The sequence below is a fragment of the Toxotes jaculatrix genome, chromosome 13 (assembly GCF_017976425.1).
Source record: "Toxotes jaculatrix isolate fToxJac2 chromosome 13, fToxJac2.pri, whole genome shotgun sequence".
NCBI classification, from domain to species: Eukaryota; Metazoa; Chordata; class Actinopteri; family Toxotidae; genus Toxotes; species Toxotes jaculatrix.
In genome coordinates, this window is record NC_054406.1 from 2,346,031 (window position 1) to 2,415,199 (window position 69,169).

The following is a 69,169-nucleotide window of genomic DNA, read 5'->3' on the forward strand; positions in this document are numbered from 1 at the left end:
CCTAAACATCGACCTTGAGCCAAATGCTCAGCTCCTGATGATGGGAGAACCTGAGAGCCTGAGTTCTCCAACCCCCAACCTCTGCCACTAAAGCTTCATAAAAGCTTTATTGTTCCATACAGCAGCTCATAATGCAGCCGCCCTCGTGGAAGACGACAGCGTAACGCCCGCCGCTCAGTGACAGGTGCAGCAGTAATGGGCTGCAGCAGCAGGTCGGCTCTGATTCAGAGCTAAGGTTCACTTCTCTTTATCCGAGGAGGCAGAGGAGAGGACGTGGGACAAACACTGAGATCTGTAGATATTATTACGGACACTGTCGTTCGTATGGATGACACCACTGCTACAATCAATATTACTTTCTGACTTTCCACTGGTTTCCGCTCATCGCTGTACATTATAAAAATCAATGTTTGATACTGTGATGGATCAAAATCCCTCACGATGTCGTCACAAACCACAACACGAGCCCGCCTTTCTGAAAAGTAATTCTTTTAATATTTTACAATCCTTTATTCATGGTTATTTCATTATTTACTTTTTCAGCGCCACTTTCCAAGTGTCATTTTTCCATGCTGTCTGACGACAACAAACAAAAACAAAACAAAAAAACAAAACAAAACAAAACAAAGGAGAGCTTTGAAGAATGAGAGTCTATACAACACTTTTGTCAAGGGGCAGAGAGAGATTCACATTTCGGCTCTCGGATTGACCTCTCATCCCTTCCACTTGTCAAAAAAAAAAACAAACAAACAAAAAAAAAATCAGTAAACAAAAGGTTAAAAGCAGGACTGTCAGTCAGGTGAATAGCTGTAGAGTTGTCTGTCTGTTTGGCTATAAAAACACACCACGCTCCTGTTGAGAAGATCTTTAAAAAGAACAGGGGGGTCCTCGTTCTCCTCTGGCTTTTAAAATGCTTTCCCCATCTCTGACGAAAAGAAAAAAAAATATACAAACTACCACAGTTAATCCAAAAAATACAAAATATAAAGATGGTCTCTCTTCCAGGTGCTGCTCCAAACATTGGAGGATAATATTTGTTTTTTGTTTTTGTTTTTTTAAAAAAAGCCTTTTGTGAAATGAAAAGAGCCAGTGGCGAGTACAGAGAGGGGGAAAATGCTCGTGAGATTCCCAAATGACTGACAAAAATTAAAATTTTGGTACGAATCTGTCAGAGAAGATTATTTAGCTGTTGTTGTGCTGTGGCGACGGGAGCTGCTGGCGGATACATTTCCTCATAAAATGATCTATCAAATACTTCCTGAGAAACAAAGGAAATATCTACCTGGCGTGAAGAGAGGAGAGGAGAGGATGGGAGAGGAGGGGAGGGGAGGAGAGGGGGAGCTGGCCGGCTGAGAGAGAGGAGGAGGGTGAGAGAACTGAATCAAAATCTGAGCATTAAAAAAAAAAGAAAAACAAAAACAAAAGAAGACTAAATAAGCCGCAGTATTTTGGCAGCAGGGTGAGGAAAAAGCTAAAACCATGACTTGTCGATTGTAAGAACTGGGCAGTGTTTGTTTATTGTGGGCCCAGTCGGCTCGGTCGAACCCTGCAGAGTGTAAACATGGAGCTGGAGGACAGAGGAGATGTGGGCAGCAGTGCTGGTGTTGCTCTGTTTGTGCTCTTCAGCACAGGGAGGAGGAGGAGGAGGAGGAGGAAGAGGAAGAGGAGGGGGAGGCAGACTAACAAACTGTCCATCCAGCTGCTGGTAGCATCCAACACCCACGGCGCTCACACTGATCACTGCTGGAGCTCTATCTGTTAAAGGATCAGTTCCTCACATTTTCTCTTCTACCTCTGGAGGCATTGAGTCGAGCAGATTTTGTTTTCATTGTCCGGCTTTTGAGACATTCGTGGAGCCGCCAACGACGGCATCTCGGCAGCAAGAAGACGAGTTTTAATGAGGACGATATTTTTGCCAATTTGCCTGACGACAGTTTGAAAAAGTGGGGGCTGGTTTACGTTCAAGAATGAGACAACATCAGGTGTAAATTCTGATTGGAGAGAGGACCAGCGTGAGGCGGTCTTCTACAAACAACGCTGAATTATTGGTAACAAAGTTTGATTAATTGCCCGAATGGTCAGCGACGCAGCCTTCGATCGATCCGCTGGATTTCTGGAGGTTCAGAAATTTGGGTTGCAGGAATTTAGTTTGTGCTCCTTTAAAAATTAAAATCGAAAACGGTTAAACACAGAGGCCTGTGGGTTTGTCCACAGTAACGTGGACACGGTTTCTGTTGGTTTCTGCTGCTGTTTAAGTTTAATTCTGAAATATGTTCTAGTTTTCCTCTAAAACTCTTTCAAAAGCAAACTGTGACATAACACTGCCCACCAGGTAAAAGCCAGTTACTACCAACACCTCACTGGCTGTGTTGTCACACTCCTCCACTGTGGTTAGATGGGAGTAGGCAGGGCAGGATATTTTTAGACCACAGCGGCCGGCGGATTCATAAAATGAACCAGCCGCTTTTACCACTTCACAAGAATAAAACAACAGGGCCTCTGAAAGATAATTAAGTGTGAGAGAGGCCTGCGGTGCCACCCACCACCAACATTTAGCCACATCTGGTTGGTGGTTGTGTTTATTTTCCACCCCGGGGGGAACCGGCGGTGAGGTTGGCGTTCGGTCTACGGCAGTCGGGTTAGGTGAAGGCAGAGTCACCGCGCGCCAGAGGCAGGTTCACCGGCTGAAAGGTCAGTTTGTAAGGCGCATCAGTGCTGAAGCGACGACGCTCCACAACCCCTCGTCGTAGCAGCAGCAGGGCAGGAACACGATGTTATTTAGCTTCTGTTTCACATTTACCGGCCAACGTTTACCAGGGATGTCAGAACGAAGGCCGGTCACGGTCATGACCTCGTCTCGCGCCAAATTACGTTCAGTTTTTGGACGATTATAGACGAAAACTGTTCATAAACATTTGGCCCTTTTCCACTACAAGATCTTATTGACCCGCAACTTTTAGATGTGCCCTTCACAGGTTCTACTTCCTGTTCTTCCAGCTCAGGAGGGAACGCAGCAGCTGGTTTGTAACACAGCAAATGTGGTAATCAACAGCGGTGGACGTGTCCAGGTAAGTGCTGCAGGTAAGTTTCAGCATACAGCTGATTCATGTATCTAATGTGTGTTACATACACTCAGCAGATTCAGTTCAGCAGTGCAACCTAATGTAATCCAACACAACACAACAGAAAAACTGACTGCGGCGTACCTAATAAACCGGCAACTGAGTGTATATTCAAAACCTACACATTACGGGTTCTCAGAAGTTCAGGTTATGGGTCATTAAGTTCCTGTGGCACAAAAGAGCCGACTGATCTCATGTCAGTTCACGTCCCCTCCGACCGTGTCCTCCCTCGTCCTCACTTCTCACTTGATTTATAAAACTAAAGTCACTTTTTCCCCCCGGTTGCTGCCCTGCTGCTGCACCACTCCGCGCCCACAGTCTGAGAGATGCTGCAGCACAGATTTACGGTTGTGGTCCGGAGCCTCTACGCTACCTCCCTCTTTAGGTTTAGTCAGTTTGGAAGGGAGGCGGAGCCTGTACTGTACGTTTAACCAATTATCTTTGGTTCTTAAGGGGCTAATATAAGCAACAGCTCTTAAAGCCAACACAACAGGATAACAGAGAGAGGGAAAAGCACAGGATAGTCTGGATATTAGGTGTGATTTTCTTATCTGCCAAAACAAACCAAAGTCTTTCGAGTTGTTTTAGAGAAAGTTCCAGTTCAGGAAAAGAAGGAAAATAAAGGCCTGATGATGGAGGTGGTGGAGAGGAGGAGGAGGAGGAGGAGGAGGAAGAAGGAGGACAGGGTGGGAGGAGTTAATCACTGAGGATGATGAGGCGCGGTTGGAGGGTCAGAGGGAGGGAGGGGTTCCAAATGTGTCTTCCCCCCCTCTGGCCCAAACGTCTCCTTTCCCCCAACGAGCTGAGGTCAAATACAGGAATGTCAGCAGGTGGACTGCCCTTCCTCCTTCAATTATTCATGGTGCATGGTTTTTCTCCGTCCACCCGTCCCTCTCTCACTTTCTCAGCCGTCCGTCCGTCCGTCTGTCCAGGTTTCTCTCTGCAGGTCACTGGAGGTCTCGGTCTTCTAGGTACCGGTACTCAAACGTGAAACCTTCCTTCTTCCGCTGGCCCCATTTCTCATAGTCGAAGTAAATGTACGTTCCCTAAAACAAAACATACAACAAAATACTAAAGACGAGGTAAGAACAACCACACGTCAGCCGGCTGCCTGAGAACTAAACCTGCTGTGAAATAGATTTTACTGTTGGTATAAAGAGGAGCCAGTAAAAGGCAGGGACACCTCCTGGACATTCACAGTCTTTTGTCCTCTACTCCAGGCCCTAAAAATATACTTTCAATCGTTCAAATGTTTTAATAACTATTTAACACATTTCATACATACATTTTGAGAAAGTAGAGCCGTTATTTTGCTAATCTCAACTTAACTTTCTATCAAATGTGGAACAAGATCCCGTTTTAAAGCTTGAGTCATAACCTGCTGAGAAGAATGGTCCCTATGGTCCCTATGGTCCCTATGGTCCCTATGGTCCCTATGGTCTCCAATGATCTTACAAACCCTCTCCACATGAGGTTAAAGCTGACCTGCTCAAACTCATCAGTGATGGTCTTGGGTTCTTCGTGCCTCTGAAACCACATCATGTACTTTGTGTGGAACCTCCACGACTGCTTCTTCAGGGCTTTGGCTGCCAGATACTGGGCCTTAGTGCCCTGCGGACGGGAGAGAGACGGAAAAGAGGACAGAGAGCAGAGGAGAACAGGAGAGAAGACGTTAATAAGCAAAAGAATACCATTTTTATTGTGGTGTCCATTTAAATGACACAAATCCAGAATTTTCCATGTAATATAAAATACACCACAGCAGTTATTTAGTGACCAACAGGTGTATTAGACATTTTTAAGGTTTCCACTTCAGGTGATTTCCAAGGCCTCCTGTCAAAGTTTCAAATCATGAGCCTAAAACAACTGTTCCCAGTCACATGTAGGTGTAAAATAAAGACGACCAGCTGCGTTTTCACTGAGCGTCAATGAAGCTTTTTAACCAAATCAATAAAATCCTGAAGCTGCTCTCTCTTTAGAGAGAAGAACTCGCTCTTTGATTTCGAAGAACTGGCACTAAAACCTGACATGTTATGATTTGGATAATTAAAACTTGACTTTCTGTGTGCTGGTATCATCATATGGGCAGCGATCGAACAGCCTACCTCCAGGTAGTAGAAGATGAAGAAGAGGGTTTCTGTGGAGAGCCGCTGGTAAAACTCTACAGTGTCGGAGTGGGGCGGTGGCACCTGGTGGTGGAAAGGCAGGGTGGGGCACGGGTTCCTCATCAGGTACTGCCTGTAACATGGACACGGAGGGAGACTGTTAACGGGACACAACTGGAGGAAGAAGTCTTACATAGTATTGGCTTTGTAGCGTCACCTTTAAATCCCAATTATTAAAAGTATTACAACCCTAACACACTAAAAAACCATTAACCTGTCACCTGACCTGAAGCACCAGACTGACTGATTTTAGTTAGAACTACTGGGAACGATCGACCAACAAACAGGTTCACTTCCCCGATGGATCCACACAAAGTAGGAAAATTCAGCTGTGGGTCACAGACTGTGCCCAGATGCATTTTTCCGTCCAAACCATGTATTTTTAGAGCAGTTTGTCCTCTGTGTTTCCACAGGCCTCAGTACAACGCCAGCGTGTACCAGAAGCAACAATCGTGTCAAACAAAGAGGACAGGACGGAAAGTTTGGAGTGATAACACTTACACCACCGCTCACTGAGTTCCTGTATCTGACTCAACACACTTCACAGGTTAATAACATGATGAATTCAAATAAAACAAGTTGGGGATCACTGCACGTGACTTACAGACATTAGGAGACTGGCACAAAGATTTTCCTGTCGTGTGTTTTGACGTCAGAATCTTGTTTTTAACAAAGAAAAAGAAGAAATAGGTGCGTGCATTTCTGTGTGTGTGTGTGTGTGTGTGTGTCGCTCTCCTCCTCTGGCTGTGAAACACAACTGGTACTGTGGGACAAGTAGGTTTGAGTGTTTGGATTTAAATGTCAATTGTACGTGTGTGGGCTGACAGCACTGTAGATACAGTACCACTGTAATCTCTTCTCTAATTGTGGCTGGTGTGTGTGTGTGTGTGTGTGTAGCTATGTTATGTGACTGAGGTGTGTCAAAATCCTAAATACATATTCATCATATATCAGATACAGTGACACCTTTTTTATTATGTCTCCTGTCAAACTGTTAAACTGCAGAGTTAAAGCAGCAAATTGTATTTTTACAAACTGAAATTTATCCACATTTCAAAATTGTTTTTCCATTTGATTTTTATCAACTTTTTATAATTCAAAATAAAAACATTAATTTTTAAATTTACTGTATTTAAATAGTTCTGTTCTCTCCCTTTATACCAACTGCACAGTGTGTGTAGTGAATTAAAAATTATATGATTTTTCTCTGGAATATAGCGGAGTAATCTCTGGAGTCCTGCAGGACGTATGACGTCTGAGCAGATACCAGTCTGAAGATGTGCAAAATAAAATTTCACCACACCTGATCCTCTCGGAGTCGGACGGGTGGGGCATGTGCGTCCACGCCGCCTCCTCCATGGCCTGTTGGTAGAGCTGGTCTTTGGACAGGGGAACGGGCCCCAGTGGGCAGACCCCCAGTGACGGGGGGATGCTGACCTCTGACAGTGAGGGCTGAGGTGCTGACGGGGGCCCCGAGGGGGCCGTAGTGCTGCTGGGGAAGATGTCTGGGGAGAGACAGAAGACAGAGAATTAAAGTCAGAGTGTGGAGGAAAAGGGGAAGAAGAAGGGAAGGTTAGATAAGAAAGGGTGAAGGTGAAGGAAGCTGAGGGTGCAGTGGGGAGTGGGAGTGGAGGGGGGGGGGGTTCAGGATTTGAGGTCTGTGAGACAAAGAGAAAAGTTGAGTCAGGGATGATATTATCATCAGCAGTTTTTGTTCGGAGGAGGCTGAGAGTGGGAGGAGAGATGACATTTTGTTCCATTAAACTACAGCTTTCCTATTTCTGACTGTGGCAACCCTCTATCTCCTTTTATTAGGATATCTGTGTGTGTGTGTGTGTGTTACCTGGGGTGAGGTGCAGGGAAGGCACGTCTCCCTCCATCCCTGAGCTGAGTGCTGCTCGCTCGGCCATGGACTTCAGGCTGCTCAGAGGCTCCTGGGGCTGACGAGGACAGACGAGGAGACTCATGGGAAAACAGACTCTCCCGGACGGGCGCTCAGTTATCGTACCTGCGTGTACGGAGGAACTCGAGTTCCCACGTCCGTGATAACGTGGTCATGGGAATCACTTCGTTGTTCGCTCCCCACAGAGATGCTTGTGACGTACTGTCAGACACTATACGGCTGTGAGGCTCCCCACTGTTACCAATTACCACAATTACTGCGGGGGAATAATCAAAGCGCGATACGGCCCGATCATGATTGACACGCACGTTTAGAGTTGCAGTGCTGATGTGAACGGGTGAAATCCGCCTCTGAACTGTGACTGAAAGCCTGCGCCTGCAGATATCTGCTGTGGGACTCCCGCTAAGCGTTTACACACCGAGCATAAATCAGCTTTACTGCCCAACGTGGTCCAACGCGTTGGACCTCGGCAATGCTCTTGTGGCTGAGTGGGCGCAAATCCCCTGCAGCCCGGTGCTGGTGGAAAGACTTGAAACCAGGAGAGCGGAGGCTGTTACAGCAGCAGATTAATGCCCGTAGTTTCGGAAAAAACAATTTTCAATATTCACACATCAGGGTGTCCAAATACATTTGGCCGTGTCGTGTGCACAAATTTTTAATATGCCAACTGCAAAATGAACTCGAGAGACATAAGCAATCAGAGTGGCAGCAGTTATGTTTTGAGCGTTAGTATAAGAACACACGAGAAGCCTGTTTTAACTTAGGATTAAACTTAAAAGTGGATTAATTACATTTTTTGGCAACTAATTCTACAATAATAAAAAAATATAGTACCACTAATATAAATAATAAACATAAATCCAAACTGAAATTATATTCAGACTTTCCTTTGCTACGGCCTTTCATCATGAGCTCAGGTGGATCCTCTTTGCTTTAATTATCTCTACAGCATGATTAGAGTCCACCTGTGGCAAATCCAGTTGATTGGACATAATTTAGAACGGCACACACCTGTGTACACACTGGTCCCGCAATTCACAGTCGTAGGTGACTGTGTGTGGAATTAACTGCTAAAAAAAGATCTTACATAACAGATTATTCTGAAGCGATATTATGCGACTGGTACGTCGAGTATGACGACTTTTAGTGCACTTTAAACTGACATTTCATCACTGTGTAATGAGGAATTACACGTTACAGACATTTCCTCAGAGAGGTCAAGTCAGGGCGACTGGAGCACACATTTCAAACACACGAGCTGAAAATATGGATTTTCTTTTGATCCTTCTCTTCAGTTTTGTTGAAAGATTGTTAGCAGTGTCTGAAATGCTTTGCTTGTTGTACAAACAGTAGAAATGAGACCATGATCGTCCCCCTTGGATTCAACTGTTGGCAGAATTAATTGAATCAGAGCAGTTTTTACTGTGTTTGCAAATTAACAGTCTGTGGAGATTTGGGAGATTAAGTTGTTTTCTTTATCAACAGGCAACTGCAAACACCACAACCTGCCTACAAAATACCAAATCCACAAAAACACCTTTTTTTAACCAGGCTGAAACAGCTGTAAAGGCTTCACTGGGTGAAACTGCGCTCGAGTGTGTGTTCGTAGTCTCACCTTGATGCTATCGGAGGACTGTGAGTAGGACAGCGGCCCGTTCAGAAGGCTGCCGACACTCGCCGTTTTGGCCTCGCTGTAGGAGGCTGGCGACGGAGAGCTGGACGACAAACTCATAGAGCCAGGTAAACTGGGACCAGTGTCCTTACTGGGAACAGGGTGAGAGGAGGAACGGTCAGCAGGTCAGTGAGGGAGCAATGAAGACCAGTGTTCACAACGCTTAACCTTTGTCCCAGCTGGACCCAGTGAATGATCGGGTAAAAACTGTAGCATAAATGATTGTTTCCTTCGGGGGAATCACACTCTTTAGTTGGGGCTTCAAAGGTGAAATCTTTCCATGATTACAAAAATGAAAACATTATATATCAGAGTGTTTGTTTACTATCAGAGAGGAAATATTTATATAAAAACAACGACAGCCGGACAGAAATGAGGGGCCAGGATAACCTGCGCCATCATACTCACGGCTGATTGGCTGTGGAGGTCAAAGACGAGGGTTGGCTGCTTTGTGATTGGCTGGCACTGTTGAGGGCGGACTCTGTTGTGCTGTCTGCTACCACAGCACTGTAACCTGGACAAACAGGAAACAGAAACGAAACACACGTCAGAGAAAATGTAAACACAGCGACATCTGAGGCTTCATCCACATTTATAAAATTATTTACCACTATAGAATGAAAAATAATAATGTATGTTTGTAATGTACATGAGCATCGTTCTTCTGTTCGCGTGTGGATCACTGCTGCAGACAGATACTCACTGGTGCTACCGTTCTGCTTCTGTCGACTTGGCGGTCTGACAGAGAGCGACGAGTTTCCTCCCATCACTCCGCTCCCTGCCGATCCCGAGCTGCCTCCGTTGCTACCGATGACTCCTACTCCGCTACCTGGAGCAAGGCCTCCAACCGGGCTCAGTGACACCAGAGAGGACCCCTGCACCCCCGACGGGCTGGAGCCCAAACCCAGAATCCCAGAGCCCACGCTGCTCCCTCCCGCCGCCGTGCCCAGCAGACCTCCCGCCGAAGATGTCGGCCCGCCGACTGTGATACTTCCACTGCCGATGGGACCCACCGTGCTGTTCGTTGTCGAGGTGCTGACGCCTCCCAGAGAGCCCGGTAAGCCAGAGCTGACCGTGCCCGAAGCAGCTGCCTGAGCATAGGGTGCTGGGGTGGAGCTGGACAGAAGGCCCGCCATGGTGCTCAAGGATGCCGGCATCCCTGACAAACCGAGGCCCCCGGACATCGGGCTGGTGGTGATGGACCCGGACATGCCGCCTTTCCCCAGACCGAGGCCCAGACCGAGGCCGAAGCTGTTGGAGGGCGGCGTGGGCCCCGACGGGGCTTGGGGCTGGGAATTCGAAGTTAGGAGCCCCTGTGTGCTGGCGTTGGGGGGAGAGGAGGCCGAGGAGGCGGGGTGGCTGTTGGTGGAGGTGCTAGAGTTGGTGATAGGAGCTGAGGAGGAGGGGCTAACTGAGTTTTTGGCCTGCTGTTGCTGTGCTGATGAGTGCAGCTGCTGCTGAGTGGCGCTGCTGTAGCTGCCAGCGGAAGTGTTGGAGAGGAGACCCCCCGAGTTGCCGTGATAACTGTTGCCCCCAGAGCCGCTGCTTCCTCCCCCAGCGATGGTCGCCATAGAGACCAGTGAGGATGAGGTCAGTCCTGAGACGGAGGAAGAAGAGGAGGAGGAGGACGAAGAGGATAACGAGGAAGAGGGGTTTCCGTTCTTCACAGGTGACTGGAAAAGAAATAAGAGGACATTAACTCGTTTGTCCACAGGTGATTCTGCGAGCCCATTTTCTTTTCCGGCAGCCTGCGAGTTAAATGTTTCGTTCATCTGTCAGAAACACGCAGCGCTGCAGCACCGTACACAGCAAGAAGGAACCATTAATTGGTTTTTGCTTAAACTGTAAATGTTTAGTTTATAAACACGATCGTCAATTTATCACTAAGAAACAAAAAGGGACGCCGGCGTTTGGTGTCTTCAGACTCACCTGACTAACTTCACTGTCCGTTGAACGTCCTCTCTTCTTATCATCCTCTGAATTCTCCTGAAAAACACACACGGGGACGTATTTGATTCCAGGTGAAATCAGCATTTTAACAGATGAACAGTTTTCGGTTTCAGTCATAAAGATTTCTGGAAATCATAACAACTTTACACAAAGTTAAACTACACCGACTGAACTTCAACTATCCCAGGAATCACTGCGGCACACTGTACATCCCGTCCTTTGCATTCCCTTTCATGCTAAAGTACGACTTCCTGTCAGCAGCGTTTAACAGCACCACGCCTTCTATTCAGACACATCAGACGTATAATAACTACTCTCACTACATTCTGTGTGTGGGCAGACGGGAAGAACAGATGATATAAAGGCAATTCAACAGAACAGTAAGAGCAGATGGCAGAGCACTACAATAACACATACAATGGCAATTATCTCACATTTATATTTTAGATACTGGCCTGACTTGACTCGAAGTGAAAGCAACAAAAGGCTTAATTTTCAGAAATTACAAACATCACATCATTATCACTGTTAGTGACAAATTAAAAGGTCAGTGGAGAGATAATAACCTGGAAGGTCTTTTTGTTTTTGGTGGAAAGGCAGTGGATCAATGGCAGTTTGAAGTTTACTTATTTTTTAAATATTATTTTAAGGCCTCTCTACTCATGAGATCAAACACTGGAGAGTGAAAAGAACCAGAGAAAAGCAAAAGTGTTTGATAAATTTTGTGAGAACAGGAAAAAAACACGGTTCTTAAACATTCTGAATGTCAAAAGTTCGAGAACGTGAATTTGCAAGCCGACGGCAGGATAAAGCTCCGAGGAAGAAAAGTGTTCAGTACTTTCAGCTTAAGTTTTCATACCGTAGTGCAAGTGGCAGGTGAGGGGGGGATGGGTGAAGATGAGGTGGTGGAGGTGGGTGTGCTGCTGGAGTGCTGGAAGATCTCGTCCTCCAAGTGCGAGTGTCCCGGCGGGGAGGTGGCGACCAGCGACTGAGCTGGAGGGAGCAGAGACAAAGGGAGCAGAGTTCAGTAACAGGTGTAAACTGCTCTTGAACTATAATGTTTGCTCCTCATGGAAACCACACACCGAGGCTGTCCTCGGATGTCCTACTTACGGATGTCCTCCAGATCCAGGTCGTCGTATAGAAACTCATTCTCCTCGAAGTCTGGATCCTGCGACGAATCTAGATAGTACTCCACGTCGTCCTTCACGAAGACGGATTTAAGAAAGACACATAAGATAAAGACGGACGGACTTGTGATGTCCTGGCGGTCAATGACAGAGACTCTAAACACTTCAGTCTCTGAACAAACCTTGATCTTCCTGATGGCTTCCACCTGCACCGAGTCGTTGTCCAGCATCCTCAGTATCGTCTCCAGCATCCGGATGTGGTATCGATGCTTCTCAATGAACTTCTTCAGCTCCTCGATCCGGTCTTGCTTCTGTACAACGAGAGTGGGGCGAGGCGAGGAGGAAACACGGGAACAGATGAGAGGAGGGAGTTGAGATATGAGTTTAAAACTGTTTTCTTATTGTTTCCAGACAATTCAGTATGTGAAAACAAAAACAAAAGCTGTTAAAGCTTCAGTCAAATCACATTTTCTTTGCACAAACGGTTCAATGTGGTAAAGAGAGTGTGACATTAAAAAGGATCAAACAGCTGCCGACAGAATGTCATCGGTCTGGATAACATTTTCTTTTTATTGTAATCTTTGGTACAAAGATTCATTCATTTCAATGAGAAACTTAAATGGATTATTCACCGAGACAGAAAGGAACAAAGCGGCGTTTAGAAAGAAAAACAAGCGCCAACCGTTCGCAAAACGAAGAGAGAGCATGTTAAAATTTTAAAAATGGAAATGAAAAAGCGACAGAGGTGAGAAAAACATATAGGAAGTATAATGGCATGCGAGCAGAGGTGCTGCTACGTGTGCACTTTGTGGCTTAATGCATTACATACTACAGCACAGGCAAAGCACCACTTCTGATTTCAATATTTAATTCTCCAGCTCCCTCACAGTGAAGCCACACATGTTCCGATGTACTCGAGCACTTAAATCGCCATTTATTTTTCACTTCTTTGTTTTTTTTTTTTTCTTATTTCTATATTTCAGGGTCAAAGGTGTTCCAGGTCGCACCTGCACCTGCACCAAACCTCTCTGGATGTTTGGATAAAAGTTTAAGAACGGGAGCAGAACACAGTGGAAACTCTGTGGATGACTGACTGAACTGATGTGATTATTAAAACACCACGGCTGTTAAAACACACAGGCACAACACTTTAGATGTATGTTGTTCGGCTGCTGCTGGTCTGCGTTAGTGGAGGCAGCAGAGCGGAACATATTAATGTGTTTCATCTCAGTACATATTAATATACGAGGAACACGAGGAGATCCGTGTGCTGAGTGCAAACAGGCCCCACAGACTAAAATCAAACCCTTAATGTTCTTTATGTTCTGATCAAACTTGTGTTTTTTTACTGTAAAAACAAACCCAAAACAATCACAAAAGAGAAGTTTTCTCAGCCAACATCAGTTTTGGTCGGTTTGGAACCGGTATGAATACCGAGACCAGAAACTCAAACCTGCACTTCTGTGCGACGTTTCTTCAGAGATCTCCACTGATCTCCGCCGTCCTACGCTTTTGGCCATCTGAGCAAACTGCATCAGTGACAGACAAAAATAAAACCCCTCTGGGTCTCATTTATAAAAGGTCCTTTGCGCAACTTTCATGCTCCGAACCAAATATGAACCAATTACAGAGAAAGTCGTCTGGATGCCAAATGAAGCCGGCTGCACATATTTTCTGTGACACAGCAAAAGGCTAATTTTTCTGGCACAGAAGGTTTGAGGTTCCGCGGGACCTGCTTGTTCTCGCATTCTCTGAAACGACTGCCCTGTCGTCAAGGATAAAGTCAAAGAGCTTTTTCTATAAATGAGGCCCCCGGAGAGGACTTTAAAGGGAAAGCAAGAGAGAGAGAAAGAGAAGTGGTCAGCAAGGTTATCCTCATCAGGACAGAGACAGAAGATGAATGGACACATGGTCTGACCTCTCTGCCAGAGGAGAGAGAGAAAAGAGAGAGGAGGGCTGTGAGGCTGAGGGCCGACCGACCGACCGATCTGTGTCAGCGACAAACACAGAGAAAAACAACCAGGAGCAGGAAAACTACGCAGAGGAGAGAAGAACATGAAGAATGAATCAGAGATGAGAACAGACTGACCTCCTTGTCTCCTTTCTTTTTCCTTGTCTGGACCGACAGAGACTCCACTTCACTCTCAAACTGGTCCACCTGCATGTTTAACGTGTCTATCGTATTCTGAGGAAAGAAAGGAATGTAAAAAAAAAAATAAAATTAATATCAGAGTGAGAGCTAGAACATTTCAGTGAAATCAAATTAAGGAACTTCTGAGCTAACACCTCAATAACCTAACATTCAAAGTACAACACAGTCGAGAAAGTCAAAATACGTTTGAGTTTACTGGGAGAAATGGTTCTGTTTGCTCTGCTTGAACTGAGACACAAAAGGTCTGACTGGCAGAGGACACGGATCCCAGGTTTGAGATTTCATCACCTTCACCACGGAGGACTCGCACCGTTAAGTGGAACCGAACATGGTGAGCACAGAGACGGCCCCCTACTGGAAGTTTGGGAGAATCTTTATTCAGAAGGTCACAGGGTCACAGTCACTTCACTAAAAGCCGAATTCTCCTGCCTCTCCAGGAAGGAAACATGATGGTGATCACCATCAGTCTGTTGTAGTGGGACAGGACAGTGGAGATGCGTCTCTGTGATGTCTCCCGCCTTTCGAAGGAGTGCACCGCTGCCATTAGGTCACACGCTGTGCTGCCTTGGCCTTGGAGCATGAGACTGAGCTCACTCTGATGAAATGTTACTAAAAAAGCTCCGTGTTGTCGTCATCCTGCAGAAAATCCAACTGCTGCCTGTTCTGTTTCTGTTTTCTGACAGCCCGAACGCTGGTTTACTTTTCTCACCTCACCGCCGACGAAACGCTCCGCCTGCCGACAGACCGCCGACGAAACGCTCCGTCTGCCGACAGACCGCTGGCGGTCGCCGTTAATTCCACTGTCAACCGCAGCACTGATGCTCGACAGATGACTTTAAATGTTATCTCACTGTTTCAGATCTAATGTTTATGATGCAAGAAAACTGTCAGGATGAATTTTGGAGGTCTTTACACTGATAAGGCCACTGACAGAAAACAAACACAACTATACTGATCATCAATTAACTGTAACTGAGTAATCAAATCACAGCGCTTTGTAACTATGGACAGTCGTGAAGCATTAATGAGAGCGGCTGCTGGATAACGAGGTTTTCAGCATTTTGTTATTGTGAAAGTTGAGACGATGTTTTGTATTAAATCTGGTTTTCGTTCTGCTTTTGTCACTTTCACTTCCAGGATTTGTTTAAAAGAAACATTTAAAAACATTCTCAGCGTAAAACACCTCTGAGGGAAACTACCTCTGACCCATAAAGTCTTCCTCTCGAAAACAAACTGACTTGATAATACGGAAAAACATTACTGCTCCTGACACAAATCCATGTCTGGGAGCCTGTGACAGATCCTTTAATTATGAATCTCACTGTTAGCCACGTCCCGACCTCCTCCTTCTCCCTCTGGGCCGGGTCCACCTTCTGTGCCAGACCCAAGCCTTCTTTTGAGTAAGCTTTCGTCTTGGTTTCTCTTTCCACTATCTTGAACCGCTCCATTTGCTGCAGACAGACACATATATAAACATGAACAAAAACAAACAAACAAATATTTTTAAAAGCTGTACTTGTGCCGGTGCGGATCACATTATAATTAAACCAAGTTGTTCTAAGTACTTTTATTCTCTATGAACAATGAAAAAAGTTTTGGCTTTGTGAGTCTGTGTGTCTGTAATCATGTCAGAATGTGGTGCTGGTACTGAGCGCTCATGGCTCGAACATGTTGTTGTGGCTGCAGTGATCCCACTGCCAGATGGTCTCTACTTTCTTATGCTTTTATTACATAGAGTTCTTAAATAATCTTAACAGCGATGGGGCTGTAAAAGAGAAGGACTCTGTGATAATAACTGGAAGTCTCACAACAGAGGAGCCATTAAAGTCCACTTAGCAGACCAGAGATCGGATAAGACCGTGTACAGTCTGTTACTGAGGCTTGTTACAGCCTCTCCTCTCCTGTTTTTAGAGGACTGATTCATCTTTACGTCTGAGCATCCAGGACACTGGATGTCTTAGACGTGATACTGTGGCTGTCTTTTTGTCTGATGTTTCCAACAACAGCCCTGTCCGCTTCCTGCAGAACGCTTGTGACCGAACGTATAATTTCAGGTCAACCAGCAAAACCACAGCAAAACTTCAAGAGCAGCTTCGGCTAAAAACCAGCTCATCGAGATCAGAGGGAGCTCTGGCGAGTCGCTCTCGTCCCTCATTGTACGGGCAGGTGGCTCGCATTCAGTCCATCTCAATGACCCTCATCAAAGGCTCGTGTGGCTCTGCGGCCTGAAGAACACGTGTTAGATATCGGATCAGCTCCCACATTTCCACGCTCTCTATGAAGAACTCCGCAATGAGCGTCTGTGGGCGCAGCTCTTTGCTTAAAGGGGTAATCTGAGAAATTACTCTGGTAACTTCTTTACTGCTGTGTCTGTATAAAGCATTTTTTTTGTTACTGAAGTCTGAGTTTTTGTTGCTGATTGAGGGTTTAATTATTAAAGTGAGACAAAGTTAACAAAAGGGACTTCTATTAAATGACGGTATTACAGATCGTTAACAAAAAAACAGAACAAACCTTAAAAAGGAAGGAAGGAAAGTTCTGGATCAAAACCTACAGGCATCTTAAGGTTCGAGCTCCAGGTACCTGTGTTTATCAGCATGTTTAATGTAACATAAGTTTTACTGCAGAATGTTTTTGAATTTGTCCCATTTTTAAAGACAACATGCAAGATGCTGCTGCACTTGTTGAAGTACTAACTTACATAGATTTTGCTATAAGTTGTTTCCATAGATGCGTTCATGTTTTGAGAAACTTGCCACGACTCACTGATGGAATCTCAGCTGACCCCTTTGCCTTTACAGCGCTACGTATCTGATATTCAGCTGACTTTTTGTCTTTCTCACATAAAACACAAGGATATTGGAAAACTAGATGAGAAAGCCGGAGGAATTTAAAAAGAAAAATCTTTTCCCCAAATAATTTCAGCATCATTATGACACGCTTCAGTCGCTGGAATTTGTCAAATACATTTTTCAGACTTTTCGAGACTTTCCAGAGTTGAAAACAAACACAATCCTCCAGAGTGAACGCAGGTCCTGGAGGGACTGTTATAATGAACATGATGCGTCCTACCTCTCTTCCCTTCAGTTCCTACTCACCGTCTCTATGAGTTTGCGGTTCTCTACTAGCTGCCTTTTGTCTTTGATCTCGTTGGATGCCACCCACGTCTTGATCTGGTCTCGAAGACGCTGAGGGACCAGAAGAAGAAGAAGAGGGAGAGAGACGGAGCGGGGGAGGGAGAGAGAGAGATTGGTGGGGGGGGCGAGGGAGAGACACATCAGTGAACTCTGTGATACGTGCAGAGACTCGTCTTCAGCAGTCATGGATGATGAACTTCATACAGCAAACAGGCTTGGCTTGGAGTTTGGTCCTCATGGTAACATCAAGATGAAGCACACACACACTGCTTCTGGCTGACCGTGATGATATTTGATGCTCCACAGGCAAACAAACATGCTGGCACACACACACACACAGTCTCTATCTGAGGAGGCAGGATAAACGATTTCACGTCAGCAAACAACCTCCGTCTTTTCATCTTCAGGGCCCAGAATATCACGATATCACGACATGAGACCTGAAGTCGAGTCGGTCAGACTCTGTCTCACCTGCCGGCAATAAATTTTAAAAATCACAATCATTTGTCGTTTCTTGTCAATGTGAAGATTTGCAAAACGAGATTTGTGAAGGTGTCAGGTTGGGCTTCAGGAAATTTTGTGTCTCTCATTATCAATTAATCAAGAAAATAAACAGCAGATTAATCATGAAATCACTAATTAAACAAAGCTAAAAAAAGGGGGTGAGTACAGGCTGGCCAGCAGAAATATATTTAAATAAATTAAATAAATATTGAAATTAAAGTCCTGTGGTTTGTTTTATTTTGTTTTGATTTTGTGACGTGATCAGAACCTGCTTTCTCGATAACAACGCGTAGGCGGTTAAGAAAGCAGAGTCAGTTAACGCAGGTGGTGGAGTTTCAGTGGTGAAGACTTCGATATGCAACCTCCTGCAGATCACAGGACGTGTGCAAATAAAAACAACAGCCATGAAAAACAGGTGTAGCGAGACGGATCTTTCCATTTACAGATACATCTTTCTGATGCCGTGGCTGGTGTCCTCGCAGTGTCTTCCCAGTGTCCTCATGTGCTGATGCCACAGAACCAGTGAATAAAAAGAAAGTTTGCAGGTTTACCAGCTCACTAAGAGGCTCCAAAGGTTCCCATAAAGGTCTGTGGGAACCTTCTCTGTCATGAGAGACAACCCAGCGTCTGAGGACTGAGCTGGAGCGCGGACATTTGGCGGGTTTCTTAATTGAAGTGATCAGCAGGACAGACATTTGCTGAGACTGTTATTAAAACGACAGCCATCTAAACTCCACATAACTAAAAGAACGCTGGTTCTTTGAATAATTTACAGTTGGTCTGATATAAGTTTTACCATAAAGTTATAAACGCTGATAAGTCGAGTCTCTTAATTACTTATTTAGTTCTGGGGAATCGCTGAGAGGATTAAAACCCCAACAACTCTTCAGTGGAAAAAACTTTTCCTGGGGGTTTAACTTCTCAGATTTATATCGTCTCTCCTTATTTACCTGTAGCTTTTTAATCTCTTTCTTGAGGTCTGCTTCATATTTCTCCTTCTGGTTCGCGTTTGCTGCATTGTGAAGCTGCAGAGAAGATGAAACAGAGGAAGGATCAAACAAACAGGTGACAAGTTCTGGTCCAAAACAGTATTAATGGATCTGAACTGGGGAAAAAGCCATAACACAAGAAATAAATAAACTGGGTGAACTGGGTGTTCATGCAGAGCTATGGTGATGCTGGGAATCCCTACCTTAGGGATTCTTATGTAAGTTTAAATTATTTAAGTGTGTGTGAAAAGTTGGAAGAAAGTGAGGGAAACAGGGTGGAAGGGTTTTGTTGTTTTATGGTCCAGATCTGATTTTTATACACTCTTCAAAAATATATTACGGAACAAGGAATGCACACTGGCCAGTAAAAGTGACAATAAAAAGATTCTTGGAAAAAAAAAAGCAGTAATCCTCCTTTTGGAAAAGAGGAGTTCAGAATTCAGCATGTATACTGTAAATACTGAAAGACGTTGTACCAGCCTGTGAATTAAACCCTTATTCATACTTTTAATATCAAAATTCTGTCATTTATTTTGGCTTTGCTCTATAAATTAATTTTAGGACAACTGTATTATCTCTTTGGGAAAATTAAGCTTGTTTCAGCAGCAGCAAAGGTAACATGGTTAAACAGGGAAAAAAGAAAAAACGAAATAATAAAAGTAACAAACATGAACATTTCTGGGGTAATTCAAGCCTCCAGAAAGTCCGTGGATCTCAGATCTAAAACTCTGACAACATAACTGCAGCCAGGCAATAAATCCAGGATATAATGAAGCAAAGAGGGCGACTGGGATCTTTGGTAACTGAACCATTAACGACTTTCTGCCTCTTTATTAGCCAAACAGATGCACGGTGGCCCTCTGGGCTGCTCTGAGCTCAGGGCCGAGCGCTGTTTAAATAACAACTGTATTTTATGAGAAGTATCATGAGGACTGTTCGCTCCTTTGTGGAAATGATGGCATTTAACTTGAGTATTTTTGCGGTTTGGACAAATGGTCACGCAAAACAAGACATTTAATTACATCATTTCGTCCTGTGATAGTTTTCACTGCTTTCTGGCGTTTTACAGACAAAACAATTAGTCAATTAATTGAGAAAATAATCGGCAGAATAATCGATGGGGAGAATCATCACACTCCTTCCTTACCTTTTGCCAGATGTCTTCAAACTGCTCCACGCCCTCCGCTACTTTTTTCAGACATCGATCTATTTCACCTGGAGGACGAGAACAGGACGAGAACAACAAAAAGGTTTAGTGTCAAAACACTGAGGGCCAAGTTAAAGACGCAGGTCAGCTGATTATCTGGAGCGAAAACCAGAAAACCTCTTTTCAAGTCACTCCATGCAGCAGATTTGAGAAGCTGCTTCTGGAAACAGGTCACGGTTCTGCTCGTGTTTTAGATCACACACAGAAAAACAACATAACACACCATACAACTAACTAAGGCTAACATCTCATGAAATATGCAAATCATCTGAAGTACATTATGCTTGTAAGCAAGAGGCGACACGCACGCACACACACACACACACACAATCTTTAAATCTTAAAACTGCAGCTCCATGGTTGGTCGTTGGTAAAGGAGTCAAAAATAGATGAGGAGTGACAGGAAGAGACAAGCATGTCTACATTTAGGCTTTGTTATCACCGCCATGTCCCAGATTTATGTTTTCCTCACGTCACATGACACACGTGACACAGATTAGCTGTTACTGCCATTAAACATAAACAGGAAAAAGCTCGTCTCTGGCCTGGATCGCACACCAAGGCTAGAATCTTTTTCTCTTCAACGTGCCGCACAGCTGCCGGCTTTAGTCAAACGAGACATCGTCCTGCACCCTGAGCAGCTGAGACAGACATTTTTCACTATTTCCTGACATTTTACAGACTAAATGATTCACTGAAAACATTACTGGCAGATTAACTGATGATGACAGTAATGGTTAGTTACATCTCCTGCATCCGATCCAGTCTGATTAACTGCAGCGTGGCAGCAGTCTGAGCAGTAAAATCAGAATCTGTTTGGTTTTTATGAGGCTGTCTGCAGTCAGGAATAAATCCGGGCATATTTGATGTTAAACATACGGAGGATCGTTAACAGCGAGGTTACTTCTCTGAGCTTGTAGTTCTGATATTTTCAGCAGCACCGTGAAAGCAGCATATTGTTAATTTGTTGTGTTGACTCACAGTTTGCACAGTTGTCAGTTTGTTTCTGTCTAATGTGTTTGAAAAGGTAGAAAGTTCAGACGCACTCAGCAGCAGAGCCTGAACGAATTATCTTACCACTAATATAAGACTGATTATCGGCAGATATTTAATCACACAGAGCCATACTGAGACTCTGCAGAACAGCAGAGTTCCCGTTCAAAACGCTTTTAAAAATCCTTCCAGTGCTTTAAAAACAATGAAAACCGCTTCCAGCTTCAGCTCTGACGGTTTCAAATATTATCCCCACATTGCTCGGAGTGTTCCTTGACCAACTGTGTGGTCACTAACGGAGAAACACGGAGCGACGAGGGAAGATGCAACAACCGGCGCAGACGGGAGCAGCCCAAGTTGTCTGAACAAACTCCAGCGTGAGTGTGACCTTACTCAGCCTTGATGTTAAGATACTGCTGCGGGTGTGTTATTTTTAGATGAAAGTCTACCTCCTCTGTAATAATACATTACAATTTGACAGAGCTGAGTTGGTGCCTGTGCTCGATCTTTTCTTCTGTATGAGGTAGATTTAAGGGGAGGTGTGTGTGTGTGTGTGTGTGTTTTTAGTGTGACAGGAGTCACAGGAGCGCACGTGACGATATGAGTGATGCCGACAGAGAATCATCAAGGATGAATCCTGTCAAGAACTGTGTTTTCAGCCTGCGGCGGCAAACGTCGGTTGAAAATAACTTCAAAGTAAAAGAGTCAGAGGAAAATTTCTGCAGAACAGAGCTGAGCCTCAAGGTTTTCTGTCTTTACACAAAGGTCTGGGTCGGGTTACAGGGCTCGCTGTGGTGAGCGCTCAGCTTTGGATGCTGGATATCATCAGAGCACCGTGAACTGTTCAAGACATCAGCGTCAGCGTCACTGTTACGGTTTAAATTTTTAAAATAAAAGCACTGGGAACAGAGGAGCTGAGCCGCAGAGGAGTCGGATCCTGACTGCTGCTACCTTTAAACACACAGTGTGAATGTCTGAGGCCTCGAACGCGCTCTGCTGTCTGCTGAAAGTGTGCCAGCGTCACGAACAGACTTTTGCACAGATGTCTGCCAGCACACATGGACGCAATGTCACCCTGTACGCGAAGAGGAAGTGTCACATTTGCCAGAGAAAAACATGAAAAGAAAACAAACACACAAACAGAAACCTTTAAACCGAGGTGTGGTGGCTGATGTGGATGTAAACTGCGAAATTTCTAATTTCATACCACAAGATTTATATATGATCACAGCATAAATACATTCTTAAAAATAAAATCAACAGACTGGAAATGCACATTTCTGTGCACTTCTAAGCTAATTATGTTGCTTCTGTTGGTGGACAGAATATAAAATGCATTACTCTTAATGCCTGGTGCCTGACATGGATGCAGACAGAGCCTGAGAGTGGAGGACAGTGTGGACCAATGTCTCCTGTAAGTTCATCATATTGTAGTTGAAGCTACAGGAAGCAAAACTCTAACTCTGACTCCCTCTGGAGCCAGAAACCTCTAACCTGGCAGGATGACAGCTTACACAGCTCAGTAAACAAGCTGCTTGTGAGCGCATGTGACTTTTGTTTACAAGACCCAGTTCCCTCTTAACCAAGCAGCGTGAAACTAAAGTGCACCAAAGCAAATTGTTCCACTTTAGGTCACAAAGCAAAACACACAACAACCCAGCAGCAGCAGGTGTGATCACACTTAAGCTGCAAAAATGTTTGAACGTGCGTCTTTATTTAGAGCGACACATGGGCGGAGTTTATCGCAAAGAAGCCACCAGGGGACTTTCCAATCACAGCAGCAGAACCTACACCAACTCTGAGAGGCTCCTCTGTGATTATGGTGCTCATTGAAAATATAATTTGTGGTAAACCTCGCCCACCTGACCTGATAACAAATCCTGATGCTTATTTGCATCACACACACACGCACACGCTTACTCAGAAACCTCACCTTGAAGTTTCCTTTTATCGGCCATGACTGATGACTAGGATGATGTCTTCATGCCTTCTTTCACTGCAGAGGAAAAGAAGAAAAAAAAGTGTTTATGCATTTATCTGTTTATTTAACTGGGACAGTGCATACTAATTAACACTGTGGTAACTCTGACATAAGACTGAATGTAAAACTTAAAACAGTTATTGAAATGAGACATACTGTAAGCACACAGAGGAAAGATAAAAAAGACAAAACATCTGAATCGCACTAAAGAAAAGTTAACAAGAAGAAGACAAGACCGATGGAAAGGACATGGGACATATAGGGAGAAATGTAGAGGCCATCTTCGTCTTAATTAGCAGGCAGCTGGCCCGCCGAAGCAGCTGTCCTGCCGAAGTGCCTTTGGGCAACACACTGAATCCCTGCCAGCTTCAGAGGTGCAGCTCTGCAGTGAAGCTTGACCTTCATCCCCCTCGAACGTCTCTACAGGAATCTGACAGTGTAACTAACAGGAACATCCTCCTGACGATACCCGTGTTGTTAAACGTGTAATTTCAGGTGTTGTAAAGTAGCTGATTTGTTTTACGTCCTTTCCGTAAACCCGTCTGCCCAGCGTCCACGTCAGCTGATGATTTCAATGTTTTTCAGCAGCTTTCAGAGAACATGTTGGAACCTGTTGCATTTGATGTCATTTCCACTGCCTCCGTGTGACATGCTTTAGCGTGCAGACGTGCTGGGTTGTGATGATATGTTTTTGAACTGCACAACATCGGCTGACTTTGAGACGCTGACACCAAAACCTGATGTAAATCACGAATGCTTTGGATTCAGAGACGGGCTGACTCCAAGCTCTGAGGAGTCCCTTGCTGAATCTTTCATTCCCTCGCTTAAATATTTATCTACGCTGCACCGTGTTAAAGTAAGATCTTATGTCATTTTTGATAACTGGAGGAGGACGAGTGCTCGGCCTCAGCCTACGGCCGGTGTGACACCGTGACCCGTCGGATCCTGTGACCTGCATCGGAGCAACAACGAGTTCACCCTCAGGTAACGTTAGGTGCACTGTGCAAAAAATCTATGACTTACTTAGCTGATGTTTGACTGATAAAGTAGAATTAATACTATCACCTCCACTGAGGAGGTCACGTTTCCACCCCTGTCTGTTTGTGGGTTTGTTTGTTTGTCAACAGGATTACACCAAAAGCACCGAACCTGTTTTGCACCGACCTTGTTGGAGGGATGGATCACGGGCCGGGGGAAGAGCCCACTAAATTTTGGGGCAGATCTGGAACATTTGCTAAGAATCTGAATTGTTTTCTCTGAAGTCTGGACCATGCTGTTGTTTGACGCTGGCCTTGGTGGAGGTCCGCGCTCTCTGAGCGTCCCTCTAGTTTCCACTGTGTTGTTTTTAATTTAGTGTCTATGGCTCCTGCACCTGTAGCACAGCCCCCCCAGTGAGGAGCAAATGATGTTTTCCCTCGAAGCAAAAGGAAAAATGAGTCGGGACAGAGTTAATGAATGTCACAGAGCAGTGACAAAATGTGCTGTGAGAGACCTACAACCTGTAAGAACAGTAAAATCTCTGGTTTAGTTATGTTACTGAATAAAATGAAAATGTTACAGAAGTTTTTAAGAGATATCTTCATGTCAACAGACAAACGACCTAAAAAGATTCGAAAGGGCATTAGAAAGGGATTCAGATTTGATGTGTGTGTGTGTATTTGATAATATTACACTATATCATGATTTTTTTTTATATTAAATTCCCCTTAAGTTGGTGAGAATTTATGGCCATGCTGTATATTTTACTAGTTTTCCACAAAGACCAATAAATTTACATTTTGCCATAAACAAAACTAAATTTAATGCATGCTGTACTTGGTTAATGTCAGTGAGCAGAAAAAGAAAAGACATCGTTTGGTCTATAAAAAGTTATTTTCTATATGTGATTCACGACCGCGACATTTGCTTTTATTGTGGAGCAGGGAACAGGATGTTTCTCTCAGTTGCGTGCCCAAATGAGGTGGTTTAATGTTTCCTTTCTCCACCGTAAACATGTAAATATAGACCTTTTTTTAAAGACTTTCAAACTCAGCTTTTCCATCTACAGTGCATCTGATCCGCCGAGTTAAGGCAGGAATTTCACAGACATGAGTGCAGCTAGAAAAGTGGATCTTCTCGACCCAGAACGGGACCTAAGTTGCCTTTAACTGTCACAGAGAACATGTTTGTTGATGAGAAAAGGAGCACATGCTGAGCAGACATATCTTTACCGTGCAGTCTGAGGTGAGGACAATATGCCATCTCAGCTTTAAGGCAAAAACTGGCAACAGATCAACAGCGGGTCAGTTATCACATTCGGACACAGGCCATTAAACAAAGGCATTTCTGACCATGCTGGAGCTGCAGAAAGCTGCTGTTTATAACGCTGTCCTGACTCATATCCTGAGGGAAACTGACAGTTACGCAAGAACAAATTAAACTCAGTTCAGATAATGTACTAAAGGTGTTATCATGGTTATCCTGGGCCTGTGGTTCCTAACTGGTGGCTTTGGGTCCATCAGGTTTGGTTTGGTTTTGCATTTGAAAATGTGTTGTCATGTATTTAATTTTACCCAAATCCGTCAGTAATTACTCGAGAGCAGACACTCTGTTTGTTAAATACACCATGCTAAAACGCAGTCTTAGTGTTACACTAAGAAGTGTTACTAAAACCGTGTCCACCCCACACATATCAGTCAGTGTAGGCTAAATCTCAGAGGCATTTCTCAGTATAACTAAGTGTAAGGTTTATTGTAGAGCTTTCAGCTCAGTGTTATGTACAACACGACAGACTGAATCCTCCAAAAACACCATGAAGTTGATTCAAAACCTCTCTAAGGCATTTTAAACAAAAAAAAAAAAGACGATTCCAACTTTCACGAAGCTGGAATTTACTTCAGGGTTTTAGCTAGTTGTAATTAACAAACTACTGAAACTCATCTTTCTGTGGTTTTTGCTAACAATAAAACTATACAACACTGCCAGTCGTATCCCTTAACTTTGGTCATATTTAGGTGTCCTGCTGGGCAAAGGGTGTAAGATACTGACCCTGTAATTCTAATATCCCCGGTTCATGTTATCTCTCCTCGCCCCTCCTTCATTTTGCTGTCACCTCCTCACTGTCACTGTCAAATGAAGCTACAAATGCCCTAAATATACAAAGATGTTAAAAAGGTGTTCATATCACCCTGCTCTTTGTGATAATGCTATCAGTGTTATACACCATAACAGAATGTATTGATTATTTGGCCAACTCCTAAATAAAACCTAGGAAAATCTTGGCCTAAACTACTTCAGATATTTTATGTTTTTGAGTTATTTGTTTTGTTAGTTTTATCCTCTGGTCCTGTCAAGTTTACTGAATCAAGAGATATAAACTTGAAACTAAGGCATCAAACTGACACACGTTTTACTTTGGTAACCGCATCGAATGTTGATAAACACGACTTTAATAAAACATAAACCTGTCTGTATTTTATTTTTATTTTCCAAACAGGTGCACACATCTGGAGCAGCCGAGGGCACTTTTACTGCCTGTTCCTTCCGTATTTTACGCTCACATCTAAAAACTGGACAAAACAATCGCGCAGTGTTTCCGGACCGCGGGTCAAACATTTGCTATCCCGGGATGTTTATCAACAACGCGGGCATCACTGGTGCCAACAGCAGCCTGTGGGCACCGACCTCCGAGCAGACACACTTCAAAAACAAACTCCGCGCTGAAGTTACACACCGCGGCTCCGCACAAGAAGTTGTGTTTTTTTTTCCGTTTTAGCAGCAAACACACGGACCACAGCAGCGTGGAGAGCTGCAGCTTCCCACCGGCTGCGCTGTTTGATGTGGGAGACACAATTTGGAAAGAGGAGAGAGGCGGAGAGAGAAAGGGGGGGACGGCACAGAAATCCATCACCTTTGGCTCTGCAGCCTACTCACCTGGATTTTTCCGGGTTACGATTTCTTTCCTCTGTCGCCCCACACCGGTAAATCTTCAACGATTCAGTATAAAGGGGTATTTTCTAAAAATTTCCACAATTCCTCTCGCTAAACAATCACTCCGCACATCCAAGATGGCTACCAGGAACACCTCCTCCTCCTCCGATGCCCTGTTGGACAGGAGTCCCGCCCATCTTGGCTGTGATTGGCCCGATGTGTCCACTTCCGCACTTCTATTCGTTAAAGCCTGCTGTCCGTCAATAAAGACGGGTTTTACTACTTCCCGTACAACTCGCACTATGATTGGACAGATTGTAAAGGTGAAAGGCCACCCCCCCCCCGCGCTCCCCCCGTGGCTGCAAGGTATTCTGGGAAATCGTGTTCATCGCTGCGTTATCCTGGCAGCTTCATTTCAGGAAGTTCTCTTTTTTTCCCTAAACTTTACATTTCTAACAGTAACAGTTGGCGGTGGTGAAGTATTCAGACCCTTTGTTTACGTAAAAGTTGATTAATTAATGGATGGATTTTTGATTAATTTGTTTATTTGAGTATCCTGCACATACAGTATCTCGTCAATACACTAGTAAACAGCAACAACCAGGATGAAACCAGCATGTATGAAAAATCACAATATACAGTTCAGCAAATTGAAAAGGAAAACTTTAAAAACAACAGTGCTCTTCATATGTTTTGAATGTAAAGGTCCTGATTTGTAAAGTGACTAAAGAAGTCACATAAATATTGAGCAGTGAAAAGTGCAGTACTTGCATAAATGTGGTGGAATATAACTAAGTAATTTGCTAAATGTGTTTTTTAAAATTGATTTTCATATTATGAACTCGTGTTTAAAACCTTTATTAGACCGTGACCTTCAGGCCTGGTGCCTATAAACACACACTGTCAGCAGCGTTGTGACGTTCCCAGCGTCCTCTCGTCCTCCTCGGGAACACGGCTGTCATTATTCCCATGTGGCGTCATAATGAGGTGATTTAAGGAAGTAGGTTTTATAATTGACCGTTTGGTTTTGAACCTGCAGCCGCTGACCCTCATTATGATCCATGAAAATCGCCACTTCACGGTTGACCCGCATCCTCCGCCCGTCAGGTGGATGTTATTGTGATTGATGAAAACAGCCGGTTATTGATCAGATTTTAAAGGCTTCGCTGTGCTGACAGATGCTCTGCTGACCCCCCCCCTCCCCTCCGTGGCTACTGCAGCTCATGCTGCTCTGAATTAAAGGCTCTCTAACTAACTCATCTGTCCAATAAGAGATTTTGTTTTTGAAAAAGATTGCTCTGTTATCACCAAGGTCATAGGATCAAGTGCTGAGCCATTACCAACAAAATAAGTATTTAAATAAGAACTCCTTCACCACAGAGGTAAAAAAGGACATCATCAGTCAGGTTTTATTGATCCTGTATCGCTGCAGTTCCTCTCATCACAAATTGCATTCTTCCTTTAATCCACTGGAGGGCGCCACAGTCTGCGTATACGGTCTGTGTTTGCAAGCTGCTTTAAAACACATCAAACATCATTGTACACATCAGCATGTCTCATTTCCTTTTCAGCTTTTGATCATTAAAAATCTTCATCATGTAAAATGTACCACTGTCTATGTGTCAGTGTAGATTTGAACAGCTTATGCTAAACAACTGAAATGTAAATCAGAGGTTAGTGTACATTAATCCTGAGTTAGCAGCAAGTCTGTGGTGTTAATTTCTCATTTTCTCGTTTGAGTGCTGGACTCAAAAAGCCTGAATTCACACGTTCATTCACACCCTTCACTCTCTGTACATCTGCACAAACTCAGCCCAAACAATCACACATTTAAAGTCATTTACTTTCTCGCACTGTGACATTTTAAACTTTCTGATTTCGATCAGTCTGGCCAACTGAAATAAAATACATAACTCGTGCACGAGATGTATGAACAAACAAATGTCCCTTTCAATCTCTGCATATTAAATTTACATATTTTACAAAATAATAGTTTACAAATGACAAAATACTGAGTCAAAAATTAAATAAATAAATAAACAAACAAACATTAATCTCATCTAATAGAAAACAAAAGGTGAAACAAATTAAGGCCAGTTGTGTCTGGGATGTGTAAAAAGCCCAGAACTAAATATTTTTCCACAAATTTAACAGTTTTTGTCCAAAATAAAGAACTGACTCACTGACTACTTTGACACCTGCTCTGCAAAATGTCTGCAAACATACAAAAAAAATTAGTAGCCTTTGAAATGAAAACTCATGTTCAAGGACATTATCATTTACAACATACTCGACCTCCAGTTAATTCTTAAAGTAAGTAACTTTAAACTTTAAACTACAACCTGTTTAACAACTGAAATGCGGTAAAAACAAATCCTTGCCAACCCAAACAGCTGCACAATAAATAAAAAGAAAAAATTAGATTGTTGGCAGAAACCCTTTCCTGTATTCAAACAGTCAATCCTGAGATTTAGCATCCACTCATCTCATCCTTCTTAAATTAAGGCAGTCAAAAATAAAAGTTGTAATAGCGCAACAAAACAAACAAACAAAAAACAAAACAACATTCTGCTTGTTTAGAACAGAGACCTCCCATCAAATCCAGCCCTGGTCAGTTTCTGAACCTGTAGGAAATCGGGAGCAGCTTGTGAGTCTTCTTCATGGTCTGGACCTTCGCATGCGTCTGCTCGTCCATGGTCTTGTAGCATCGCCGGGCGTAATCCAAAAGCTTCTCCTTCGATGACTCAAACTCTCCGACCTCTGTCACCTACAGGAACATCAGCGCGGTTCATTAACGTGGAAACGTTTCTGAAATGTTTCTAAGACAGAACACAGATCCACACAGGTCAGACCTTCTCCGGGGCCACGAGCAGCAGCTCGGCGATTGGGGAGGTGGAGGCCATGGTGTTTCGGTCCACTCCGTGGATCTGGAAGGCTCGGGACATGCTCCTCACCCGCTGGTAGGTGGACAGGATCTTCTTGTAACGAATCAGAACTCCTTCTGGATCTTTAACTGGTGAGAGAGGAGTGACAGAAAACAAAGTGTGATGGGGGGGAGTACAGTATTTTGAGTATTAGTACTTTCTATACTTTGACTCTCACCTCTCTGTCTCTCCCTCCCATGGGTGATCCTAAAGATCCTCCTCATCTTCATCCTCGGCTCTCCGCTCCCTCGTCCTCGGCCTTTCTTCCTCGACCCTTTTTCTACTGACGAGTCATCATCTTCCTCCTCCTCCTCTTCCTCCAAGTACTCATCCTCAGTGTAGTATTTATCTTCTTCCAGATGAAACTCCTGCTTGACTACAGCCGTGAAAGGTCAGGCAGGAAACGTTGGTTTAAAGAGAAACATGTGAAACTTGCTCAGACAGAAGCAGCAGAGTTAAATATTTTGAAAAAAGATGACGTGTCTCGCTTCCTCACCAGGGATGGCGGTGCTGCGGCGGGTCCGAACTCCTGGTCCCTGCAGGCGTTTCAGGGTCATTCCAGACCTGGTGGTCATGGGGGAGGGAGGCGAGGGAGGGCTGGCAGGCTGGACCTTCACGCTCCGCTGGGTGTCTCCACACCACTCTGTCAAAATGAACAGTGCATTTTTAATATAATGGCCGTTGCTTTGAAAGAGATCTCATATTAATATTAAGCATTTGTATATTTACACCTAAATGTCTATGAACTGGGGAAATAGTCTGATCTGTTACACCAACAGAAAACTGGTCAAAGGTTAATACATCAATAATTTACCACTTCTTCAGAAAAACGGTTATTTCTGATAATTATCAGATTCAATTGTTAAAACTTTTTAATTACTATAATGCTGCTTTGACTTATGTGAAGGGCTTCACCACTTTTGCACCACTGGTCCTTCCCCTTATCACCTTCCACTGCTTTTAGTTTAACTTGTGTTATTAATCTTTTAACCTGCTGCAACAGTCACTTCCCCCCACGATCAGTCCCCTCACACACACACACACACACACACACACACACACACACACACACACACACACACACACACACACACACACACACACACACACAGACATTTGTGCATTTTCTGCTCATATTCACTTGATGAATGACGAGGCACGTTTCCTGACGCCTCACCGTCCGGAGTCCTCATGCTGACGATGAAGCGATCCAGCTGACATCGCAGGAAGTTGCGTTCCTCCTCCAGCTCCTCGATGCGCTTCTGTAGCCAGGAGTTCTTCTCCAGGGCGACGTACAGGTGAGCTCGCAGGTTAGAAACCAGGATGAAAGGGCTGTAGTGAGGGTGAGGAGGCTCCTGCACCACGGGCTCTGCAGGAGGAAGAAGAGCGGAAGAAAAACACTAATTGTTGTATGTGCAAAAGTTTGGGCACCCTTCTGCTTATCCATACAGCTGTATGACAAGTGTGAGCAGAATTCTGACACAGGTAACGAAAAACAAGGACAACAAATGATCATATCTCAGGAAGGAAGGAATCTCCAGATTTACAGTATGAAGCATGAAGAATAACCTGCTGATTACATAGCCCTGAGCCATGGCTGGCATCAACAGTAAAGTACCTCATCACATTTTGTCACTGATTCATAATAAATATGGTCCTGAGCTGTGGACGCGGCGTACCGTCTATCATCTGCTGCCCCTGGTTCAGGTGATAGGCAGGTGGTCTCTCTATACTCTCCTCCAGGGGGAAAGAGACCTCATAGGCATCCAGATACAAACCTCCCCCTCCAGCCACCGCTGATGATGACGATGATGACTGAGGCATGTAGTGCTCTGACAAACACAAGACGACAGAAAATTAGATTCTACAAAGCAACTGAATCTAACACAACTCATGATTATTCTCATTATCAAGTCGTCTGATGATTCTTTTAAGGTAAGTCCATACAACATCTCCTGATATAAAGACCTACTCCACCATCATAACACATTTAAAAAGCAGGGGTGCCATGTATTTAATGAGCCAGGCCGTGTTTTAGGCCTGATCTGCTAATTAAAATTAGTCGACAGAGAGAAAATGAATCAGTGACAGCTCTCTGTGTGGCATCCCGACTCTGCACTCTCAGAAAATGTCCAAAACCAGAGACCAAAGAAATTGAAATTACCGTGATATAAAATTAAACTAAAGCAGAAAACGTTCACATTTGAAAAAGTGGAACCAAAGAACTTCAATCAATCAACATCACAGCAGCTGTAGATTAATTACTGTTGACCCACTAAATGCTTCAGCTCTAATAACAGCTAATAATAAAGTTAATAAAGCTATTACTCATCAGGGTTGTTCATATAACACTTCTCCTTCACTTAAACTACACAAAAGAAATCAATATAAAACATACATGTAAATAAATCATCAAACAGAACATCAGTAAAATAGTCATAACACAGAAAACAAGGATTTAAAACAACGTGAGACATTCAAGCATAAACACGAAGCCTAAAATCGATTCAATCGATCAGTGATGACTCTTAAAGCTGAAGCAGTTTAAAAGTAGAGTGTTTGGTTGATCAGTCTTTTGTCATAATGAATAACAGCAGCTGTCACAACTAAATTAAATAAACACCAGTTCCTTCAGACCAGCAGCTTTTTTACGGTCTCATCCATGAACAAACACAGGATCTGATAAATATTCAGCATGAAACTTATTTAAATGCACTGAGTCCGTTAGTGCAGCAGGTGGATACGCTACGTAAAGGTCGCTGTTACCTGGCGGGTTCGTATCGTCTCCGGTGGCTGGAGGATTCATGACCGAACAGTCAGCGCGGATGTTTGGATAAACGTGTTATTATCGACCCTCGGAAGCTTTATGTTCGGTTATACTTCTGTAATACAGCCTGACACGACCCCACACCTGCTGCTCCGCGGCCGAGCGACGACGCTTCCTGCTGCAATTACCTGATTATAAGTGGCGCCAACAGGTGCAGCACGCTCAGGTTTGTTTGCTTCACACATGCGCAGAGCGGCGGTGTCCCCTCACCTTCGATCGTTTTTATGCTGAATTTTTAGGTGAAGTTTTTTTTTCTCCTCTTTAACTTTATTCACAAAGATCGTGTACAGTGCAAACAGAGGAACACGAGCATCAGCAGAAGAAATAACAAAAACAAACAGAACATGAACAATCTACACAAATACAACTTTACACAAAACACATTTAACATGAACCTCACATTAATAACAGCTGAGGTGATGTTGTTTGGATTTGTCAGGGAGTCAGAACAGTTTAAAGTCATCCATGAAGTTTCCTTCCATTTAGGATTTCAGAGCTTCCGTGAGGAAACATCAGCCCAGAGCTGTCAAACGAGAAGGCCTGAAGAAAGGAGACGTTCAAGAGTTTCATCTGCCCAAAGACAAAAAGTTCACTTTGTAAGATCAGCGCCACAGAAATGATCCCGAAACAGGAAACATGCAGATTTCATGTTTTTTCTTTGACCTACATGACAGGAAACTAAATGTTTTGGATTGTTGGTTGTACAAAACCAGGAGACATTTGCAGACGTTACCTTGGACTCTGAGAAACTGTCACAGGCATCTTTTATTATTTTAGACAAAACAGTTGATCAATTAATCGAGGAAATATCTGGCAGATTGATCTGTAAAGTATTTATTCTAAAGAAACACACTTCACTAAAGGCCAGACCATAATATAAAGGCTGACCGTTTTATTTATTAATGTTAAACAGGTTTCCAGTTGATCACAGAGTGAAAAAGTATAAATGGAACAATCAGTCTTTAAAAAAAGGAAAGACTCAACAAAAGAAAGGACGAGGAAGAAAAAAACAAGTAAATGAAAACAGTAAAATCATGGAGAAAAGAAAAGGAGGAGGAGGAGGAGGAGAAGAAGAAGAAGAAGACCCTCCGACCGGAAGCTTGTCACCTGAGGGCGGGGCGCAGGTAGGTGGAGACACCGAAGGTAAACGCGGAAGCAAGGAAAAGCTCATCGGTTCAAACTTAAGGAAAAAACGTTAAATCAGAGATTTATATGCTGCCGAGCGAACAACAGTAACAGGTGAGTGAAGGCAGAAGTGTTCACGGTGCGAAATGTTAAAAACAGAGGGGATTTATTTGGAGAAGGTAGTTTCACCTTGTCTGGGTCTGATTCACTCACACGGGCTCCGCACTGATTGGAGGCTTCTGCATTATCAGCGCGATGCTGTGTGATCAAAGTTTAATAAAACACGTTTAATATCAGCAGATGCACAGAAGATACGAGAAGAATGAAAAACACGGTGAATCAAAAAACGAGAAACGAGGCTGTGACCTTTAAAAACTGGAGCTGGTGACAAAACATGAATAAGTAACTCTGAATATCCTGAAAACATCCGAACTAAGAAATCATAAAGACAGAGGCCAGTTTGTTTATGGGCTAATCCATCAGCTGCTGGTATGATTGTAACTACTGGTTATTATTGTCTTTAACTCCCATTAAACCTGGCATGTTTAGTCTGAACGGGTTTGATGCTCAGCAGCGATGTGGCAGTAAAAGCATGTGCAGCCTCGGTTGCCCCCGTTCCTCCTCTTTTAATCCTTCAACGAGTAAACACATGCATCTGCTCTGGTTATTGGGGTCAACGGTGACGAGGTGCATGAAAGAAGAAAGTCTTGTTTTTTTCTCCACACACCATTATTACTCTGTAAGCCTTTCACTGGTGGAACAATAAGGAACATTATTTCTGTTATGTGTTTTTAGGTCATGAGAACCTGAGAATGAGACAAAGGTTTTGTTTTGTTTTCCTTTACATTTCAGGGAATCACTGTCTTTTCCTCCCAGTTTCACCATGGGCCTGTGTGACAGCCTGTCCCACTGTAAACTGGCTCTGGCCTTCGCTGTGCTGATGGATTTACTGGGAGGAGCCGCTCTGCTGGTGGGAGTCTTTGCCCATCTGGAAATCGAAGGACAGGACTATGGGGACTTGCTGGTCTATACTGGTATGTCTGTCCCTGCCTCAGCTTGGCATGAGTTTCTAATGCAGGAAGTCAGTATTTATCAGTGCAGTGTATGATGTGAGTTTCACCAAATTTGCACACGCAGCTGTAAAACTTGTGTGTAAAACCTCTGTTCAGGAGCCCTGTTCGTGCTGATGTCTCTGGGCGGATGGGTGTTGTGGTACAGCGGGAACATCGAGGGCCTGGCGTCCAGCAAGGAGCTGGGACACATCGGCAGCGCTGTGGACCGACTCGCTCGCAACCTCAGCCGCAAGATCCGCAGCTACAGGAGCCACCGCTGAGGAGGAAGCCTGGTTATACGGCCTGTGTTTGTCAGTATTAATGTGAGATACAAACTGTGTGCTACTAAAAACTCCAGTGTTACGAGCGTGTCAAGAGCATTTCAACTGTAGGCGTGTCTGATCTGTTACAAAATCCGAAAACTCACCTGTTAATGTTTTATTGTGAGTAGTATTTTTTACATGTTATATGTTTGAGCATGACTCACTGAATACAGCCGTGGTCTTTTTATGGATTTCAATAAAAGTCTTCTCATGAACATGTCTGTTTTTAAAAACAACATTAGATCATCTCTCTGTTCACACCCAGGTGTAAACTTTCACACATTTTAATTAAAAACAGACAAAAACGAAGAATTTTAATCCTGATGAAGCAGAAAGTCACAGACACAGAAACGCATGTGTCTAACATCCTGTCACTTTAATTATACTGCATACATTACAGCATATTCATGTTATAATATACATAATTACCATATTACTGGATACTTTGATCCTTTGGTGTTTTAACGTATTATTGTAAGTTTCTTATTTCCTGATTTAACATTTATTTCGCACCTGTAATAAAGGTGTATATTCATAGTATATATCTACATACCATACACATTATATCCTGTATTTCTCAGTAATATCAGGAGACTATATTGTTGATTTAAATCTGTTTGCACGTATGGCAAGGTGAAGAGATTAAAAAGACAACAGGGCAGTAATGATTATAATAATGTAATAATTCAATAAAGTAAAATAAAAGTAGAGAAATTAATCAGTGGCAAAGAAAAATCTCATTTTGCACAAGAACTACATTTGCTGTCCTCGGGTATTGCACTGTGTAGCTTTGTTTCTGTATCTGGTTTGTTTCCTGCAGGGTTTCATTTACTTATTTTCACTTCAAATATCAGCAAAACGCATCATTTTGTCAGAGGTTCCCAAACATCTGCGTGCAACCTGCACGCAGAAAAAAATGATGATGTGAAGACGTGAGCTTGGTTTGCTGCCAGATCTGGAATTAATAAAAAATTTTTTGGGAGAGTTGAAACAGAAAATTCATCACAATCATTAGCAGTTAGTAAACTGCTGGTAAACTGATTTTATATTAAAATTAATATAGAATAAAATTATACATTAAAATTGAGAATCCAGAAAAAGGAGGAAGAAAATACAGAAACAGGAAAGAAATAAGTTAATGACAGAACAGTTATTTGGTGAAACATTTATCCATATAACCCAAACAAAAAGTTTTTTAGCTGCCATGATATGTTCTGATGCCCCCACAACGTGCTAAACCAAATGGATTTTACCTGCTTGAGATTTTAACGTTATTATTACAATTATTTGCCACAGCCTCTGGCTTTCAGGTTACTCACGAGGGGGTAGTTACAAAGACTCTGGTACTGTCAGTGTTCCTCGACAGCTCTGTGACCCTCCATGTGTAAACCCCATCCACCCACCATTCAAAGATCTTCTCGTGAGCAGAGCGTTTCCCTGCAGACAGTGTTTGTACACCTCGTAATGGGATTAGACAGTTAGCATGTTTTCACTGGGCCTTCGTTTAAGCACTGGCAGGTGAAGCAGCGCTGTTGACCCCAGAGCTGTAGCCTGACAAGAGACCGTCCAACTCTTCAGCTGCTACTGCTCTGAGGTTCAAAGCTGGTCTCTGTCACCAAAACCTGAACAGTCAACACTGACATGACCACAGATTCCAGAGAAACTCCAATCAGAACCAAGAAGAACAAGAAAATAAAGCAAAACGTAATGAAACGCCAACAAAGTCACTGTAGCTTTAGTTTGTCAACTTGTTTAAAGCTGCTAAAATATCTGTGGAGCATCGTAGCATCTTTCAGCTCATTGTTTTGGTTGAGACTCGTGGCCCTGTAATCTAACTTCCCAGCAGCAGACGGCAGACCACAAGATTAGTGGCCAGCTGGTGAACACGGTGGAGCGTTTAACAGCTGAAGGCCTCCAGAGTTGTTGGAGGCCAAAAAAAGGGTCTACGTTTTAAGTGCTCCAACGATTTCCACACGATGACTGCGCAGGCCATGCCTTTTTCAATATGAAGAGATTAGCTCTGTCAGTTTACTCAGAAATGGTCATGTGACTCCAGAGAAGTTGCATGTTGGAATTTGCAGGAATCCCGCAGTCGTCCCTCCTCTTCACATGTTCGCTGCCTTGTATTTTCCAGCTGATCTGACCCCCCACTGCTGCTTCCACGCTGGAAGCCATGATGAACATTAGGGTATCTAGATTAAACTTTCCGTGTCTGTGAATAGATTCCTGAGGGTTTGGCCAAAGAGCTTTGATAATGCTTATCAGCTGTGTTCTCCATGTCCGTCTCCTCTGCACTGCTGCCAAATCTTCCTCACACTGAACCAACATCACCATCTTCACATTATAATCCCCCTCTCCTTTCAACCAAAGGATTCCCTTTCTTAGAACTCAGTCTAAAACAGGTTGTGGGTTAAAGGTGAGACTGTGAGAGGAAAAAGTTCATCTAAAGAGCCAAGCGACGAAAACCTCTAATCCAATAAATCCAGACTCTTTAGTTGTTATAGCCCGAAGGGAAAATCCCTGTTCTAAAAGAGGAACGATCTGGATGATAGACAGAGGATGAGGTGCAACACAGTGAGTATCAGAGCACTTCTCCATTTTGCAGTTTCAGCTCAAAAAATAGGAAAAATTAAAAGTTTTTTTAAATTTTATAAAAAGATGCAAATTATTTTGCAGCTTTGGGGGCATAAATAAATCTGTTATGGACTTAACTTCAGTGAGAACTGAACTATTCAAACTAGGGAGATAATTTTTTTTTCTTTTTTAAAAACAGCAGAACAGCCTCAAGACAAAAATACAGAACAAATTAAACAGAAAAGATAAATGGCTTTTTCCCCCATAAGTTTTACTTTTGAATCAGTCAACTAAAAAAAAAAAAAACATCATGGAGGTGTCCTGTTGGCCAGTGTTGCCAGATTGCGCTGTTTCTACACAACTGGGCTGGTTTAGTTTTAGTTTTCCCCAACAAAAAGTTAAACGTTTTGTTGTCAGAGAAAATGTCATGCAGGTGCAGTACAGTGTGTTTACAATGAAACAGTGATCTCTGACAGGCTGAACTGCAGCGGAAAAATCGCAAACGTTAAGTCTGAGAACTGTAATGCTAAAATTAGCCTCCATTAGCTCGTGGCCAGAAGAAGCCCACAGCGTAGTGAACGAGTGAGTCTGCATTTTTGTGTTCGAAATAAAACTTTTTGTTGTGTTTTTTTTTTTTTTTTTTCATCATTCAAAATTTACAGAATTGAAAAACTTTAAGAAGCTATTGGACATAAAGAGTGACACTGATTCTGCACGACATGTTCTCTAAGGCTTTTCAAAGCCTTGGCAGCGAGACGGTAAAATCCAGATCACCTGGGGAGCAGTGGCTGATGGTGCCAAGACGGGAGGCAGGGTGCTGAAGTTAGGCCTCAGCACGTCAGCAGAGGAATTAAGTTGTTTTATTTGATACAGAGATCAACAGTTTGCCAAGAGTCTTACTGGACCTGCTGCTCTGTACTCGTCCCGCATTTAAGAATCCGTGCAGCTCTGACACGAAAGCAGCAGGCAGACAGGAAGTCTGCTTATGTTATGTAGTTATGTCATCAGACTTAACACATACAGTAAACATGCTCACAGGTGGATGTTTTCGCTGTTGCTGTGCCGTTTGGTGATTTTATTTATTAGGGCTCAGAGTTTACACCTCGATCTGTCGCAGCCATCTACAGTTCAGCTTCCTGCAGGACGTCTCGCTGAAAGAAAAAAAAAAACACACAAAATACACACAAACAGAACCATTAACCATGACACAGGGATCTTCTGTTTGTTGTTTGTTGTACAGCCCCACAGGCAGCAACTAGTGGACCAGCAGATGCTACTACACCTCTTGGTTGCAGTAAATTAGCTTTACGGTTACTAAATACATTATAGTGAGCTGGCAGGAAAGTGAGGAAGGGGAGATGATTGGTCACAGTGCTTAAACACCTGTCTGTCACAGAGGTCATGACCTCCAAGCTCAGAGGTGTTCAGACTCCTTAAATTCCCGCTGACTTCCACCTTTACGCCTATCGAGGGAGCAGCTTTCCCGTTAATGCAGGTGCACCGTGTTGGGAGTTGATGTGATTTCGGTGCAGACTGGTTTACAACAGAGCAGATGGTGGATCAGCAGCCAAAACCCAGCTAAGAGCATTTAAATCCCCCGCTAAACACAGCAGAGCCACCCTCCACCCACCACCACTCCCTGGATTTAAACTGCTAAGTCTTCACCTGTGGGAGGGTCCAAGGTAGTTTTGGAAACGACTTCTTGATAAGGTTTATTTTTTACAGCAGCTAAAACAGGCTGTGTGTTTGTAATCAGGCAAATTTCTGTGCCAGGTTCAGTCTGTTGACTTGTTTCCAGCAGGCAGGAGTCAGACAGCACGGCGTCCTCAAAGTCCACAGATTTAGTCTGTGTCACATGTCAAACCTTCATCTTACCTGCCACTCTCTTTATATTTTAATAGCTCAATGAAAATAATTATTTTATACAAAAATTGTATAAACCAATAATTTGAACATTTGCAAACACTGTTAAGTCAAACACTGAAAACTTTCAATGAGCACAAGTCAAACTTCTGAATTTATAAAAAAGGAAAAACTGAAATATCGCATTGACACAAGTTTGAAATAAACCCTGACGTAAGAGCAAAAACCAAGGTCAAAGGAACTGCCAGCAGAACTCAGAGACAGGATCGTGTTGAGGCACAGATCTGGGAAAGGCTACAAACAAATTCTGCTATCCTGAAGGTTCCTAAGAGCACAATGACTCCATAGTTCTTAAGTGAAAAAAGTTCAGAACAACCAGAGCAACTGGGAGAGAACAGCAAGGAGGTCCTCCAGAGGTCCTCCGTGGAGACGGGGGAAACTTCCAGAAGGATGAGCATCACTGCAGCACTTTACTGATCGGGAATTTATGAGAGAGTGACTGGACAGAAGCCTCTCCTCAGTGAAAGACATGAAAGCTGGGTATAGGGTTTGTAAAACAAAAAGCACCTAAAATGACTCTTGGACTGTGCGAAACTGGATTCACTGGTCTGATGAAACCAAGACTGAACTGTTCTAAGCGTCATGTCTGGAAGGAACCAGGTACCCCTCATCACCTGCCCAACACCATCCCAATGGTGAGGCACAGTGGTGGCAGCATCATGCTGTGTGGGAGACTGGTCAAGGTCCAGTCCTGGCCCAGAACGGTCAGGACCTCAGCCAGGACAATGACCCTTGGCACACGGCCAGGACAACGAAGGAGTGGTACAGGGACAACTCTGTGAATGTCCTCAAATGTCCCAGGAGGAGCCCTGACTTGAACCCAAGCGAACGTCTCTGGAGAGACCTGAAAATGGCTGTCCACTGATGGTCTCCATCCAACCTGACAGAGCTCCAGAGGATCTGCAGCAAAGAACGACAGGAAGCCCCCAAATCCAGGTGTGTCGAAGGTGCTTCAACAAAGTACTGATTCAAATGTCTGAATACTTACATCAATGTGATATTTCAGTTTTTCCTTTTTAACAAATTTGCAAAAAGTTCTAAAATTCTCCTTTTGTTTTGTCATCATGGGGCAGAGCAAGGCTGCAACATTACAAACTGTGAAAAGGAGGATGGGGTCTAGCTACTTTCTGAATGAACTGTAAGCTACCTTCATTCATTTATACTTTGATTGCTGACACTGTATCAGTGAGGTGGTAAAAGTCGCTGAAAAACACTTCTCCTCAGACTTGAGCAAGAACCAGAAGGAACATGCAGAGCGATACAGTATGTATTCATGGACACGTCGTGTAAGACACAATGAGGAACCAAACAGGTCCATGATTTTCAAAAAAGACAGAAACAGTGCACAAGACCATTAATATCAGCATCAGACTGAATGTGCAGTAACATCCTCTCCAGCCTCCACACGGACAGAACAGAAACAGACACTGGATGTTATCACACCAACAGATTGTCCGTAACATGCTTGTTTTTGTTTGCATGTGTGTCCTTGAGCACTTCCTGAAACCCTGTTTATGGAAACACCAATAAATACATGTGACTTGACCACATGAGAAAAAAAAATAAAAAAAGAGAAAGAAGAAGCAGCAGCAGCAGCAGCAGCTCTGGAAGCTCATGGGTGCTGCTGTGGCTCCGCCTCAGGGAGATCCAGTTTAACTGACTTATCTCAGCAGGTGGAGGCTGATTTCCTCTGCTTCCTCTCACAGACGGAGCATCGCTGTTTGTCCTGGACTCGTCATCTGGTCACACAGGTAGGAAACAAACAGAGCTGTGTTACACTGACAACATGAAATATCACGATTCTAAAGACTGGTGATATCAAACACAAGGATATTTTGGGAATAACTATCTGAGCTTTTGGTGTTCTTGGACTTTTGGTGCCATTTGTACTATTTATTTGAACTGTTTTGTTGGATGAAATGTGGAGCTGTCTGAACTATCACTTCTGATAATATTGGTCTGTTTTCTATGCACAAGCTACACGCAGCCATGTACTCTGTGGAACTTTTATTACTTTGATAATTACTTGCCTGCTGTCCTCCATTACTCACAATGTTTTTGTTTTTTTTTTATAAATCATGAATATCAATATTTGCTTAATCTGTGGTAAAAAATTATTTACATTGAGATAAATGAGAAACTAAATGAATTATTTTTTTCCCATCACCGTATCCGCATGGAGCCTGTCAGCGACAATTACATGCATTAACACTATAAAAAATGTTTATTTTTTACATTAATTAATTTTTTTTTTTTTACAGTGTGGGTTTTTGAAGCCAAAATTACTACTTTAAATGACTGAAGTCAATTTCTGACAACTGTGCTGCTGTCCATTGTGTAATCTGTCTTAATTTCCTAGGAATGTAAGTGTAGTGGTGTTATTAATGGCCAGTGGGGAAAACAAACCAGGGTGCAGGGACACAAAATATCTTCAGTTACTCCTCAGCTGGAGGCTGACTTGAACATTTACTGCCACCTACAGAAGAAATCAGGCCTGTGAAGTTACGTATGTGGGATGGCCCCTTCATCTAATGGAGCATCTTACTTAAGTTACAGTCTTCCAAAACCAATAAAATGTGAAAAACAGGCAACAAGAATAAGCTACAAACCCACAGCACAAAGTGAGTTGATTCTGGGTGAGAGATCAGTATAGAAAGACTGAAACTGCTCACGCATGCTTGCTTCATACATAAGTGGGAAAACATCACGCTTACTTTAACACTGCTTTACACTCCACACTGATAATGACAAAAAGCACATCATAAAGTGAAATGGTGGAGGGGTAACCACAACAGTTGCTGTCTCCTCTCTCTCCTTTGCCATTTACAACCTGGAATATGGTTTATTTTCTTACAGCAAATGGGCAGAGAATCGCCAAAACTGTCTGAAGCACGACAATTTAAATGTCAATAAACAAACAGTTCAGATTTGACCTAGGTTGAACCTTGTTCGTGACGCCTCTTGATGGTATTACTGATGGCTGATTGGCTTAATGAGCTTACCAAGCCGCTTCTGCTCTTTTCACAGCATTTGCTTCTGTGGGCTGAATCACAGGCCAGGACCAGGATCAACAAGGATACTAAAGCCATATTACAGAAATAGTCTGCTGTTTATCACTTTGAGAAAGTTGAGGAGGAAACTCCCTAGGTTGAAGTTGTGCATTAATTGCCCCAGAAGAGCAGAAAGGCCACAGATTCACACTTTGACATAGCTCTAAAACACCACCAACACCAACAGCAATGGGCAACAGCAAGAGCGGCGCTGTGTCCAAGGAAATCCTGGAGGACCTGAAGCTCAACACCAAGTTCTCAGAGACTGAGATAGTCCAGTGGTACGAAAACTTCAAGAAGCAGTGTCCAACAGGGCGCATCACGAAAGAAGAATTTCAGACCATCTACAGTAAGTTCTTCCCAGAGAGCGACGCCAATACGTACGCCCAGCATGTTTTCCGCTCCTTTGACACAAACGACGACGGCACGCTGGACTTCAAGGAGTACATTGTTGCCCTCCACATGACGTCGACAGGGAAGACCACCAGGAAACTGGAGTGGGCCTTCTCGCTGTTTGACGTGGACAAGAATGGATACATCACCAAGTCAGAGGTCAAGGAAATCTGCACGGTGAGTTTTGGAAAAGGGGCAGTGATGCAGGACCCCATAAAAGCATCTCTAACAGTTTCAAGGGCACAGACAGTACTATCATCTGCACAGAAATGATTCAGAAGGTATTCGAAATTTCGCCTGTACTTCTGTGCAAGTGACAATAAAGATCCTATCCTATCCTATTTATTGTGCACTGCAATGGCCAGAAAAACTAAATGAGGCTCCTAGTAAGAGACACTGTTTAAGAAAAAGCAAATCTTGTTTCAGTCTGACTGCAGCATCTGTGAATAACACATTTGTTAATAATTTGACAGCCTAGCCACTGTCTTTCCAGTAACCTTTTCTTTAAGCCCTGCAATTTATCGTGTCCCAGTAGGAACCAATCCAATTTATTTGTGTTCCAGTGGGTCCTTTTAAACAGAAGACACTGTTAAATAAGTTAAAAAGAGAGTCAGGGACCCAACAGTGTGAAATCTTTACATCCCCTATAGGCTTATTTATAGCGACCACATTTCAATTTAAAAGATTAGAGTTCATGTAATCACAACAGAACAAAGCCAGAGAGGCCAAAGAGCTGGTCACTTAATCCGTGGCACCACAGCAGTTTGTTGCTGTTTTTGTCAGTAAAGACATGAGCAGCTCGCAGAAGTGACAAAATGGTTGAGATTAAAGGAGGATTTTGGCGTGATGGTTCTACTCCGTTTGCAGATATGAAAGTCGAACTTAAACTAGCAGAATTCATATGAATTTAAACTCTGATTATCAACAAAAGCGAAGAATTAGGACGTAAAAGGGAAAAAAATAAAATGTTGCAATGCATTCATGGCCACCAACAATATAAAAACTAAATCATTTTCTTTTTCTTTTCTTTTTTACCATTGTATATCTTCTATGTTTTTATGTCGTTTTTCCTAACAGGCGATTTTTAAGCTGATTCCTAAAGATGAACTCGAAAATCTGCCTGAAGATGAAAACACAGCTGAGAAGAGGGCAGATAAACTCTGGAATTACTTTGACAAGGGCGAAAATGGTGAGATTTTAATAGATGTGAAGGGATTTAGTTTGTCATTTGTTCGGGCTTAGGTCCCAGCAAATGAAAACTGAAGCACCTTTTTGCACGTTAAGTTTTCAGTGTGTTTATATGTGACATTAAAATCAAATACCGGGTAATGGAGTATCTTCCTCATTTGACTGCATTACGTCAGTCCTACCAGCAGACGGTGCTCAGTTCTGCAGTGGATTTAGTGAAGCTTCAAAACTTTTAAACTGTTTAAGATCTTCATCAAAGAGGTTGTTTTAGGATGTATTTTTACATTTATATTTCATAAACTAATTGTCTTCTTCTCTTTCCAGATCGAGTGGCAGAAGGGGAGTTCATTCAGGGCGTAATGGACAATGAAGACGCTCTTCGTTTGATTCAGTATCAGCCTTTAAAATAACTGTTCTAGCAAACAGATTTATTATTATTATATCTCTCTCCATTCCTGTTTTTTTCCACCTTACCCTTCACTCTGCAACGACACCTGATGGCACCTACACAAAATGTGAGATCGTAGCAGATGTCATAATTAAATAATGATACAGAATCTCCTGCAGAGTTTTACATTTGTCACCAATGAGTGTGCGCTTTGTCCTGTTTTCCTTATCATACAGAGCATGAAATAAATGTTAAAGTTTAACATTCCCTCATAAATATATGGCCTGACACCTTCCCACATCTCAAAATATTTTTTCTGTTAAGATTAGCTTCTGCACAGATTAGCTGCTCTGTTGATTAGCTTCTCTGTTGTGTTAGAAACTCAAGCACACATTTGAATATACTCACATGTGCATTAGTTAAAGTATTATTACCATGAGATATGCTCTTTTTTCTCAACTGGGCAGCCAATGCTGGTCTCTGTAGTTTCTCAATCTACCCTGGGATGTTTTTTTCCATCCTTACTGTGTAATTTTGTGTCTTTTACAGTGTTCAGTTCATCCATCTAGCTAAGTGTTGCATACTGGAGAATAGGTCTGTTCATGTACAACAGTACATAAAACTGTGTTGGTCCTGGGTTTCCCTTTACAATAAACTCAATAAATTCAATCAATAAATCAGAACCATGAAATTGTAATAAAACATAAGGTGTCAAAAGTCTTCTTTTTTTCTCCACAGTCATAAAATTTGATCACCTGATCATATCTTAGATTAAATCAATATTCTCAGAAAACACATCACACAGCTCTTTTAGCGATCAACCATGGTTACAAATCTTTACCGTGAATTTTTATGTTTGTTCTTACATCATGAACTGAAATACAATTCAATATTCAATCTCTTTTACACCTTAAAATCTTGACTTAGGTCACGCGCACACACGCGCGCCTACTACGCAGCGTTACTAAGCGACACAGGCTACCGCCATTAGCTTAGCTGAAAATGACTTACCATGACGGTCCAGTTACAGCAAACCCACATCAACAGGCTTCGGATCATCTCAGTCTCTTCTGGTATCCCTTCCGGATACTTTAAATGTTTGCAGCTAACTTACGTGCAATAACCGATAAGAGTTAATTTCTCTTTTCTCACTCGTTAGCATCTTTTTCTCCTGCTGCTTCGGTGCGCGTACTACCGCAATTGCTACCTGACAGAGGGCGGGACTTACTTTCTCCCGCCTATAGCATTTCATTACTGTGTGATCGGACCAGTAACAATAAACTAAACTTGACAGACACATAAATCAACCAAATAACTTCAAATAACCAAAGTTTTGTGAACCAGGAAGTAGCGAGAAAATATTAAATTAAAATTTTAACAAAATAAGGAAACGTAAAAAAAAAAAAAAAAAAAAAAAAAAAAAAAAAAAAAAAAAAAAAAATCTACGTTTGAGTTCTTACTTTTAGAAACCCAAACCCTGAAGGTTCATTCGTCGCCAGATGTTCACAACTGTCCTGTTTTAACGATGACCGTGTTCTTAAGTTACACAAGACAAACGCAGATAACAGTGTCTGTATAAGAGATTAATATTGTTTCACAGTAAGAAGACCTGGTTTACTTTCGTGCTCCACATTCTGGGACACATCTGCGATGTTTTTTACTGCACACAACCTGCTTCTCTCATTATCAAGTGAATTTCAGAACAACTTTTACTATTTTACCCAGGAGGAAATTTATATTTGGAAGGTTCCTTCCAAAATAAAATTGGATTCTCAGAGATCTTCTTTAAAGAATAATAATTTCTTGAGAACAGGAAGCTAATTTTGTGGCAAATTGAAACTGCAGCATGCCCAAACTAGCCCAAAACAAAGAATAATTGAAAATATACACAAATTTTCTTAAGTTATTGTAAAGTTGTTTTTTGCTGCTGCCAGTAAGAAATGCACACTTTTGTACTGACAATAAATAAATTAACAACACCTTCATCTTTCCTTACGTTGGGCTGGTTTTGAGGAAATGGTTGAAGTGGTGTGAGAGTTTCATCTTACATAAACTGTTATATAATTCAACCTCATAATTTACATTTTTAATTACTCTCCACATACTGTTCAGTGACCCAGCAACCCTCTTTATCTCTGCTTCACTGCCTATATTATGTCAATCTCTCTCTCCCTCCCTCTCTCTCTCTCTCTTTCAGTCTTATTCCCCTGACTGGGGAGATTATTGACATAATCTTCTATCCAGCATTTGAAAGCATCTGTCTTAACACCCAAATCTCTCTGTTGCTGTAATCGTTGATTCTTCCTTTCTCTTTTTTCAGAGATGTACATACAACTAGGTGTATATAAAGGTCCTGTGCAAGGCACCTACAGAGCATGTGGGTAATATGTTTTAATGCATTTTTGTATTTGTGGTTAAAAATAAATTTGTAAAGCTGTAATGCTTATAGTTGCAAACATATCAGCCCGGTCTCACTGCAACTGCAGTTTCCTAACATGCAAAGACTCACTTTGTGAATATTGTGAAAAATCAAAACACATAAAGGGGCAGGTGGAGAAGACGTGATTGGAAACAGAAAAGGAGTCTGATAGTCTAATGTTCACAGAAAATAAGGATGCTGTGGATGCCTGGACATCTTTATGTCAGATGGAACTTGTAATGAAGCCACTTTATGCAGTTAGAGAGTCTGATAAGGGAAAATACTGGCTAAACTATGCCAATAAATTGGCAATAAGTGTTTTAAAATTATAGGTAAGTCCCTCACATTTACACACTAATGTACTTATTTCTCCCCGTTAATTAAACTTAAAATTAAGCTACTTTTATATTGCTGTTATTTATCCTTTTATTTATCCTTTTGTGAGGAGCTTGATATTGCAAATGCGTCTCATGAGCCTCAGTAGCTGCAAAGGTGACTCAGCTAAAACAGTGAAATCATAGTTTTCATACAACAAAGCTATTTTATATTGATAAAACATGCAGTGAATGTTTGTTTTTATTTATCACCATACTAAAGGGGATTTTTGTCCATTCATGCAAACACTGAATAAAAACCAAAAATATAAATACTACTAATAATATTGCACCGTCAGTTCCACAGTTGTACCATATTTTTCTCTCGTAAAACTCACTTTAATCACATCACATCATTCCTGAAGTCGTCATTCCAGGTCTGGATTTACACAAGGGATGAAACAGAAACTTGCATTTCATTTTTCTGTAACTGATATTTGATATTGTTGAATAACAAAGTTGATTTTTTTTTGCACAGCATCACATAAACCAAACTGTTTGTTGTTTCGTTCCCTGATGTTTGTTCCCTTCAGCACCACCATAACGTGAAATAGCTGATACAAGCATTAACAGGATTTCAGTAGAATATAAAATTATAGTAGACACAACCTTCTGTTGGCATGGCCTCCTGTCATTGCCTTCTGGTCCTTTTAACCTTTTTAAGTATCAGAGCTGTGAGTCTGTGAGTTTGCTTCGGAGTCTCTATGCTCCCTCATGTTCAAGAAATTCAAGAAAGAAATGACAGCGTGAACTCGAAAACAGTGTAGGAATGAATCGTGCTAATCATTTTAAACTGCCTATATACAAAGGTGGGTGTGGAATGTGTTCAAGTGTCGTAGTCTTTCTCTGTAGTTTCAGTCAGATATTTTGAGTAAATCCAGATGTTCGTCACAGTTCACTGCCCCTGTAATCCTAGCAGAGTGAGCCATCTCTCTCCTCCTGCAGAGCGTAATCCATCTCGTCCATCTCCCGTTCACAGTCTTCACATCCTTCAGCACCACATCCCTCCACCACCACTACACCATGAGGGTCCACCAGCCTTCCTACACCCATTCCACCTCCTCCCAGTGCTCCCAGTGTTCCCACACCCATTACCCCAACTCCTCCTACTGCTCCCACTCCCATTCCAACCCCGTTTCCTCCAACTCCTTCCATCACTGCCATTCCTCCCACTCCAACTCCACCCATTCCCATCCCTCCAACTCCAATTCCTCCTCCACCAACGAGCAGCGCTCCCCCAGCTCCACATGCCAGAGGTCCGACAGCTGGTCCCACTCCTCTGGGCCAGAGCGGGTCCATGAGCGCTCCCTGCTGGCCGAGCTGAATCAGCTGGCTGACGGAGTAAACCCCTCCACCACCGGCTCTAACGACCTCTTCATAGGAGGGGGCGCGGGCGGCGGCTCGGGCCTCCTCCAGCCTCACCCGGGCCCTGTGCTTCATCTCGATGATGGTCTTTGTGTAGGAGTTGAGTGTGGCCACCGCGGCTGCCATGCAGCAGCTGAACGACAGCCACGCCATGCTGGAGAGCACAGGGAGGAGGGATGTTGGCCGTGTTGTCAGACCACAGGCTAATGAAACTTGTTATTTAAATAAACCTGGTTCATGAAATGAGAGTCCCGTGTTTCTGTGTTAAGTAACATGAAGAATATTGTTTAAAGAATCATTGTTATCAAACCTCAAATCTGATTTTTCCAAACTAACACTAATTATTTTGTGTTGAACTGAAACAAACTCACGCAAAGGACCATCCGTAGTCCCAGGTCTGTGGCCTCCAGTCTTTGGGTCCAATGCTGACAGTCATCTGAAACACTGTGGTGTACATCATGTGTGCGACCATCCCCATCATACCTGATGGTTACAAGGAGAAAGAGAAAGAGAAAGAGAAGGAGTTGAATCATTTAGATTTTGTAGACAGAGCATAGAAGGTTGGACAAATGACATGTAAATATCTGTACATCACATTAGTTCACATAATTCAACCAACGACTTTCTGCACAAATTTTGGGGACAAATTAAAGAACAACATTTTATAACAATACAGCAGGAAGTGTCCCCCGTCCACACCTGAGAGGACGGTGCACATGGCGGCGAAGGCGTTGATCTTGAGGGCGTTCATCTCCCTCTTGGCACAGAGGCAAATCACTTCCACACACATCAGCAGGAAGCCCATGGCCAAAAGACCGATGTACATGAACTCACTGATGACGGACAGCCAGAGGACGCCTGGACGCAGGAGCAGAAACATAAAGAAAAAAAAATTAGATGTTCAATCTTTTCTGCAAATAATAAGACGTATAAGTGATTCACCCTTTTGCAATTTTGTGTAACTGCAACTCTAAATGAAACAAAGTACAGGTTGTTGTTTTTTTATGTATATATTTATTTTTTACTTCAAAGAAAATTGAAGAACTTGTACCAACCTTGTGTTTCTCCTGGCGTCAGCTCAATGAAGCTGCGACACTTTTCCTCCTGATCATCACCTGAGAGAACAATCACAACAGATTTCAGTCAGTGAGATCCTGAGATAAACATGGCTCACCAGATCATGTGACCTTGTTGAATCTGTAATATTCGAACAGCGCTGAAAGTCAGCCATCATTTTATGGATTAAAGTAAAACCTATGTCTGTCTGTGTCAGAAAAACAGCCCAAGGATATGAGCGTTATGTTACAGCTGCAATGTGTTGGTTTTTGGTGGCGGATGACATTGATTAATCCCTTGCAAATGCTCAGTACTTATGTCTATACTCATTATGAATCTAGAAAACACAACAGAAAGAGCTGCTCTAAGCCCAGTAGGTCACCTTCCTATAGGAGGAAGAATTTCAGGTCAAAATCCAGAAATCTGCTTTGAGCTGCGAACTGTCGACCAATCACAGTGTCTTTGAGTGGAAGAATATAAGCCAGTGATTACTTCTTGTTTGCTGGATAGCTTAGTTTGCTGTGTGTGCGATTTTGAGGATGAAGTTTCACTAGTTTCTGGGAGTATCTTTATAGTTATGCTGTTGGCAGAAGGTGGTGCTGGAACATAATATTCTTCTAAATACAGCACAGCACTAAAAAGAGCATTTTGAATAAAAAGGGAAAGATTAAAAGCTTTTCAGTTACAGCAACATAACCAGACTTTTTACAGGCCTGAGGCTACAATAATCCAGGCTTGTACAAATTATACTCCTGAGTGAGAGTTTAAGGTGGAGGCTTAACTGTAAACCATCCATGTTGACTACAACACATTCATGTTGACTGAAGCACAGTAGTTACACAGAAAGTAACAATAATACTGTTACGTGTCAGCATAACATGCTTCCAACTTTGTGGCAACAGTTTGGGGAAGACCTCCTCCTGTTTCTACATTACATTTCCCCCCGTACGCAAATCCAGCTCCATGAAACCTGGCCTGCACAGAGTCCTGACCTCAACCAAATCCAGCACCTGCAGCTGCTGCAAGTGGGAGAAGAAAAACTGAAGGTGGAAGGTACGGAGCCCCTGAGGTCTCCAACGAGGAAACTTTTAATCCTGCGTGTACAAGACAACTTTTTGAACTTCATGTGAAACCACTGGGGAGAACCACTGGGTCCCTGTCATTCAGGATAACCGACCTTCGTTGTGCTTCTCACAGGAGAGCCAGAAACCCGTGTGGAAATAACGCAGCATGTATTTGTCCTCGCCCGTCTCCCAGATGTAGTGGACGGCATTGGCCAGCTGCTTCCTCTTTATCCTGGCCAGCTCCTCTTTCTGCAGCGGAGACAGCGTCACGTTGGAGGCCGGGTTCTTGGGGTCCGGCGTGGGGGCCTCTGAACCGAGGAAGGTGGGACCAAGAGTGATGAAAGAAAAAAGAGAGAGAAGGAGTTAAATCCAGAGTTAAGAGAGTAGAGGTGCAGAAAAAGGAGGAAAAGGACATTTATTGATAAAATATATTCCTCAGCGAACACTACACTGCAGTGTGGGATCGTCTCTACGGCCAATACGCCAAGAAACTCCGACATAAATCCTACTACAGGTCTCCTGTGGGTCACAGCGTGTAACTCAATCCAGGCCTGAAACACTGTTCTTTAGGTAATTTGTGGTTTTTCTATGTCGAGAAACTACATGGAAACAAATAGGCTTAGTGCTAAAAGATAAGACCGCGGACAGTCCAGATAACATGCAGCTGCAGATGCAAAGTTCTGAGATTAGCAACAAAGCCGGGATTATGTGAATCTCTGCCAGTCAAGTATAAAATGCTTGAATTCACGGTGCAAGAAATAAACTGTGGCCATAAAACCCTGCACTAAGTTACTGTTACTAAGTGAGAAACATTAATAGTTATTCTCACTTTACCAGACTGAAATATCAACAGAGTCTTATCAGGATAATATACATACAGTGTGTATATTATTCACATTTAAAATTCTTATTTCTGATTTCATGCACTGACTGTTCATGTGCCAATTGAAAGTTGATTATCAGGAATGATCCATTAGGTCAGAAAGTAGATTATAGATCTGATGTTTGCTAACGTAATATTGAACAGTATGTCTGAAGTTACTTTTCACTGAGTACAGATCTGTCATAACACAAAATGATAGATACTCATTGCATATATGTTTACTTTATATACTTTATACTGACAGTCGGACATTTGAAATATTTGTTATGTAAACATCTTTAAGAGCATAATGATGGATCTGGTGATTTGCTGGTTAAAAGGTTTTAGGTATTAAGGTAAAAACTGGGCAAAATTTGACTGAAATTAGGTTTTAAGTTACATGCATCTGTTGTTTAAACAGTCTCTCAACAAAATTACAAAGCAGTAACATTAAAAATGTCACTGAGATACTGTTTTAACAACACTTATGTGTAAACTCAATGCTTATTTGTTTTTTCAGTTGGTTTATTATGTGTAATTTCATCATGTTGGGACCTGAAGTCTGTACGGAGCCATGCAGAAATTGTAATTTGCAGCTGAAGAATAACATTTTTGTTGACAGCATTTCGCGCCCTCACCTGTGGTGTATGGCTGGCTGTTGTTCTGCCCACAGTTTTTCATCTTCACCGGCGACAGGCAGAGTGGCTTCACCACCTTGTGTGTTCCCTCGCACCAGTAGGAGGTGCAGAAAGCCGAGACGGACAGGGTGAGGGCCAGAGAGGTGAGGGACAGGGACAGCAGGGAGCGGTTACGTCTGGACATTTTCTCCAGCATGGCGGCCTCTCGGCTCAGAGAAACTCAACGACGAAGCAAAGGAGCGTACTCCGGCTTGACTCGGAGGCTGATCCTGGTTCAAAAATGGCCGCAAGAACCTGTTGTCCAATCAGGACGAGGATCAGAGGAGCAAGAGGGTTTCCGTGACACAACAAGAAGTCAAGATGAAGTCCAACGAGCTGTTGACATGCTGGGCGTGAAAGGTTGCTGTGGTGATTGATTCATGGAGGATGGTAGAAAGGAGAGGGAGAGAGAGGAAAGGAGATTAGGGGTGTTTGAGAAGCAGAACAAAGGTCAGAGGGGAAGATAAAAAAAGAGGTTGGATGGAGAGATGGAGGAGGACAGGGTTTAAGGAAGACAGAGAGTCGCTGAGCAGAGGTCAGAGAACAGTGGAGTGGAGAAAGATGAAGCGCTGGGATTTAATCACTTCCAGTGAGTAAGGAAGAAAAAGAGACAGATGTGTAAGCCAGAGGTTGTAGGAGGAACTCCAGCTCTTCTCCTGCTCCAGGATCAGCCAAAGAAAATCAGCATCACAAGGAAAAGTATTTGGGACCCTGCTTTCTTCTCGATGTTACGGTACGAGCCAGGCGACGTGTTTGACTCCACACATTTCTTCTCACGAAGCTGCCGCTCTAACCCATCACAGCTCACGTCTCGTTTCCGTCTCTGTTTGTTTCCTCTCGGATGAAGATAAATGTCTAAATCTTATCCAGCGGATTTTGTGACTAATCAGTCCCACTCTCAGGGCACATCCCGCTCTCCAACCTGTTCCTCCACCTCTCCCGGAGGGATTGAGCTCGCGAAGGACTGATTAGTCCAGTATCTCAGACCTACCTCTGGTCAGGCCTGGTAATCTGTGTTAATCTTGCAGAGGTAGGTGGATGAGATTAATGCTCACTGAATCTTATGATGTCTTTGTCTGGAGGACCACCTAAGAGGAAAGCTGGGAGACAGAGGTAAACATCTGGATTAAGAGTCATCAGTAAAGAGTCGTATCCACAGTGGCTGTATATTTATGTTGCGTCTCATTCCTGCCAGGTGTCATTGCTTTGTCAAATGTTTTTTTTAATGCACTCATTACAACTCATTATGGTCCCAAGACAATAAAGTTTTAATTTGAATTCTTCTTTCTTCCTGTTCTCAGGATGCTGATGGTGGTGACTTGTTTCTTTAGCTGTGAGTGTTTAAGTTGCTTTAGGTGCCTCTGTGCCGACCATAAATTGCTATGTTCCTGGTTTGAGTCCGGCTGGGGACCTTTGTTGTATCTCTCTCCCTTATGTCTTGTCATCTCACCACCATCGCCATCTAATAAAGCACAAAAATGCCCCCGATTTGAAAATAAATAAATAATTTGAGGCTTTTCTGTGGATTGAGATTACAGCTGTAGCAAAGTGTGAATAGGTCAGGAAGTATTTACCCTTCAACATCCAGTAAAACCAGGAATTTCCAGTAAAAATGCTACTTTTTTTACACACAACTAAATAAATAATTAATAAACAAAAATGGTCCTCTGTCATAATGCCACCTTAACAAACAGTTATGACCAAAAAATGACGAAAAATGAAAAAAGTTCAGCTCAAGAAATGTGGTGTCCTTGGAAACGTTGAGATCTCCACCAGAACGTTTAATAAAGTTCGGTGAGTTTGAACAATGCTTGGCTGCGAAGCTTGACTGACCCTCTGGCGGGTGAGTGAGGCTTATGGGATTCTCCCCACACATATAACATCCTTTTTAATCAAATCACTGCAGTCGTAACTTATTGTCATGATCGACCAGCGAGTCATCGAGGTTTAATTCAGTCCATCAAATCAGCTCATAGAGTGAAAGTATAATCCATACAGTGCATCGACGCAGTGATTGTTCTGCTCGACTTTTATGACCTGTACACACGTCGACATGTCTCCACACACCTGTCTGTGTTATGTCCACATGTTATCACAGATTAACTGATCCAGGCAAAGAGCTTTGAGACATGAACTCTATTATCGCAGCATGTGAACTGCCTACATTCACTCTGAGTCATGTCAGTTATTTTAGAGTTTTGATGGATAAATTCTCTTTTTACTGGTCGACAAGAAACCATTACAGCACAACGTTCAAAACTAACAAAATTAAAACACTTGGTTTATTTCTTGTCCTGGGTCTGATACCATCATGATGAGCTGAAATCTTTCCCTCGTGTATGTGATTGGAAAATCCAGCGTCTGTTCACGCTCAGCTTTTGATCAGCTTACATTGATGCGACAGAGATAAGAATTCAAAAACAAGTTGACTCACCATGTTTGGGACGCCGGGGACAGACTCCCTTTGTGTTTTCTTCACCTCTCCTCTGACACAGATTTCGGTTTCCTTCACCTTTCCTCTGCGCTCCCTCATCACTCCCTCCTCCGTCTTGGGTGAGTTTCCATCAGAAACCCACCCAGATTTCCTTCTAATCCTCACAAGTCCATCTGTTACTTTCCCTCCCCTTTGCTCCCTATACTGTGTCTATTCATCCTCACAGCTCTCTCTCTTTCTCTCTCTTGTTGTCTTCATCTCTCCTCCTCTCTCACTCGTAACCCTCCTGACCTCTGGTCCTATAGTGATTAATCTGACAGGATAGTATAGAACAGCTTGGACTGAAATGAGTGTGACAGTTCTGTGTTCTCGTGGAACATGCTTCTCCATGACACAAAACCTTCTTAACACAAACCAGTACAGCTGAGATTGCTTAGAGCAGTTGGTGTGACTGGAAAATGAGCGAACCAGGAAACGGCACGTCTGAAACAGGTTTCCAGGTTTCCCAGCTTCAGTGGGGTTTGTTTGGTACTATGGAAACAGCTGAGGCGCTAAAACACGACAGTTAAAGTCAAATCAATCAAAATTGGATCAGTTGATTATTTCTGAGGTACAGGGGATTGCTCGCAGTTACAAACACAGAATTATCACCCAGCTCTGCAGTGCCCTCGGCTCTGTACTGCGTTTTAGTCTCTTTTGGATCATTGTTTTGATTTTCTGGCATCAACACTCTTCAAACATGAAGATCACCATCATGTGCAGGTAGAAGAAGAACCTCAGATAAATCCACCGTACTGCGCTCTACCGTTTCAGCACAAACAGAGTGGAGCATTTAGCAGCTAAAGAGCCATGTATTTCCCTCAGGACCTGGAACAGATGAACACAGAGGAAAATACAGTGAATGTAGTGGTTGGGTTGCTCCCTGTGTACCGGGTGTGGACCTCTGTCTCGGGTATAGTAGTAAAGTAAGTCCTGCGTTTTCCAGTTGTGCACCTTTTACAAGAGATGTCCATCCATCAAAGTCCCCCCCCCCCCAACCTCATGTTTTACTGCTTTTTCTAACAGCGATCATGGTTTAATTATCTAATTATTGTTTAATAACAATGAAATGTCAAAATGCAACTGCATTATATTCTGTTGGCAAACTCCTGGTTTAGAGTAATGACTCCACGATCAAACAGATCTTGAAATTTTAAATAGGATTAAACATTTTTTAACTAAAGTTGTGATCTCAAACAAATGGACCTAAAAAAACCCCCCACACACAGCAACCATGGCACATCACACCTTCTGTTTGAATCAGTGCAAAGCGTTTGATTTCAACAAACTACAGACGTTTAATCACTTAACCTGTAAACGCTGCAGAAACAAAGATGGCCCCGGTGAAAAAACATCCAAATACATTTAAGTCAGCAGCAAAAAGTATTTACAGCTGCTGTAAATAAGAACTTTTCGGTTTGGATTGTGTAATCTGGCTTGTGTTAAAAAGGCAACGCAAGGACTCAACTGACCATCGTGTCCTAATGTAACACACGCTGATTGACTGTCAAATTCCCAATCCACCCCCCCACCCCCCTTCTGTTTTTAGACACTAAGCCCTCTCTCTCTCTCTCTCTCCATGAATGGAGAGACTCAGATCCGGCTCAACAGTCAATCCTACATTTCCACCTCATCTCAACAAATTCTGTAATGGCCTTAAAGGACTGCACTCCCCCTACTCTTCTAAATTAACCAGGAGATAAACGAATGAATGAATTAAATAGATAAATACAGAGTTTAGTTAATGATCTCCACCAGATGTTTTAAGATATTTGCAAATACAAAGCTCAATTAACTGGTTAAATATTCCTTAAAAAGCACATCTACCCCTTCTCTTTCATTGAAAAATCCCAAATCTACACATATATAATTATTTCTAGTTTCAGAATTTAAGCTGCTGAAAACAAGATGTCCCTGAGATTTAATGTGAGCACAGAGAAACTTTCCTGCTGCAGCCTGTGAAAGTGAAAACAGCCTCTTAGTGTCGAATTCACATCATTGTGCACAGCGACGGTTAAACATCCCAGTTACAATCAAAAGACCTTTTTGAGTGATGGGAGACCTCAGACCTTTCAATATATAATTAATTAATTAGACACAATTTTAACAGACTTTAGCAGAATTTATTTCCCTTGAGCAGGATATGTTTTATGTTCATGGCCTTATTTTTAATTGTTTCATCTTCAGATCATGATGTTGTTTGTCCTGGTATATTTTGTTTTCAATATGCAAATGGCCGAGGCGTCAAATCATTGTACAGTAAGCGTTTTATGTAAAGGGACTGGGACATGGAGACAGAATCTGTGTGCATTTACTGCCCTCTTGTGGTGACAGCAGGTAAGTTCTTTATAGGCTACAGGACGAAGCTGAGCTCGAAGAAATCTGCAATGATCAAGAAGAAATCCAGTTTAAAACTGTGATTTTAGATTTGGGAAAATTCTTCAGAAAATCAGACAGAAAGAGGCAACAGTGCTGTACAGACGCAGTGAGAACAGTCAGCGTGCCACTTATTTTATCCTTTTATTTCTCAAATGTACTTTGAACTGTCACACTTTACAACACAACTTCAAATTTAAATACAGAGCAAAATAAATTCATTTCATACAAAATTAAATTTGAGAAATAATAATAGTGTTATGGACTCGTTTTTCCAATCTCATCCCTCTCTGCTGGAGCTCCTTGAAGCCAAACAGTCTAAAGTCTTTCAGTCCATTTTCCCACAGTTCACATTAACAGGAGTCAAAAACACATGAAGGACATGTACGATCCCCATGAAACACAAAGAAGGCTAACGATTCAAAACTATGCGACCTCTTGAAAGTCACTGTTCATGCTTTCAGGGTGGAACCATGATCTCTCTCATCTACCGTTAATCCTGCTTCTGTTCACGTTTTCAAAGTCAAAACGTCTCAAAACCTTCAGCCGTGTGGAAGCAGCTGTCTGTAGAGCTACATAAAGTGATGCAGAAAAGGGAAAGTGGAGCCTTTTAAACATGTTTACCTTCTTGCACAATGTGTGTGTTGAAATATTTCATTAATAACACACACACCAAAGAGATGACACACACACACACACACACACACACAGAGGCCTACAGAGGAGGGTCTGCTCAGACAGCATGCAGGTTGATATGTTGAAATTCGGTTTTTATTTAGCCAACACTGCAGCTAAACATCACACAATAATACATTTCTGCCTCTGGTCTAATGACAGAGAGAACATGTTCCGTTATACAGTGAAACCAGAACGACTACAAACCTAAACGGGAAAGATGAGCTGATTGTTAATGCAGTGTTTGAACAGCCAATCAGAATAAAGCCAATCACGCCTGAAATCACTCGTTATCAATACCATCAGGTCAACCTGTCTGATAACGAAACTGTAGTCAAAGTTCACCTGAACTTGTCTTTGTTGGAGGCAATCTCTGCATCAATAAATAATCAAGCAATAAATCAATCAAGAAACAGATCAATAAATAGTTACTCGTAATTGTAACACTCTGATATACAGTATATTTCAAGGTTTATCTGTGATTACTTCCACTATTTACATCAGCACAATATATACTGCACACACACTGCGTGCATACAGGTGTCACACACAGACACACACACACACTCCGCCTTGTACAAACACATGCACGCTGAATGAAAACCTACAGTGACACAGCTCCCAGATCAGTTGTGTTAATGTGTCACGGGTCTGCTCACAGAACACAACATTCAGACACAGAGAAATTCCTCAGTATTTCCACACAGACACTCACACTCTGGTGCTCTCTGGTTTATCAAATAAGAAGTACACAGTTTCACACGCGTCGTTCTGTTTATGTATTATTCTGTGTACACTGAGTCCATGGCTGTTATACTAACTGGACGTGTCTAGATTTCAAGGACGGAAGGGGGGGGGGTGTAAGCTGAGGAGCTGATGGGTTTAGTTAAAGGATCATGAAGTGGTTTTTCATGTTTTTGCCCTAAAAGTTGTATGCATATACCACAGCCCATTACGTGGGCTGTGGTATATAGGTATGTATGTAGGTGGACACTGTAGTTTCTAAAACTGTCCCTCCTTGGTGTATTCAAGGACACTTTGACATCTGAGCTTTGAAATTCACCTGCTGAACAGCAACTTTTCGATGAACCCCCCCTCCACCAAATTCACATCAACCTTTTAAGGGTGTCCCTGTGAAAACTGAATCTTTTTTGGTTGCTTGGTTTTCATAACATGATGAAGATAACACAAACCAGTGGCTACCTGTAAGGTACACAATAACGTGATCTGTAATCTTATGGCTTATAAATGGTGATGATGAAGTATACACTTTTAGAGGGCTAAAACATGTGTGGTGCTTTAACTGTCTGTCCAAAAATCCAAATCAAACACTGTTTTTGATGTGGATTTATGAAAGAGGTTTCACACATCAAGTTGTCAGAACAGAAATGGATTGTTGTTTTTGCTCACCACCTCACCCACCCCGCTGCTTGACAGCACCTGTGGCTGCAGTGGGACTCCGCCCTCAGCCTGTAGGATGGGTCCTCCAAAGTCACCCACGGTTGCTTGGAAATTTCCCCCAAAGAAACTGGACTGACCCATTCCTGTTCCCAACGAAAGGGGGTCTGCCACAGGATATCCAGTCTGTACCATTCCCACTCCTCCACAGGGGAGGTTCAAGTGAAGTCCCATTTGTGGACTCCCTCCCACAGAAACAGGTTGTACTGTTCCACTTTCTGGAGCCACCTGAGCAGCCTGATGCATGTTGAAGCCAGAATAAGACACTCCCATGGTATGGGATGGTAGCTGAAAAGCATGAGTTTCACTGGACGGAGTAGCAGCTCCAAAAGTGTGAGAAGGTGCCCCGGTGGAGGGCGCGAGGGTGGATCCAAATGGATTGCCAGGTAGGGCTGATGTTTCAGGAAGGGACAACCCTGCAACAGCCCCTGATCTGACCACAGGGCCAGACGACATGCCCCTGGCTTTGAAAGCGCCTGGGAAATCAGGAAAAGTAATCGGAGGATGGAGAGACGAGGGGAGGGAGGGAGGGAGGGAGGGATATATAGTTCCAAGTATTCCAGCAAAGAGAAAATGCACCAAAGCAGAGCAGAGAGAGGGGTGAGAAGAGTTATATATTCACTGGTTAATATACACTAGTTTCTATCCAGGGTATAGTAGGTCACTAATGCTCACACACACACACATACACATACATAACAACATCTATACACTACAGCAAGACCACGGGGCAGGGGTGGCTAGGCAAAACACATGATCACAATAAGCTTTTCCATACAACCCTATTGATAAATATTTATTTGTCAGTCATACTGTCCCCACCCCTCTCTGTCTCTCTCTGTCTCTCTCTGGACATCAGCTGAACCGTAGTGGAATGAGTTTCTAACATCACTGAGTGACTGATGTTTGAATGTCAGTGATTTGTCAGTCTCGGACGTTGGCCACGCATCCATCTGAATCAAGCGAACCACAAATAATTCCACATGAAGCTTTCACCAAAAACGGCATTTTTCACCCAGAGTGAAACATTTGTCTGTCCTTACCAATGGCTTGTGTCTGTGCAGCGAGTGTGTTGATGAGGGGGCGTTATTTGGGTTTGGGGTTAGAAGAAAATAAATCATCCAAGTCAACCAGCGATGCCCCCGCTGAACCCAAGAATGAAGCAGTCTTTCTATGTATCTCCTCTTCTTGTGTTGTTCGCTTTCCTGCAATAAAATAAAGGTCCAATTCTACTCTAAAAGGTGTTTTCTTTAGGTGACGGGTCAGGGAGGAAGAGAGAGCAAAGCGGAAGAGAAGGTTAATTGATTAAGACGGTTAGCCGACTGACTGATGGAGGATGGAGGTGAAATGAAGAAAATGGAGTAAAATGGTCACGCATGCAAATGGCCTTTAAATGTGCGCAAGAAAAGCATTAACACACACACTGTTTAGTTTTTAGAGTCACCACTGGACTCCTGTTGTTTAAAGACAAGCACGCATTTTAGCAGACTACTCAGAAAAAACGATTTAGTTGATTTAATCAGAGCGGAGCATTTTATTGTTGAATACAAAGCAGACCATGAGGGTTTACTCTTATGAGTAACGGATGGATCACAGAAATTCAGTTCAGACAGAGCGGAAATTGTGTTTTACCTGTGGCATTGCTAGTTGCATTGCTCGGTACACCCCAGGGATCGTTGGATTTTGACGCTCCATCTCCAAAGGGGTCACTAGATGGGGAGGAGTCTGTGGGTGGAGCTGGTGAACCCCATGCATCGTCTGTACTGGCTGCAGCTGAAAATACGTGGGTAAAGAGCACAGACAGGCTCAAACAGGACACAGTAGTATAGTGTGTAACAGTATATACAAACACATTCATGTACATGAGGCTCATTTCCCAGCTTTTTCCACACCTTTTAACCATATTGCCAACATACTGTCCACCACAGCTGGTGATGCTGGTTTTTGGTAGTTGTTGACTCAGCCCAGATTAAGTGAAACTTGAGTTTGAAATATTCCATTACGTAATTATGTCCCAAAAGTTCTCTGAATAAATCTGAAAGCATTTTTCATTTTGTTTGTCATTCTCACCTGGGGCTCCCCATGGGTCTTTGTCCGGTTTGGATGCATCCCCAAATGGATCAGAATTATCAGCAGGTGATGTGGCGCTTTCGCCATCTCCCCAGGGATCTGACCCGGCGGCAGGTGGAGAGCTGGCAGGGGCTCCCCACGCATCTCCACTGCCTTGGGGCGATCTCTCCAGAGGGGCACTGAAGGGATCTGAGGTGTCATCATTTGGTGCACTGGATGGCACTGTGAATGGGTCCTCTTTAGGTGGAGTTGTTGGTGAAGCAAAGGGGTCGTCTTTTGTAGGTTGAGATGGTGCAGAGAAAGGATCATCCTTGGATGGTGTTGTTGGTGCAGCAAAGGGGTCATCTTTAGTAGGTCTGGATGATGCAGAGAAAGGATCCTCTTTAGGTGGTGTTGTTGGAGCAACAAAGGGGTCATCTTCTGGAGGATTGGATGGTGCAGAGAAAGGATCCTCTTTGGGTGGTGTAATTGGTGCAGCAAAAGGGTCATTTTGAGCAGGTTTGGTTGGTGCAGAGAAAGGATCTTCTTTAGGCAGTGATGTGGGAGCTGTGAATGGGTCTTCTTTAGGGGGTGTTGATGCTGGTGCTGTGAAGGGGTCATCATTTGGGGTACTGAATGGATCATCTTTTGGGGTGTTAAAGGGATCGTCTTTTGGGGTGTTAAAGGGGTCGTCTTTTGGGGTGTTAAAGGGATCGTCTTTTGGGGTGTTGAAAGGATCGTCTTTTGGGGTGTTGAAAGGATCATCCTTTGGGGTGTTGAAAGGATCATCCTTTGGGGTGTTAAAGGGATCGTCTTTTGGGGTGCTGAAAGGATCATCTTTTGGGGTGTTAAAGGGATCGTCTTTTGGAGCACTGAATGGATCATCTTTGGGTGTATTAAATGGATCATTGTTAGATGAGCTAAAAGGATCTGCTTTATCTTTTGGAGTGACAAATGGATCCTCTTTGCCTTTGGGTGCATTGAAGGGGTCTGAACTTTCCTTGGGGGTGTTGAAAGGGTCATCTTTTGGTGCACTAAATGGATCGGGCCCATCTTTTGGTGCACTAAATGGATCGGGCCCATCTTTTGGTGCTGCAAAAGGATCTTCTCCATTCTTTGGTGCCGCAAATGGATCTTCAACACTTTCTGATGATGCAAACTGATCATCATCAGCTGTAGCTGGAGCAACCCAAGGATCACTGCTACCTGCTGTGTCAGTGGTGTCAGGTCTTGTAGGTGTACCCCATGGATCTGTGGCCTCTTTAGGTTCTTTGGGGGCCCCCCATGGGTCTGGTTTCACCTCCTCCTCCTCCTCCTCCTCTCCTCCCCAAACATCGGATTTAACCTCACCGCTTTTGCCTGCATCCTCCCATTTCAGCTCGTCGTCACTCATCTTAGCCTAAGATATTACAATAACACATTAGTAAACACAAACACTCACAAGACACCTACAGAATGACACAATAAATGGGCAGACAAATGTTGGGTAGACACACTGTAGTGGATACAGTGCCATTTGAGCCTCTCATTTACCCAATAATGTCTAAAATACTCTGCCATCCTGATACAAAATAAGTCTTTTTTATGAACAACAGATCTGGCTGAAGCAGAACAATGGAGGAGCACTGCTATTGCTGAGTGCTGCACTCGCCATATACTCACCCTTCTCTCTGCTTCTTTCTTCTCAGCTTCCTGCCTGAGCCGTTCCTCTTTGCGGGCAGTGAAGGAAGCGGTCAGGTCAGCCACTGAGGGTATGTTGTCTAAAGATGGAAGCCCTGTGGCCCCAGGAACATAGCATGGCTTGTAGTTAGGATCTTTGACGGTATCCGTGGATGAAGCTGTTTGGAAGGGATGGAAAAAATAGATTTGTGTAGGAGACACAGACAAGTAAAGAGAGTTGTATTAAAACTGTGATACTTTAGGACATAGAGCGCCCACCAGCAGAACTTTTTGACGTCTTCTCTCTGGTCTTGACAGCAAAATCTCTTTCCTGCTTTAGTTTCTCGTCATCCTCCATTAGAACAAGGACAACCTTAGCCTTCTCTCTCACGTTCACACCCTGGGACAGATATTACTGCATTAGACTTTGATTTGTCAATTTAAGTAAAATCCTATGTAAGCCTGAAAAACTTAAACCTGAAACAAAACCCAAATTTTACAGGTCATGTAATTCATGTAATTTCTTTGAGTTCTACATTTAGCCAAAAGAGAGAGAAAACAACAACAACAACAACAAAATAACAGATTAAAGCTGACTTAAGCCCTTTGAATGCAGCCAGGCCTGTAAATGAAAAGCACTGGTCCTCTGGAAAGCTTCTGAATCACAGTTTCCTAAAATGTGTTTGAGACAGAAAACATATTGAACTTGCTGTCATTCTTGTCGATGTATGTCGATATGGATTTTATAGAGCCAGTAATAGATAACCTTAATGCATATCATGCAACCATTTCAATTTCAATGACACTAAAAGGTTGAATGCTTTGTACATTATGAGGAAGCGTGTATAACCTGATCCTTGCCATCCTTCTCTACAAAGCGGTACTCTGTGAGGGCTTTGACGATGTAGATGTTGTCTTTCATTTTCAGGAGCACACGATCGTCACCAGTCTTTAACAGGTACTCCAGCAGTGTCAGGGACTAGCACGAAAAAAAAAAAAGACACGACATGGGATAAATTTATGTGAAACACGTGTGTGGCTGACAATAAAACGAAGTGGCGGTCCATACGGTTTTCAACATTTTTTTTGTTTTCTATCTGAATTCATATCACTATACAACAATGACAGGAACAAATGTGGAAACCAGTACAACTGATGAACAAATACAAAGGCACATGGCTGGCAAAGTTATGATGGTCTGTTCTGGCACTGAGTTTGTGACGTCAGTAAATTTAAAGCAGATGTAGTGCAGCTGCAGTTCACATCTTAAATGAGACCAGATAAATCAGTCATATTTATTAAAGATGTCTGCGGGGTTATACTGAGATAGCAGGCTGATACTGAGCTCTTATTACTTATTGGACATTGGCCATTCAGTGTCCTTCACCTTGAGATGTGATCTTCCCTGACTACAGCTGAGCAAACCAGCTAAGATCAACACAAAGCAGGAAGTGCTGATGTTCTTCAGTCAGCCCCTCCTCCTCCTCCTGTTCCTCACCTTGTGGATGTGTCGCCAGTTCTTGTCATCTTTCAGGCGTTTCCACAGCATCGTCATGATCTCGTTGCAGGCCACCACGTTGTAGGTCAGGTCGGAGATGTCAGCCATCTGAGAGCTGGATGGGCCCCATGGGTCATTAGATGTAGCCTCTCTCACCTGCAAAAGAAGCAAAGTGAGAACCGGCAGTGTGGTGGCGGCCTAAAAGTTGGAGATGTCAGCTTATGGAAAGAAAGCTGACAACTGGACATTCAGGGATTAGCAGCAGTGTAGCAAGTTCTCCTTGCTACCGTCTCCTTTCATCATGCCATTGAAAATGGATAGTAGTCAGTTCTGCTGGGATATAACTGATCATGTCTCACCAGATCAGCATTTTAGCGCAAAATGTGTGCCCACCTTTCCCTGACTTAAAAAGTTCAGGACTCATGAGAATGTCTCACTGTGACATAAGAACTCGTGTTTTCAGTGCTACATAAACCTTGAACTAGTGGTTTGTCCTGTTGATCTTTAACCTCTTTGTCCTTTCAAACTCACGCTAAGCTGAAAACAACTGTTCCAAGCCACAGGACTGTATTCAAATTTAGCTAAAAATAGCAATGTTTTCACAAAATGCCACGTGTCTATTGTGCAATATCAAGGTCTATAGAAAGATGCACAATACATCAACAGATTTTTGTCCTTCTTTGCCTTTCTAATAACTGCAAAATTTACCCCAAAATATTTAAAATGTCATCTTGAACCAAACTTAGTGAACCCAACAAGAAAAAAAATAATTTACTTTAGGTAACATTAGCAAGAGCTCACCAGCCACTTGAATCTAGTGTCTCTTACCTTGACCTCAGCCTCAGAGTAATTCTGGACCAGGTTCTTCAGCTGGCGGCGGAGCATAGAGGATGTCATGGTGTCTGCGGGGTGAGGTGGGGAATCAAACCACCGCGATCTGAGTCAGAGAAAACTTGTGAACAAAGAGTCGGCAGGCAGATCCGGACCAGAAACAACACATGCACATTAAAACCTTCATACCTTTTCGTAAAACTTGGCTGTGCTGTCAAAGTCTAATTCTGAAGTTGCTTGCGTGCAGTTGCTGGCTCAGTGAGCATTCATCCTGCTGGTCTCTCTTCCCCCTGACTGCATTGGCTTGTCTCAGGATGTCGGAAACCAGATCCTGGCGCTGCAGGAAGGAACCAGTCAACATAAAAAAAAGAGCTGAGGCAAGAGATGGCACTGACTGACAATGGCAACAACACAATTATGAATGCGTGACTGCAGAGCTGGAGTATAGGTGGTGGAGGTGGCGGCTTGTATCCGTGTGTCAGTTTGACATGATCACTGCGACAAGCACAGATCCTCATCTGGTTTAGCTATGTGGCTAAGCTACAAGCTAGTTAGCTGCCAGCATCCTGGTGTGAGAAAATATGAGCTAAAACCTCATTTACAACCCAAGAGGGTAATCAATGTGAGCCAAACGTGAGCAACTGTAAGTCGACGTGCTTATGAATCACGTATCTGTCAGGAGTCACGCTTCGTCTTTTCAGGACCTCGGAGAGCGACTGAAGACGGACAGCAACCGTCAATATGGCTAACGGCCGAGCCGTGCTGTCAAAGCCAGCGAGAATCGGCTTAAACATCAGACCTTAGCGACCAAAACGAAGGGTCATGTTTCAAGAAACAGGCGCTGCTTTTAGTTCAAAGTATCACCCACTGACCTCGCGTGTCTTCGTGTCTTAAAAATGCGTATTTACAGCAGAAAATAAAGCACTAACGGCCGAGCGGATCTTCAGGAACCTTCGAGGAGACGACACGACGCGGCGGTTTCCGCTTCCGCAGCTTTCAGCACCTGCAAAGCTGTGTTGCCAGATCTGACTGACAGAACGAAGCCAAATCAGAGCCTGGGACCCGCTCAGATACACAGAATATCAGCATAATTAAATGGTTTTCACCCCCTACGAAGTCTTTTTGATTATATCACCTTAAAATTAAAATTCTTATGTGAAAAGATTTAACTTTTACAGGAAGTTCAATGTTGCCAGGACTCAGTGTTACCCGTGGGTTATTAAACTGAGCCGCATTTTTTAGCCTATATTTGTTTACATTTCGGAAAATCAAGTAAGACGAATTAGCTATTATAAGCACATGTTTGCTATGTACCATTGGATATATTTACAGCTACCAATGAATTATTCCTAAACGGAAGAAAACTTAAAAACATGATGATTTTCAAGCAAGTTCTGAAGCGTGTTTTTCCTGTGATTTCAAAGCGGATTTATGGATGTTTCCACGACGGACATTAGAGGTAATAAGATATGAAGTTGCACAGAATTCAATAATATTTGTATCGTCTTTTGACTTTGTGTTCAGATTTGAATTAGTTTTGATGAATGCTGCCAGATTTGATTGACAGAAGCAGCCCAAATACATTTTTACTTTTCCAAATCCCTCACGAATATTTTTTTCTTGCTAAACACCTATTTCTTTCATCCAGTCGAGGATCTTTTATCCTGAGCCTGACTGGAAAATAATAATAATACATATTTTTTTTCCCTATAAAATAATAAATAAAAATATTAGGACAGTAAAGTAGCGTTAAAACATTTATGATGCATTGGGTTACGGTGTTTGCTTTAACTAACAAGCATGCACACGCGCGCGTGCACACACACACACACACACACACACACATACACACACGCAAGAAGACCCGAATAAATGAGTCACAACCACAACTCCCACATCAATAACAGTCGAGTCAAGATGGCGGCCGAGGGCGAGTACGAGTCGATCCTGTGCGTTAAACCAGATGTCAACGTTTACCGCATCCCGCCGCGAGCTTCGAACCGCGCATACAGGTAAGGAAACCACCGTCGGCCGCTAACGGCGCCGTCAAATATGGTGTAACGGTGCTCGGTGTCGCTCGGTGCGGGCATTTCACTTTCACTGCTCGCTGCCAGTAGTTGCATGCTTTCAAAGTACGACGAGGGAGCACTGGCTTTATGCTGTGCTTCCACCGGCAGCGGGGGTGAAAATACATTTCCGTTTGTTGTTTTGTTTTTGTTTTTTTTTGTAAAGAGACGGCTGAAGGCTGCTGCTTTGGTGTGTTTTCTGCGCCGCCTTGTTGTTGAGAGCAGCTGAGCTGTCACAGATGTGACGGGGGTATTTGTCATCATGCCGGGTCGATACGGGCGGTTTGCCAGGACAGTCCCACTCTCCTGGGTGGCAGCTCGGATCTCCTGCTCAAGCACCGATGAACTGGGAAGCTACGTGTTTTTTTTTTTTTCCAGGGATCTTTGCTTGAGACTGATCATCTCAGATTAAAAGTTTATGCCCACCCTGCGGTTCACTTCACTGGCACGGTCTGTAAACACTGTCTGGACAGGGCAGGGAAGGAAATCATAGACCTGCCATGGATTTATTAAAATACTTTTTAAAACGACCGTTATCACCCTGAATTATACGGTGTGGCACCTTTGAGATATTACTTACTACAGAATAGAGATTTTAGAGAGAGATTAATGCAAGTGTGTGTGTGTGTGTGTTGAGCCTTAGCCCCTGGACTGGTTGATTAATCAATGAATCCAATGCTTTTGTTTGTCATACATGAGAGTTAAACGTTAAACTGTTTCTGCAGGGCTGCTGACTGGAAGCTGGATGCTCCGGACTGGTCCGGTCGAATGAGGATCACAGCCAAGGGCAAAGTGGCATACATCAAACTGGAGGACAAAGTCTCAGGTGTCGTCTTATTGTTTATTATACTTAAACCTGCATTAAGCATTCTGGGCCCCTGCGACTCTAACCCTGATGGGCTGAACTTGGGAGGATGCAATGTTTTGTTCACTGTTTTGAAGCACGGTTTCACTGTTTTGCGGTTGTCACCTGGTTCCACTGCTCTCTGGTCCTGCAGGTGAGCTGTTTGCCCAGGCTCCGGTTAAGGAGTATCCCGGTGTTGCAGTGGAAACGGTCAGCGACTCCAGCCGATACTTTGTTCTGCGGATACAGGATGACAACGGTGCGGATGAGAGAGTTATGAAAACGACTTTAAATTACTTTTGGTCCACACAACTGCAGACCAGACTCTAAATCCCCTATTAATGTGGTGATTTGAGGTATTTTATGTTAATCTCCTGCCACCAGGTCGCAGTGCTTTCATCGGAGTTGGCTTCGGGGACCGAGGGGACGCCTTTGACTTTAACGTTTCTTTGCAGGACCATTTCAAGTAAGCAGTGGCTGGGTGATTTTAGGGTCACACTGGGAAAACCTTCCCTGCCTTGTAATGTAGTGGCAGGCGGCTGTGCTTTGAGTCCTTTCATTATTATTATGATTAAAGAAACGTCCAGACTCTCATACTTTTAAAATTTAAGCTTATCTTAAAGTGAGTTCATCCTGAGCTTTCCTATAAATGTTTGCTCATCAAAAGCCAGTTTTGATGGATCCCTTTCTTCCTTACTGCAAACGTCTGCATCACACACAGTCCGTGCCAGAGCAGGTTGTTGTTGTCGAGAGGTGTTTGTGAGCTGTATGCTGTAAAAACTGCTGAGCTGCATTGTTTATTTCTGTATCGGTGCTGATGGTGTGTGTATGTGTCTCCCCCT

At 43.1% G+C, this 69,169-nt stretch overlaps 7 protein-coding genes across 10 annotated transcripts in view; 3 read left to right on the top strand and 4 right to left on the bottom strand.

The window, feature by feature from the left end:
• Positions 1-490: 490 nt before the first annotated feature.
• cnot3b (CCR4-NOT transcription complex, subunit 3b) lies at positions 491-26,966 on the bottom strand. Of its 2 annotated transcripts, XM_041053467.1 has the most exons (19): positions 26,818-26,966; positions 22,858-22,920; positions 19,872-19,939; positions 18,686-18,760; positions 17,193-17,282; positions 15,417-15,545; positions 14,032-14,127; positions 12,125-12,253; positions 11,926-12,016; positions 11,672-11,805; positions 10,792-10,848; positions 9,566-10,535; positions 9,271-9,376; positions 8,806-8,953; positions 7,131-7,227; positions 6,591-6,792; positions 5,228-5,360; positions 4,608-4,733; positions 491-4,168 (listed from the first exon to the last, which is right to left on the bottom strand). In XM_041053467.1, exons 2-19 carry the CDS (start codon positions 22,880-22,882, stop codon positions 4,070-4,072), a joined length of 2,775 nt encoding a protein of 924 aa, XP_040909401.1. In that variant the 5' UTR covers positions 22,883-22,920; positions 26,818-26,966; the 3' UTR covers positions 491-4,069. The 2 variants fall into 2 exon arrangements, with proteins under 2 accessions (XP_040909401.1, XP_040909402.1); XM_041053468.1 differs by lacking the exons at positions 18,686-18,760; positions 19,872-19,939; positions 22,858-22,920; positions 26,818-26,966 and adding an exon at positions 16,609-16,677 and having other exon boundaries at positions 17,193-17,218.
• A 2,459-nt stretch (positions 26,967-29,425) lies between these two features.
• On the bottom strand, positions 29,426-32,641 carry ccdc106b (coiled-coil domain containing 106b). The gene is made up of 7 exons (XM_041053529.1): positions 32,505-32,641; positions 31,418-31,570; positions 30,916-31,107; positions 30,235-30,381; positions 29,917-30,114; positions 29,667-29,827; positions 29,426-29,581 (listed from the first exon to the last, which is right to left on the bottom strand). Exons 1-7 carry the CDS (start codon positions 32,542-32,544, stop codon positions 29,426-29,428), a joined length of 1,047 nt encoding a protein of 348 aa, XP_040909463.1. The 5' UTR covers positions 32,545-32,641.
• Positions 32,642-33,679: 1,038 nt separating this feature from the next.
• tmem238a (transmembrane protein 238a) lies at positions 33,680-35,280 on the top strand. Of its 2 annotated transcripts, none has more exons than XM_041053542.1 (3): positions 33,680-33,804; positions 34,543-34,724; positions 34,860-35,280. In XM_041053542.1, exons 2-3 carry the CDS (start codon positions 34,574-34,576, stop codon positions 35,021-35,023), a joined length of 315 nt encoding a protein of 104 aa, XP_040909476.1. In that variant the 5' UTR covers positions 33,680-33,804; positions 34,543-34,573; the 3' UTR covers positions 35,024-35,280. The 2 variants fall into 2 exon arrangements, with proteins under 2 accessions (XP_040909476.1, XP_040909477.1); XM_041053543.1 differs by having other exon boundaries at positions 33,694-33,804; positions 34,567-34,724.
• Positions 35,281-42,801: 7,521 nt separating this feature from the next.
• LOC121192008 (recoverin-like) lies at positions 42,802-44,603 on the top strand. Its single transcript, XM_041053541.1, has 3 exons — positions 42,802-43,182; positions 44,083-44,194; positions 44,518-44,603. Exons 1-3 carry the CDS (start codon positions 42,802-42,804, stop codon positions 44,601-44,603), a joined length of 579 nt encoding a protein of 192 aa, XP_040909475.1.
• A 3,683-nt stretch (positions 44,604-48,286) lies between these two features.
• On the bottom strand, positions 48,287-52,555 carry LOC121191980 (germ cell-specific gene 1-like protein). Its single transcript, XM_041053501.1, has 6 exons — positions 52,360-52,555; positions 50,973-51,167; positions 49,795-49,854; positions 49,439-49,597; positions 49,111-49,222; positions 48,287-48,893 (listed from the first exon to the last, which is right to left on the bottom strand). Exons 1-6 carry the CDS (start codon positions 52,553-52,555, stop codon positions 48,287-48,289), a joined length of 1,329 nt encoding a protein of 442 aa, XP_040909435.1.
• A 7,188-nt stretch (positions 52,556-59,743) lies between these two features.
• LOC121191965 (epsin-1-like) overlaps positions 59,744-69,169 on the bottom strand; it is a 10,981-nt gene continuing 1,555 nt past the window's right edge. The window contains exons 2-11 of the mRNA XM_041053472.1: positions 65,607-65,754; positions 65,415-65,523; positions 64,587-64,742; positions 63,939-64,067; positions 63,368-63,488; positions 63,092-63,267; positions 61,451-62,828; positions 61,013-61,153; positions 60,424-60,585; positions 59,744-59,856 (exon numbers count right to left, since the gene is read on the bottom strand). Of these exons, the coding sequence (XP_040909406.1) occupies positions 60,467-60,585; positions 61,013-61,153; positions 61,451-62,828; positions 63,092-63,267; positions 63,368-63,488; positions 63,939-64,067; positions 64,587-64,742; positions 65,415-65,483 (2,289 nt within the window). The 5' untranslated portion in view covers positions 65,484-65,523; positions 65,607-65,754 and the 3' untranslated portion in view covers positions 59,744-59,856; positions 60,424-60,466. The remainder of the gene's footprint in view (positions 59,857-60,423; positions 60,586-61,012; positions 61,154-61,450; positions 62,829-63,091; positions 63,268-63,367; positions 63,489-63,938; positions 64,068-64,586; positions 64,743-65,414; positions 65,524-65,606; positions 65,755-69,169) is intronic.
• Positions 67,305-69,169, top strand: part of necap1 (NECAP endocytosis associated 1) — a 5,366-nt gene continuing 3,501 nt past the window's right edge. Inside the window, exons 1-4 of one of the 2 annotated variants that reach the window (XM_041053533.1) lie at positions 67,305-67,429; positions 68,209-68,309; positions 68,482-68,586; positions 68,712-68,793. In XM_041053533.1, the coding sequence (XP_040909467.1) occupies positions 67,335-67,429; positions 68,209-68,309; positions 68,482-68,586; positions 68,712-68,793 (383 nt within the window). In that variant the 5' untranslated portion in view covers positions 67,305-67,334. The remainder of the gene's footprint in view (positions 67,430-68,208; positions 68,310-68,481; positions 68,587-68,711; positions 68,794-69,169) is intronic. The other variant, XM_041053532.1, reaches the window with a different exon arrangement.

Excerpts from the sequence above, each read along its gene's own strand:
- cnot3b (XM_041053467.1), bottom strand. The coding sequence starts at position 22,882 with ATGGCCGATAAAAGGAAACTTCAAG. Across the intron at positions 14,128-15,416 it reads AGGTCGGGACGTGGCTAACA|AATACGATAGACACGTTAAA; the intron begins GTGAGATTCATA and ends TTCTTTCCTCAG. Across the intron at positions 8,954-9,270 it reads ACCTCCACAGCCAATCAGCC|TAAGGACACTGGTCCCAGTT; the intron begins GTGAGTATGATG and ends CCCTGTTCCCAG.
- ccdc106b (XM_041053529.1), bottom strand. The coding sequence starts at position 32,544 with ATGAATCCTCCAGCCACCGGAGACGATACGAACCCGCCAG. Across the intron at positions 31,108-31,417 it reads GGGGCAGCAGATGATAGACG|AGCCCGTGGTGCAGGAGCCT; the intron begins GTACGCCGCGTC and ends TTCCTCCTGCAG. Across the intron at positions 30,382-30,915 it reads CAGCATGAGGACTCCGGACG|AGTGGTGTGGAGACACCCAG; the intron begins GTGAGGCGTCAG and ends TCATTTTGACAG.
- tmem238a (XM_041053542.1), top strand. The coding sequence starts at position 34,574 with ATGGGCCTGTGTGACAGCCTGTCCCACTGTAAACTGGCTCTGGCCTTC. Across the intron at positions 34,725-34,859 it reads GGACTTGCTGGTCTATACTG|GAGCCCTGTTCGTGCTGATG; the intron begins GTATGTCTGTCC and ends ACCTCTGTTCAG.
- LOC121192008 (XM_041053541.1), top strand. The coding sequence starts at position 42,802 with ATGGGCAACAGCAAGAGCGGCGCTGTGTCCAAGGAAATCCTGGAGGAC. Across the intron at positions 43,183-44,082 it reads AGGTCAAGGAAATCTGCACG|GCGATTTTTAAGCTGATTCC; the intron begins GTGAGTTTTGGA and ends TTTTCCTAACAG. Across the intron at positions 44,195-44,517 it reads CTTTGACAAGGGCGAAAATG|ATCGAGTGGCAGAAGGGGAG; the intron begins GTGAGATTTTAA and ends TTCTCTTTCCAG.
- LOC121191980 (XM_041053501.1), bottom strand. The coding sequence starts at position 52,555 with ATGCTGGAGAAAATGTCCAGACGTAACCGCTCCCTGCTGTCCCTGTCC. Across the intron at positions 49,855-50,972 it reads CTGTGAGAAGCACAACGAAG|GTGATGATCAGGAGGAAAAG; the intron begins GTCGGTTATCCT and ends TTGTTCTCTCAG. Across the intron at positions 48,894-49,110 it reads GACTACGGATGGTCCTTTGC|CATGGCGTGGCTGTCGTTCA; the intron begins GTGAGTTTGTTT and ends TGTGCTCTCCAG.